This window comes from Chenopodium album, chromosome 6 (genome assembly GCF_948465745.1).
Source record: "Chenopodium album chromosome 6, dcCheAlbu1.1, whole genome shotgun sequence".
In the NCBI taxonomy this organism is placed as follows: Eukaryota; Viridiplantae; Streptophyta; class Magnoliopsida; order Caryophyllales; family Amaranthaceae; genus Chenopodium; species Chenopodium album.
The window spans coordinates 25,740,405-25,812,493 of record NC_137839.1 but is presented as its reverse complement, the minus strand read 5'-3'; the positions used below and the strand labels follow the sequence as shown (position 1 = coordinate 25,812,493).

The 72,089-nt window shown below is 38.3% G+C and overlaps 1 protein-coding gene across 1 annotated transcript; it reads left to right on the top strand.

Moving 5' to 3' along the window:
• The first annotated feature begins 31,571 nt into the window (after positions 1-31,571).
• Positions 31,572-40,171, top strand: LOC145635975 (ACT domain-containing protein ACR11-like). The gene is made up of 10 exons (XM_081687395.1): positions 31,572-31,948; positions 32,638-32,701; positions 32,794-32,919; positions 33,201-33,295; positions 33,937-34,021; positions 34,125-34,184; positions 34,700-34,755; positions 39,186-39,291; positions 39,675-39,743; positions 39,833-40,171. Exons 1-10 carry the CDS (start codon positions 31,818-31,820, stop codon positions 39,893-39,895), a joined length of 855 nt encoding a protein of 284 aa, XP_081543521.1. The 5' UTR covers positions 31,572-31,817; the 3' UTR covers positions 39,896-40,171.
• Positions 40,172-72,089: the final 31,918 nt, after the last annotated feature.

Below are 72,089 nucleotides of genomic sequence, written 5' to 3'. Positions count from 1 at the left end.
TAGCTTAGCTTTGACATTAGCATTCACCTCCCATTCCTAGTGGTTCGACCCTCGACTTACTCTATGCTTTGTATAGGGGTGTGCTGAGATATTACAAAATTTGTTTTGACCAAGGGTAGATTAGTTTTCAATGACCTAGTCTCCACCTTAGATCAAGTGCGAGAGGAAATAAGAACGACCATCCTTCTTCTTCCTCTCCCATTAACGAAGTACATGCTACGAACACCTCTAAACCACGAATCCAAAGGTCGAAAAGAGTGTTCACTCCACTTGGTATGAGTTATGAAACAGCTTTCGAAAAGCTACACCACAAAGGACTAATCATGCCCATAGGACCTATCAAAGATTCAGTTCTAGAAGCCAGGCCACCTAAGTGGGATCCTAATAAACACTGCAAGTATCACCAAGGAAAGGGTCACAACACTGAGGAGTGTTGGAAACTCAAAGAAGCTATTCAAGACCTGCTCGATGACAATAAAACTTCCGAAATTCTATCCATCGCAGAAGATCAAACATCCTTCGATCCTTCACTCCTTATCACACCTGTAGGTGAGCCCATGATCGAGATAGCTTATATAACCTCTATTGATGAAGTGACCATGATTGAGGAGGATGAAAGAATTTTCTTAGACGATACCGGGGAAAATTTGTCAAGTCTAAAAGAGGACGTTCGAAAACTGCAAGATGTCATTGCCATACTCTTGAATATGGTAGAAGGACTAGCAAATCGGATGATGGTTATCGAAAAAAATTCTCACCAAGGATTTAGTGAAGAACTCAATGCTCCTAAGCCACGGGCAAAACGGACCATTGAAGATTACACACCTATAGGAATGACTTGCAATGAAACTTTTAACCGTCTTCACGATCAAGATCTCATTCACCCCATTGATCCCAGTCAAGACCCTCCGTCTGAAAAACGGTCTCCCAATTGAGACCCAAAATCTTATTGCCAATACCATAGAGGTCGTGGTCACACCACCAAAGTATGTTTTGCCCTCAAAGATCGCATTCAAGGCCTCATTGATTCAAATCTCCTTCATGTTCCTTCACGCGACAAGAAGGCCAAAGCTAGTAACAATAACAACAGTGGCTGGAAAGGAAAGAAGAACGACAATCCTTCTTCTTCCGAAAACACCTACTCTAATAACAATATTGGTATCTCTAACCTTAATAAAATCTTAGCTGTAGATAATCAAAGATCTAAAAAGAAATCCAAAAGAGAGTTCACACTCATTGGAATGACCTATGAAGTTGCTTTTGATCATCTCTATGATCAAGGATTAATCAACCTATTGGCCCTACCAAGGATCCAACACCAGAAAAGCGATCTTCAAGATGGGATCCCAACTTTTATTGCAAGTACCATCAAGGAAATGGTCATACCACTGATGAATGCTACAGATTTCAAAATCTCATTCAAGATCTCATAGAAGCAAACAAGATCCCATTGCCTCTAGCTAGCAAGGAGACTGGGTGATGATAAAGCAAATAACACAAGACACAAGGCAAGCTTCAATGACAAGATTTCATGACCTCCTTTTTTCTATTTCTTTTATTTATGCCTTCCCCAATAAGTCTAGCATAGGCACCTTTTTATTCCCCTTAGATTTATTTTGTAAGATCCATTCTTTCTTTTCCTTTAATAAAAATGAGCATTTTATTTCTTGCATATGATCATTGCATTACATCGCATAAAAAAAAAAATCCATGTCGAACTGAGCACAAGGTATACCAATGATTTGAGGTACCCCTTGTAGCCACATCATATTACCTTTCATCCTTCAAATATAAAATCTTTTCTTGATAAACCACTTTGAGCCTCGTCTAACGATAGACCTTTCTTTCTTCAACCTACATCTACCTAACCTTGGGAAGGGATGGTGTGTAACTTGTGCAATTTCAAAAGCTTGAGTGATTTCGAAAAATAAAAAAGCAATAAAAAAAAATAAAAGTGTACAAAAGGGCAAGTGTTCCAATGTCTTTGACATGAACATGTCTTTGATATGAACACGTCTCAGACTGCGTCTCTTATCGAGTGCTCGGTACCGTTCCTGAGAAACATGAATGCCAAGTGAGTGATAGACCGCATGATCAGGATTGCCCACACTTATAATAATAAAATAAATGCAAAAGCAAAAAAAAAAAAAAAAAAAAAAAAAAAAAAAAAAAAAAAAAAAAAAAAAAAAAAAAAAGAGAGCTAAAAAAAACGAGTTAAAAGCCTCAAGTATAAAAATATAGAGATTCAAATGCAAGGTTGCACACCTTGGGGGCATATCGAGGGTCTTGAGCCTTTATCCCCTTCTTCTTCAAACCTTTAGCCTAACCACGTTACAACCCTTAAAAGACCTCTTTGAGGTATGCACACACTTGTGCGAGGTTCGGCTAGAGCTACGTTCGGCCTGATTCCTAACGGATACGTAGGCAACCTCACATCGAGGTGCGTCCATAATAAAAATACATTCATATCTACACTCATAATTGATCATATCTAGGAATTTCCTATGCTCATCCCTTTTCATTTAGAGCTAGACTTGGGGGCATGATCCCTAAATTATTAACTTACCTAGCCTAAAGAGTGACCATAATTTGACTCTTCTTGAAATAATATTTTCCCACACACTTAGCCCTTGCGGCCTAACTTTAGTGTCACTATCACACACATCACAGATACATGACCAAATATACTTCCCTTAGGAACCCTTTGTCATGAAATCTTAACACGACGTTGAAGCATGCCTTGTCATATCAAAATAACTCATCACTTGAAATTGTTATCGCATCACAAAGTATGAAGTCCTTAGCCTCTGTGCCTAATTTACCTACATACTTTCATTATTGAGTCAACTACGGTAGCCTAGGATGAATTAACCTTTGCACCTTGAGAGACAGCATCAAATACATATACTTGGCTAAGCTCATTCAACATGCACCATCAAACACTTCGATTCTTTTTTGCGTCTTTCTTTTTTGGGAGAAAGTCGGTACCCTCCACAAAAACGACGGAAATTTTTTGCTTTTTCGCATTTTGATTCAAGCACATCACAATACAATGCACACACGAGTCATGAGTCACACGTGTCAATTCACCTTGGGTTAACCTCAAGTCAGTCAGTCGCATTGAGTTAACCTCAAGTCAGTCCAATCACCTTAGGTCAACCCTAAGAAAAACATCAAGCCTTAGGTCAACCTTAAGAAAAACGCTAGCAAAGTCTTTTGGCAATCTTTTGATTTTACAGGATACAACCATTCAACAAAGCTCATTTTCGCAGCCAACCGAACGATCTCAATCATTCAAAGCTCTTTGTTCATAGACACGTGGACATATTAAAAAGCTCTTTTGCTTAGTGACGCGTGGGCATATTATCAAAAAGCTCTTTGTTCAGAGACGCGTGGACATATCATCAAAGCTCTTTTGTTCAGAGACGAGTGAACATCCCTGTAGACACCCATTTGTGTCTCCCCAAAACCAAACCCGGTGATGAGTATCTTTCACATCGAATCATAATCAAATAAAGTGAAAGTGTGGAAAGTCTAGTGTTACAAATAGTTTTTTTATTCTTTTCTCCTCTCTCTGTTTTTGAAAACCTTAGTCAATCCAGTTTTTTTTTGTCCATAGAAAGGGTCCAATAATGGTGTAGTTGGATGGGAGTTGAAAAGAGCTTTCCAACGATATGTTACAAGCCCAATTCCGATGAATAATGAGGAAGTTATGGCCAAAATACCGAACTGGGCCCGGTTTGATATTTATGTGCGGCCCAATGATCTAGAGGAGGGCCTAATATGGATTTATCATTCCTAATGCAATTAGAATTGATTTTAGTCTTCTAGATTCTTCTAGAAGGTTCTTTTCATTCCTAATTCAATTAGCATTGATACATTGACTTTGGTTGACTTTTTGGAGTTTAAATCAGAATAAAAGAGTGTTTTTAAGGAAAATATGATTTTGCCCTTCTGTACGGCTAAATTTTATCAAAATTAAGAAAACACGTGAAATTAATTGTTAGCGCCTGACGACAGGGATTAGCGCCTGGCGCTAATGTTCAGCGTCTGGCGCTAACCTGTTTTATTCTCGTCGAAACTCTGATTTGTTTTTCTATCCTTTTGGCTGATTTTCTCTATAAATAGCCTCTTAAAATCTCCGTTTTGAATCATCAAAAATCAACAATTTTCATCAATTATCATCAATTCTTCTCATCAACTCTCATCAAGAATTTCTTGATTCTCTCTCTCTTTCTAGCCAACCCTTTTACAAACACAATTCCTCATACATTAGCACTAGACACACTTTAGACACCCATTTGTGTCTCCCCAAAACCAAACCCAGTGATGAGTACCTTTCACGTCGAATCATAATCGAATGAAGTGAAAGTGTGGAAAGTTTAGTGTTGCGGATAGTTTTAATTCTTTTCTCTTCTCTCTGTTTTTGAAAATTTATTTTAAGAAAATAGTCAATCCAGTTTGTTTGGTCCATGATAAGGATCCAATAATGGTGTAGTTGGATGGGGTTTGAAAATACCTTTCCAACGATATATTATAAGCCCAATTCCGATGAATATCGAGGAAGTTATGGCCAAAATACTTAACTGGGCCCGATTTGGTTTTTATATGCGGCCCAATGATCTAGAGGAGGGTCTATTATTAATTATAATTCCTAAAGATATTATGATTGATTATAGTATTTTAGAATACTCTAGGAGGTTCTTTTAAATCCTAATGGAGTTAGGATTGATAATTATGTTTTAAAGAGTTTGAAATTGAATAAAACTACTCCTTTTAAGAATCCTTGTTTTGTACGAAGTGGAATATATTCGGATTTTATTTTCGTCCCTCATAATATTTATCCAAATTGTATATGATTGGATAGATCTTGAAATTATCTTTCCAATGATATATTATAATATTAAATCCGAGTTATAACGAAAAAGATATGAATGAGACATGAAACTTTATCCAAAACTGATACCCTTCCACTATTTTGTCCATATCTTTTTATCTAAAAAATATTTTAATCTGATTCTAATTGGGTTGGAAAGTAGACTTTAAGAGCTTTCCAACGACTTATTATATGCCTTATTTGGACTTTCGGATCAAAAGATATGATAAAAACAAAAACGCGTGAATTTCTGAAATTAGCGCCAAACGCCAGCCATTGGCGCCTGGTGCTAGCCATTGGCGCCTGGCGCCAATAACCTGGTGCTGGCGTTAGCTCTGTTTTGCGTGCGCCAGATCGTTTTTCGTGCGCCAAGTGCTCTGTTTTGATATTTTATCTTTTTGGCGTATTTCTCTATAAATAACGTATTAAAAACTCCGTTTTCATTCACCTACAATCAGTTTTCATTCGCAATCATTAATTCTCTAATTCTCTCTTAATCATTCACCAATCCTCATCAAGTTTTCTTGATTATTTCATCTCTCTCTCTTTCTTTTTCTAAACTAGCCTTTTCTCAAATACAAAATTCCGCTTTCGCAAGACTTAGATACACCTATCTATATTCGAAGTTGTCTTCGCCCTAGACGTGAAAGGTTTAATTTCTGAGGGTTTGGTCCCAATTCTCTATTTCGATTATTTAATTTAATTGTTTTGATTATTATTTTCCTTGAAGTTACTAACGTGTGTATTTTGTTATTAGAAAGAGGTACGAGGCATCAAAGTAAGTGCTTTAATGGTTTTAATTGATATTATGATGTAGAAATCATGTTTACATTGTTATTATGATATTCCTAGTATCATGTCTAGGGTAATTTTAATATTAAATATGATTGTTACGATGCTTCCTATTTTATTCCTAATATTTATGATTGTTAGTATCATGTTAGGGTTAAAGATTTGATTATTATTGCTTAGTGACATGCTAGGGTTTGTTATTAATCTTGTTAGTATCATGCCTAGGATCTTGCTATTATTATGCTTTAATATTAACATGAACATGATTATGATTATGATTGTTATAATTTATAATTATTATTATTATTTTGATGATGATTATTTTATTATGATTATAATTTTGTTATCACTATAATAATTATTATTATGATTAATATGGGTGTTATCATGATGATTATTCTTAATTATATTTGTGATGATTATAATTATTATTTTTTATTATTTATTATGATGCTTATTTATTTATTGTTTGATCACACCTTTTATGCATGTTTAAAGAGAATTTGTACTTGAATCACGCTTAATAAGATATTTAATAATCTTGTTAGGGTTAATATGATTATAATTCAAGTGATCGCCAATAATAGTTTATTTGTGCATTATATTCAACCAACATAGATAAACAGGTTTAGGGTTAATCTTATTGATTGCATGTTAGTCAGAAAGCGCACATGAATACGATCAGAATAAAGTAGAGGCCTATTATTAGGGCAGGTTCAATCTCTTTAGGTTGGATTTGTACCTTCATCCCCGAACCCTTATTTGGTTCTAGACCTTATGGAGTTGACGTTCTCTTGGATCGTTAAGGGGTGTAACTTTCACCCTGTGAACGGTTTACAAGTTCCTAAAACTTGTTGGCGACTCTTTTGCTCTATCTTCTTTCCTTTTGGACGCCCCCGTACTTTAGTGTATGATCACAGTGGGGTTCAAGTTAGGGGTAACGCTTGAAATATTCCCCACACACACCTAGCATTGTTCGAAGTTGCCTTCGCCCTAGACGTGAAAGGTTTTAATTTCTGAGGGTTTGGTCTCAAATCTCTATTTCAATTATTATTTAATTTAATTATTTTATATTTTCCTTGAAGTTACTAACGTGTGTATTTTGTTATTAGAAAGAGATACGAGGCATTCAAGTAAGTGCTTTAATTGATTTATTGATATTTTATATAGAAATCATGTCTAGGTTGTTATTATGATTCCTAGTGTCATGTTAGGGTGTTTGATCTTCCTAGTATCATGTTTAGAGTAACAACTCTAATTTCTAATATCTAATATGATAATTGTGATTCTTGTGATACTTCCTATTTTCTTTCATAATATTCATGTTAGTATCATATTAGGGCTATATATTTGATTTTTATTGTTTAGTGACATGCTAGAGTTTATTATTAATCTTGTTAATATCATGCATAGAATCTTGTTATTAATATTATGCTTTAACATGGTTGTGATAATTATGATTATGATTATGATTATGATTATTATTGTGTTGAAGTATATAATTTCACGTAATTTGTTAATTAGCGAATTGTTTCACGTAATTTTTTAATTTACGAATTGTTTTACATAAATTGTTAATTTACGAATTATTTCATGTTATTTGTTAATTGACGGATAACTTATATATGATTTAATTACTATTATGTTGCTTGATATTATATTTATTGTTATTGTTTGATATTATAATTATTGTTATTGATTTATCACACATTTTATGCATGTTTAAAGGGAATTTGTACTTGTAATCATGCTTAATAAGATAATTAAGAATCTTATTTAGGGTTAATTTGATTATAACTCAAGTGATCGCCAATACACGCATTAATATTCAACCAACATAGATAAATAGGTTTAAGGTTAATCCTATTGATTACACGTTAGTCAGAAAGCGCACATGAGTACGATCAGAATAATGTAGAGGCCTATTATTAGGGCAGGTTCAATCTCTTTGAGGTTGGATTTGTACCTTAATCCCCGAACTACCAGTCATGGTTCCAGACCTATTGGAGTTGACGATCTATTGGATCGTTAAGGGGTGTAACCTTCACCCTGTGAACGGTTTACAAGTTCCTAAAACTTTTTGGCGACTCTTTTGCTCTATCTTCTTTTCCTTTGGACGCCACCGTAATTTAATGTATGATCACAGTGGGGTTCAAGCTAGGGATAATGCTTGAAATATTCCCTACAATCCCTCAAAAAGCTCTTTTGCTTAGAGACGCGTGGGCGTCCTATTAAAGCTCTTTTGTTCAGAGACGCGTAGACATAATAAACAAAAGAAGCTATTTTGTTCATAGACGAGTGAACATCAGCAACATCAAAACAGCAAGATGGCGTTCCCTAGCTTGTGAAAGGTTGTCACAACAGCAAATGCAACAATCCGGTTACTCTCAGAGACGTGTGCTCGACGATGCAAGATACGCGTTTCTTAACTCTTTTATCTGTTTTAACTAATGCTAGTTTGTAGGTATTGGCGTTACAAGAATGATTTAGGATCGCAGAACGTTCTGAATCATTCTCCGTCCCTATCGATACTTTGACTTTTGTTTTCGAAACTTGCGTTTCTCGAAACTCAATCAAAGTGGGGGCTTCTGTAGACACTCATTTCTGTCTCCCCAAAACCAAACCCGGTGATGAATACCTTTCATGTCATTTGATTATTGAACAAAGCGAAAGTGTGAAAAGTCTAGTGATGAGGATGTTTTTGTTAAAATATCTCATCTTTCTGTTTTTGAAAATAATTCTTTTCTTACCCTATTTATGAAAGTGCATTCAAGTTTAGTTTGGTCATAACAAGGGTCCAATAATGGTGTAGTTGGATAGGGCTCAAAAATATCTTTCCAACAATATATTATAAGCCCAATTCCGATGAATAATGAGGAAGTTATGGCCAAAATACTAAACTGAGCCCGGTTTGGCTCTTATATACGGCCCAATGATCTACAGGAAGGCCTAATATTAATTATAATTCCTAAAGCTATTAAGATTGATTATAGTCTTCTAGAATACTCTAGAAGGTTCTCTTAAATCCTAATAGAGTTAGAATTGATAATTATGTTTCAAAGAGTTTGAAATTGAATAAAACTACTCCTTTTGAGAATCCTTGTTTTGTACGAGATATAATATGTTCAGATATTATTTTCGTTCCTCACAATCTTTATCCAAATTTTATATGGTTGGATAGATCTTGAAATTATCTTTCCAATGATATATTATAATGTTAAATCCAAGCTATAACGAAAAAGATATGAATTGAATATGAAACTCTCAGCCAAAACTCTCTAATTCTCTTCTCTCTCTAAGCTAAAGCTTATTCTTTCTCTCCCTCTTTCTAAGCCTAGTCTTTTACAAACACAATTCCTCATACATTAGCACTAGACACACCTAGCCAAGTTTGAAGTTGCCTCCGCCCTAGACGTGAAAGGTTTGATTTCTGAGGGTTTGGTCCCAAATCTCTATTTCAATTATTTAATTTAATTCTTTGTTTATTATTTTCCTTGAAGTTACTAACGAGTGTATTTTGTTATTAGAAAGAGACAAGAGGCATCCAAGTAAGTGCTTTAATTGTTTAATTGATTTTATGATATAGAAATCATGTTTAGGTTGTTGCTTTGATTCCTTGTATCATGTTAGGATGTTTTCCTTAGTATGATGTTTTGGGTAATTTCTAATATCAAGTATGATTAAAAGAATGCTTCGTATTTCTTTCTTAATATCATGTTAGTATCATGTTAGGGTTAAAGCTTTGATTTTTATTGTTTAGTGACATGCTAGGGTTTGTTATTAATCTTGTTATTATCATGCCTAGGGGTCTTGCTATTATTATGCTTTATTGTTAACATGATTATTTTAATTATGATTATTATTATAATTATTATTATGATGATGATTATTATTATGTTGCTTGATTTATATTTATTGTTATTGCTTGATCACACATTCTATGCATGTTTAAAGGGAATTTGTACTTGTAATCACACTTAATAAGATAATTAATAATCTTGTTTAGGGTTAATTTGATTATAATTCAAGTGATCACTAATAATAGGTTTTTTTGCGCATTAATATTCAACCAACATAGATTAAACAGGTTTAGGGTTAATCTTGTTGATTGTATGTTAGTCAGAAAGCGCACATGAATACGAGAAGAATAAAGTAGAGGCCTATAATTAGGGCAGGTTCTTTCTCTTTTAGATTGGATTTGTACATTCATCCCCGAACTTCCAGTTTTGGTTTCAGATCTATTGGAGTTGACGATTTCCTGGATCGTTAAGGGGTGTAACCTTCACCTTGTGAACGGTTTACAAGTTTCTAAAACTTGTTGGCGACTCTTTTGCTCTATCTTCCTTCCCTTTGGACGCCACCATGCTTAAGTGTATGATCACAGTGGGGTTCAAGTTTGGGGTAATGCTTGAAATATTCCCTACAATTACACAGTGTTCCTTTTCCCCATTGGGGGAACCTGTGCATATTTGGAATAAATTGTCTAAGTAAGAACTCAATCGATTATCGGCTGATGTTGCTGGACATCTGGTTTCTCGAAAACTTAATCGTTCTTTAGACTGTTCATGTCAGACGGCTATGAGTTAACCAATTAGGTCGTTCAATTTTTGCCGTCTGCATGCGTACGTAAAGCAAACGATAGAATGCCCACTGCGGCGATAACACCCGGAGGGGAGTTGCCGGGCGCCGTGTTTCCCATTGGAGCAGGCGAATTTATAAAATATACAACCATCCGGCCATAGGCCTCACGTCTTTATCTAGACCGGCTGTGTAGCCACTAAGCCTTTTGTTGCTTAGTTTATTATCTGGCAATTGGTCGCTTGTCACTTAGACGTTGATTTTAGCTGATAAGTTTCTAACTTAGCATACATATTAAATAAGAACAGGTCGTCTGTGCATTTTCCAGACGGTGTAAGATAAGCAATAAAAACAGCGAATAATATAATTGAAAACAAAAAGCAACTTTTTCATTGATAGATTTCTTATTTACAAATACTTACAACTCTCAGAAGTAGTACTTTTTTAAGTTGTTTACATTCTAAGTTCTAGGCAGGCGTCTGCCGTCTAGAGTTTCTAGGCGGTAGGTGTTGTCTCTAACTTCATCATAAATCCAGTAGGGGTCTTCCTAATTAGGAGTTAGCTTTCCAATCTCGTTGGCCCTATCGATTGCCTCCACTTTTCGTAGCACAAAGTCCCCAAATTTTAAAGGACGTTTGTGTACTTTCTTTGTGTAGGCTCTTGTCATTCTCAGACGGTATATCTCATGTCATACTGCAGCATTGCCCCTGCGCTCCGGGAGTGAGTCCAATGTCAGCCGCATGGCCTCCCAGTTTGCCTCTTCATCGTAAAGCATGACTCATAGAGTCAGCTCATAATGCTCGATGGGTAAGACGGCTTCGGCACCGTATACTATGAGAAATGGGGTTTCACCGGTTGCCCCTATTCAGTTGTCTAGATGGCCCATAGGACATGAATTAATTCTTCTTCCCATAAACCACCAGCTCTTTCAATTTTCTTTTTGATGTCGTTTGAGATGAGTTTGTTGAAGGCTTCAACCAGGCCGTTTGCTTGGAATCGGTCGAAAGATGCAAAACAATGTGAGATCCCTTGATCTCCCAACCAAGTTTTGAGCTGAGGCGTTTCAAACTGAGGGTCATTATCAAACACCATAGACATAGGTACCCCAAACCGGGTGATGATGTTCTTCCAAATGAAAGAGATGACATCCTTTGTCTTGATGTTCTTGACTACCTCTGCCTCCACCCACTTATTGAAGTAGTTTACAGCCACTAAGATATAATGTTTTCCTCCTAGCGCAGGCGTGTAAGGACCCAAAATGTCCATGCCCCATTTAGCAAATGGGATTGGACTGTGGATTGTCGTCAGATCAATAGCCGAACGATGGAATTTGCCAAATCTCTGACATTTTTCACATTTTTTAACCATCTCCATAGCATTTGACTCAAGGGTTGGCCAGAAGTAATGCCGCTTGGCCCTGATGGCCAAAGACCTACCGCCTATATGAGAGGCGCACTAACCCGCATGCAATTCTTTGAGGACTTTTCTTCCCTTTTCTGGGGTAACGCGCTTCAAAAGAGGCTTCAAGAAACCTGCTTTGAAGAGATCTTCATTTCTCATCTCGAAGTTTGCAGCTCGCTTCTTTATAACGGCAGCCTCTTGTGGTGAATCAGGAAGCGTGTCGTCTATCAGGTATGCCCGGACTCATAAATAACGCCAGCACCACAGCCGTTCTTTGTAGAGCTCCCCTCTACATACACTTTCCGAACTTAATCAGGATTATCCGGAGGAACTGGACTTGACAATTAGACAATGAAGTCGGCAAATGCCTGACCCTTCACTGCCTTTCTTGGTTCAAAAGTGATCTCAAGGCTTTGCATTTCAATAGCCCATTTTAGCATTCTGCCGGATGACTCCAAGGTGGACATTGGCCTCTTTAGGGGTTGACCTATGTAGATCACTAACGGATGTGCCAAGAAGTATGGTTTCAGCTTCTTGAATGCCATATAAAGGGCAAGGCTAAATTTTTCAACCATGGGGTACCACAGTTCAGCATTTCTAAGAACATGGCTAATGAAATAGACCAAGAGCTAGATGTTGTCTCTCTTAGCAAGGAGAACAACACTGAGGGCATGGTCTGAGACAGTTAAGTACATGTATAACGTCTCTTTGGGCAAAGGACTAACAAGCCTTGGCAAAGAGTGCAAGTGTTCCTTCAATTTCTAAAAGGTCGCCTCAGCATCATCCCCCCATTCAAATCTAGTCTTCTTCCTGATTGCTTGGAAGAAGTAGAGGCATTTGTCACCCGACCGGCTGAGGAACCTTCCCAATGCCGCCAGACAACCATTTTATCTCTGAACTTCCTTGATAGTACGGGGGGACTTCATGTCAATTATCGTCTGTATCTTCTCGGGGTTAGCCTCTATCCTCCTTTGATCAATCATGAATTCGAGAAACTTCCCAAACTCAACACCAAAGACGCATTTCTTAGGATTCAACATGACCTTATGTCGCCTGAGTGTGGTGAAGGTTTCTCGCAGATTAGCAAGATGATCCGTCTGTAGCTTGGATTTGACTATCATGTCATCAATGTACGCCTCTACATTCCTCCCAATTTGATTAATGAAAACTGTATTAATCATTCGTTGGAAAGGAGCAGGCGCATTCTTCAAGCCAAACAGCATCACAGTATAGCAGAATAACCCTGATCAGTGACGAAGTCCGTCTTCTCTTGATCTTTTTTCCACAGGGGTATCTGATGGAAGCCGGAATAGGCATCCATGAAACTCATCGAGGCATGACCGGTTGTTGAATCGACAAGGTTGTCGATCTTTGTGAGCGGATAGGTGTCCTTTGGACATGCTTTGTTGAGATCCGTGTAATTAACACACATACGTCAGGTACCATTCGGCTTCTTTACAAACATAACATTTGCAACCCAATCAGGGAAGTTACATGGCCAAATGAACCTAGCGTTTAGCATCTTTTTAACTTCAGCAGCTGCCGCCTAACTTCTTTCCTCGCCGTGATTTCTTTTCTTTTTCCGGATGGGCTTCTTTTTTGGATCCGCGACAAGTTTGTGGACAACGAGATCCAGGCTGACGCCTAGAATCTCTTCCACTTAAAAGATAAAGATGTCTTCAAATTCTTTCAACAAAAGGTGCAAGTCTGCACCCAACATAGTATAAGAAACCGTCCCCACCTTACCAGTACACTTTGGACGGCTGTCGTCTAGAGCGAGATCAATGTGCTCACCAGCCGGCTAGGGACGGAGCTCATCTAACCACTCTCCGGTCAATGATTGCTATTTCTTTTCTTTAATGCCTTGTAATGTTTGTCACCTTCTAGAGGTAAATCCTTGTTTGAAAAGGAGTAGTGTCAGAATCTATCCTTATTTTGTCCAAGGCATTCATTACAGCCAACCTATGTTCTCGAGATATTGCCCAAAGTCTCCATACGTTCATCTCAACTTTTCTCTTCTTAAACTGCTTAACGATATCATTGTCTTCAATGATAGGTATGGGAACTTGTTGTGTGGTCGGCATAGGTTGTGTTGCAATGGGAGGTTGCATTCTCCCGGATCTTGTGAGGACATCTATCGATGATTCTTCTTCAGCCCAAAAGTCATCCATGGCATACGACACAGAAGGTGGAGATCCTACTATGTCTTTTAAATAAACGTCTTCTTCATCACTGTCCCAAACTCCATTAATGATTGCATCGTCCTCTTGTGGAACTTGGACTAGTTTCTTTTCATCAATCATTTTCTGAATTAAATCCTTAAATTTAAAACAGTTTTTGATAGTGTGACCCCCTGATTGATGATACTGACAGTAATATCTATCTGTCCTTTTCAATGATTCGAATGGTCTCGGTTCAAGAGGTTTGATCTCGCCACTCTCGGAGAGCATTTTAAACATTTGTACGTATGGGATCCCAATTGGAGTGTAGATTATATTACTCTTCTTGGGTTTTTCAGTGACTTGTAAAGGAAAACGCTTTGCCTCAGAAGTCGTTCCCATGGGTGTGAATTCTCTCTTAGGTACATCTTTCGAGAGTGGAATCTCGTCATATTTCTCTTGAAGTTCCTCTATAGCTATGAGAGTTTCACGTAGAAAATGCGACCCTTCCATCACAGACAGTGTGAGCGATTGTATGTCTTCTTTACTTACCGGTTCTAGAAGGCTATCCATGGCGTCGAAGAATATCTCCTCATCTTCTTCAATGGCATGGATTTCTTTTACAGGTTTAATGAGAAACGAGGGGTCAACCTCATTTTCCTCATCAGAGATAGCCAAGGCATGAGAGAGAGGTGCATTATCAATGCTTGGCTTCTTACTGGCAGGGGGCAATGACAGCTTGTTGGTGTCGATTAAATCTTGGATAGCTTCCTTAAGCTTCCAACAGTTTTCGGTGAGATGGCCCCTACCTTGATGGTACTTGCAATGTGCATTGGGGTTCCAATTAGCCGACCTCTTTTCGACTAGTGGGTCCCCAAATGGTCCAATAGGAGTTATAAGACCTTTTGCATTTAATCGATCAAATGCGGTGTCATAACTCATGCCAATAGGAGTAAAGTTCCTCCTAAATGGTTTCTTTTGTCCTTGATTGTTCATAGCAAGGACTTCACCTAGGTTAAAAGTGCTAACGTTGTTTGAGTGGGTGGTTTTGGAAGAAGAAGGATTGTCATTCTTCTTTCCTTTCAAGCCACTGTTGAAGTTATTGTTGGCAGCTTTTAACTTTGCTAGGCCGTCTTCAATATTGATTCCAATGTCATAGACGGCCTTGAAGGTATGGAGATTATTTTGATACTTGAGATGCTTGGAATATTTTTCTTGAAGGTTTTTGATGAACAACCTTACAGACTCTTTTTCACTTGGCACCTCAATCATCTTAGCTGAGGTTTCTCTACATTTGTTAAAGAAAGAGGTGAAGCCTTCGTTCTCTTTCTATTTGAGGATTTCAAGTTCCCTATGGTCAGTCTCAACTTGAATGTTGCACTTGTATCTATCAACGAAAGCGTTTGCTATGGACTCCCAGGTAGAGGTCTTTTCTTTCTCGAGAGAAAAGAACCATTGTTGGCAAACGATCTCGAGAGATAGTGAGAACAGAGAGGGGAAAACCTTCTTATCGATACCCTTAATATTCATTATTGTTTCGAAGGCTCTTAAATGAAAATAAGGGTTATCAGTTGCTTTGAATTTCGGGATGTCGTTGGCATTGAACTTCTGCGGAAGAAGATCTTTGTCCACCGAGACCCCTTGTGAAGTAAGCCCTTGAAACTTGTAGTCGCTAGATAGCTTGCTTAGACTCTCTTGCATGAGGTCCATCTGTTGTTGTTTCACGGGATCATCAATCTTAAGTGTGAGGAGCTTCAGTGCCTCAGTCACGGTAACCAGTTGGTTCCTAAGATCATTGACTTCTTCTTGTGTTTCCATTAGTGTCCTAGCTTTTCTCTTACGAGCTATGGGTTTGTCGAAGAGTTGGACTTGTACGAAAAGGTTGTCTTTGATTAACCGTCCTTCCTTTCTTGACCACGCGCTGTAATTTAAACCATTTTGCGCTTTAATTACTTGACTCAAATTGACTTGACTTTACGGTTTTAAAGAGGAAAAAAAAATGGGTGCATATTTTTGGCAAAAATAATGTATATATGTTTTAGGGAACTAAGTATAGCTTTTAAATTGGAGGATTAATATCCGACTTACCCCCCTAAAAAAATGACGGAAAAAACACGCATGCAAGACTCTCTTAGACATGGTCAAAGTGTGTGTATTGGTGTGTGCGTTGAGTGTAAGTGACATATTTGGAATTTTGTGTAAGACCATGGGATTTAGTGCCTAAACTCGATTAATGACTCGACAAAGTACTATTGACAGTAAATTAACCGAATTAATTAGAAAACTGGTTAATTAGACACTAGGTGATGACTCGATCAATAATCCGAACTGTCGGCAAAACGACAGGACTGGCGTCGTACTGTGTAGTGTAGCTCCAGACGACAGAGCTGTCGCCAGGCGCCACACCCCACAGAGTGGTGCTACAGCTCATCTTTTGGCGCCAATGCTGGAGCTTCAATCTGAGACTGTTTTCGGTGTTATTAATCAATAGGGGCATGCCTAAAGTCGTACTAGGTCAATTCTGATTAAAATATTAGACTTTATTTACTCAAATTAATTAATCAATTAATTAATTAGGCAAAGTTCTTTAAGTCATTAATTTATAAAATCTCAACACAAGCCAAACAAACGGTTAAGAAATCATAGTATATGCACAACAAATAATGCACAATTAGTCAAGTAGGCACAATATGATGCAATGAATTTGCAACCTAACCATGGCTCTAGTTCTCTAAAGTTCAGGATATGGTTTAGTCAGTAGAGGGTCCATGGTTAATTGTCCGGATGCACCACGCGGAAGCCTAACCGTGAAGGGTTAACGCGAGTGGATGGGACACCGCGAGTTATAGAAAAACTCGCTTCCATGGTTTGGTGAATTCAACATTCTCGGATGTACCATTTGTTGCTCAGAGCGTTCAATCAGGTAGATGGAGCATGAATTCCCAGAGGGTTATGTCCATATGTAGAACACATATGGGTTTTAGAAAAGTGAGAAAAACTTAATTAGGAAGTAGGATCGAGCAAACAATGCAAAAAACTGGTCGAAATTAGAACGCATATTTCTGGCTCGGTATTGGAAGAATTTGGCGCCAGCAAACAGAGGTTGGCGCCAGGTTTTAGCTGTAGCGCCTGGCGACAGGTCTGTCGTCTGGCGCTACAGTTAAATGTCTAGCGCCAGCTTCTGTTCGCTGACGCTAATTCCTACATGCCTTAGTAGCTTTCTGTGCTCGATTAAATTTTCCAGTTTCGCACAGTGTTATTTCGGTCCTAGTTGTGAAAGATATTTCTCAAATTTCCTACGTGTAAAATCCTATGTTTTAACTCATTACGGGTGGTCTTTCCAATGAGAACTTTTTTATGAAAATTACAATAATGTTAATCAAAATTATGCACATGAAATACTTAGAACGTTTCGAGTCTCATCCACTCATTCTAAATCATTGTCGAAACAAATTCAGGAATTAAAATAGAAATCCTCCCCAGCAGAGTCGTCAAAAACTGTAGGGAATATTTCAAGCGCTAATCCCCTATCTTAGCCCCACTGTGATCATACACTAAAGTACGGTGGCGTCCAAAGGGAAAGAAGATAGAGCAAAAGAGTCGCCAACAAGTTTTTTTTAGGAACTTGTAAATTGTTCACGAGGTGAAGGTTACACCCCTTAACGATCCAAGAGATCGTCAACTCCATAAGGTCTTGAACCAAATAGGGTTCGGGGATGAAGGTACAAATCCAACCTAAAAGAGATTGAACCTGCCCTAATAATAGGCCTCTACTTTATTCTGATCGTATTCATGTGCGCTTTCTGACTAACATGCAATCAATAGGATTAACCCTAAACCTGTTTATCTATGTTGGTTGAATATAATGCACAAATAAAACTATTATTGGCGATCACTTGAATTATAATCAAATTAACCCTAAACAAGATTATTAATTATCTTATTAAGCGTGATTACAAGTACCAATTCCCTTTAAACATGCATAAAAAGGTGTGATCAAGCAATTACTATGAATAACTAGCAACATAACAATAATCAATAATAATAATAATCATAATAATAATAATTAAAATAATCATGTTAAAGCATAAAAATAGCAAGATCCTAGGCATGATACTAACAGGATTAATAACAAACCATAGCATGTCACTAAGCAATAAAAATCAAAACTTTAATTCTAACATGATACTAACATGAATATTAGGAAAGAACATAAAAGGCATCATGACGATCATACTTAGTATTAAAGTTACCCTAGACATGATACTAGTAATCAAAATAACAACCTAAACATGATTTCTACATCATAATATCAATAAAAATCATTAAAATACTTACTTTGATGCCTCGTACCTCTTTCTAACAACAAAATACACACGTTAGTAACTTCAAGGAAAATAATAAGCAAAACAATAAAATTAAATAATGGAAAGAGAGATTTGGGACCAAACCCTCAGAAATTAAACCTTTCATGTCTAGGGAGAAGGCAACTTCGAATATAGCTAGGTGTTTCTAGATCTAATGAATGCGGAATTTTGTATTTGAGAGAAGGCTAGTTTAGAAAAGAGATAGAGAGAGTAATCAAGAGAATCTTGATGAGAGTTGGTGTATGATTATTGAAGAGAATGAGAGAGAATTGATGATTGTTGATGAATGAAAACGGAGTTTTACGACGTTATTTATAAAGAAAAATCAGCCAAAAATATAAAATATCAAAACAGAGTTCTGACGCAAATAAAATCTGATTAGCGCCAATGCTGGCTATTGGCGCCAGACGCCAACATTAACGCCAGACGCCAATGCTAGCGCCAGGCGCTACAGCTGGCGTTTGGTGCTGATTCAGAAATTCACGCATTTTCTTAAAATCAGATAGAAATTGTCGTACAGGAGTATAAATCGTATCTTCCTCAAAATTTGTTCTTTGATTTTAATTAAAACTCTGAAAAGTCAACAAAACTCAATTTATCAATGGTAATTGAATTAGGAATGAAAAGAACCTTCTAGAAGAATCTAGAAGACTAAAACCATTCCTAATTGCATTAGGAATGATAAATCTATATTAGGCCCTCCCCTAAATCATTGGGCCGCATATAAGGCTCAAACAAGGCCCAGTTCAGTAAATTGGCCATAACTTCCTCAATATTCATCGGAATTGGGCTTATAATATATCGTTGGAAAGCTCTTGTCAAGACCCATCCAACTACACTACTATTGGACCCATATCATGGACCAACCAAACTGGATTGGCTGATTTCTTAAAATAAGTTGTCAAAAATAGAGAGAAGAGAAAAGAAATTAAAATTATCCGCAACACTAAACTTTCCACACTTTCACTTCATTCGATTATGATTCGACACGAAAGGTACTCATCACTGGGTTTGGTTTTGGGGAGACACAAATGGGTGTCTACAATTGTTGAGATTAAAGTAATTAATGGAAGTTTGCATGTGTGTAATTCGATAGGCCTTGAGAATCATGCTAGATTGTATTGTAGTTTCTAATGATACGGACCATTTATTTAGGAATTGCAATTGTCGATTGAGTTTGATTAGTGATGCTCCTTGTTAGAGTCTCTTGTAGTTGGCGCTAGTTAGACATCTAGGAGATAGCTCGTTGACTCTTTTGATTGAGCTTGTCATTAGTCTTCACAACCATTGATTTGCATGTATTTCCGAGTTGTTACAATTGTCATGATTACTTGCTGATCCCATTCCCTAATGCTTTATTTGTTTGGAATCTTTGTTTTAGTAGTTGTTAGTGTTACCTTTAATCCTTGGACTTCGACCTAGCTTAGGCACTAATCGAGAACACTTAAACATAACCGTTCCTAGTGGTTTGACCCTTGACTTGCCTCTATACTTGTATTTAGGTTATTTGAGTAATTATTAATTTTGTTTGGCTTGGAGGATTAGTTCAACGACCTAGTTTTTCCCTCGTCATATTTTTAGTTTTTTTGTTTTTCTTTGTAAAAAAAATAATAAAAAAAAAAATCCAATCTTGTGGTGTCACGTGTCCCTGTAACTTGATATAACAAGCTTGGTGACCGGTTGGGACCGTTTAAAGAGAATAACCTCCAAAGTTCGGATTATTAAAAAAATATCCAAAGTTGGGATTATGTTGAGCGAACCGGCAAAAGTTCAGATTATTTTTACCAATTTTTCCTAGGAGAAACTGTAGAAATTCCATAAAATTAAATATGGAGGTAGTGGGATAGGTGGTAGAATTAAAAATTTTCAAACACAAGAGTTGTTGAGAATGGGTCGAGAGAGAATAAGAAATTAATAAAATATGATTTATGTTGGGTTCACTAGTTGAGATAAAGGAATTAAATATTGTAAAAGCTTTCCAAATAAGGAAATAGAGCAAGTATTCAAAAACTGCTAGAATTGAAAAGTGGTAAGTATTTAAAAACACTGCACATAAAACAATGCCTTATCTTAACTTAACCTTCCTCTAGGAAACAGACGTCACTTCAAATAAGATATCATCACTACATAATTATAAATTACATTATCAACGGTGATAGAGAGTATCCTATCATCTTATTTTCACTAGCTAAGAAACATACGTATATCATTAGCAATACTTACCCCATCATATGGAGGAGCCAGGGCCCTAAACCTAAGAATTCTTATATGGAGTGTCCAAGTATCATCAACAAAGTGAGAAGTGCCACAAATAATGTTATGTTGCCTAACATGATTTGATTTTCAATTATCAATTGTTAAACAAAGGTTACCTAAAACATTAGACAATAAATTTTTTAATTTATTCCTCTCTAAAACCAATTATTGCATTGTTTTGTACATGCGGCGGGTGTACCATGCGTACCATGCACATGATACACCTGAAAGAATATTACCCTATAAATAAAAAAAACATAACTTATAAATGAATAAAAGAACACATCTTATAAACAAGGAAAATTTGTGAGAAAGGATCTTTTAAGAGGTCGACTTTGTGAATAAGGACCATTTAAGAAAGGAAAAATACACTTTAATAATCCCAACTATTGGCGATTTACCTACAATAGTCCCAACTAATTAACGTTTATTTTCTAATAATCCTAACTATGCACCCAACTTTCCTCCAATAGTCCCAAAAACCGGTTACCTGCTGAAATGGTATACTTTTTTTTTTCTTTGTTAAACACCACATGTCAACACATGATTGGCTTATTTTACAAAAATAAAAAAGTAAAATGAAAAAAATATCAAAAATAATCCTAGCCACCCCTCATCCCTTCAACCACCATACACCCACCACAAAACCCTAGGCCATGGCAGCTTAACCCTTTTTCTTTGCCCAACACCGCGGCTCCGCCGCCACCACCATCGCCTGCCCCTTCCAACCAATCGCAGCCTCACACTACCGCTTCCGAACACCCTCAAAACTCCCTAGATTCTCTTTCTCCCTCTCGTGCCTCTTTCTCTCTCTTCCACACTAACGATCCGAACTAGCACGCACCAGCGCCACCCACCTGAACCGCCATCGCTCCATGCCTCTACCCCTCCCCTTCCTTCTTACTCCTCCAACCTCAAAAACCACCAATCACCCAAAATTGCAGACCTGCCCCACCAACGACCCTCCAAACCCCCAAAACCACCGGCCACGATCCACCCCACACCAACCCCTAACTGCTCGCCTCTTGGTCGCAGCAATTCGACCTCCATTAACCACCCCTCTTTTCCCTCCCTCATCGGAAAATAAAAAATGAACCTTAGTTGGGTAGTTTCACTAGCGAACTAGGCGGAAAAGAGGATAAGGAGGGTGGTTGGGGTGATTTCTTGAGCGAGGTGGTTGTTTTTGGTGGAGTGGAAGAGGAAATGAGAGGTTTCCGCTGAGGTGGTGGTGGAATTCGGTTGGGCTAGGGGGATAGGGGTGGCTGATAGGGAGGAGAGGGTTTTTTTTTATATAATTTTTTAGTTTAATAATTCTTAATTTTTTTTTAAAATAAATTATTTCATTTTTTTAATTTTTTTTGGACAACTTATGTGATGCCACGTGTCAAAGCAACCTGTTATATTAGGTTGATGACCGGCTGGATCTGCTCTAGGAAAACTAGGTGCATAATTAGAATTATTAGAGAAAACCTTAGTTGGGACTATTTATTGTAGGTAAATCGCAAATAGTTGGGATTATTAAAGTGTATTTTCCTTTAAGAAAAAAGTTATTAGAAATTAAGGACCTTATAAGCTGTGTGAGGTCGTCAAGAAGGATTTTGGTTGGTTTTTTGTCTAGTCTAAGCGTGACTCCGACATTGACTATCAGGTTCCTAGCACATGGCACTTAAAAAAGACTTTCCCCACATTTTCCTCCATTTCAAATAATCTCGTGCTAGACACATGAGGGGAAACGTGGGGAAATAAAGTAATTGGGGGTCTTTTTTCGGTGTCATATGCTTGACACGTGAAAGTCAATGCTAGAATCAGGAATTGACTAGCCAGAAAACCAACCAATGTCCCTCTTTCACAACCTCACACAACTTATAAGGTCATTTCTCACAACTTTTGTCTTAAAAGGTCTTTCTTCACAAAGTTGCTCTCTTAAAAGGTCATTTTTCGCAAATTTTCCTATAAATAAAAGAACACTTCCTATAAATACAAGAATATAACCTGTAAATAAAATATTGTAGTTATAATAATTTATTATACATTACCAACGAACATAGAATACATCATGTTTTATGAAAATAGAACATCACATATAAATTAAAGAACATTACATATAAATAAAATAACATAACTTATAAATAAAAGAACATTACATTATAAATAAAATAACATTACCATTCTGAAAAAACACATTACATATAAAAAAAAAAAAAGAAAATTACATATAAATAAGGAAGAATTGCCCCCATTAATCCCAACTTTGTCTCTTCCGCCAATAATAATCCATACTTTGGATTTTTCACCATCACTCCCAACTTTAGGGAGTATTAATTTCTATTGTACCCTACCAGTTAAGTAACCTGTTGTGGCCTGTACACATCCTACGTGGCATCTCCAACGGTTCCTTTGTTTGATTTTATGTTAAAAGGTTTGACCTTTCTCCTCTCTCTTCTTAACAAAGACCCCTTTCTCCATTCTTACTCCCCTTTTCTCTGTGAACCTTAACAATTTTCACCATTTTCACGCTATGTCAAGTGGGTCTTCTTCTTTAAGGGGTGCTAGGTTGTTGTCTTCATGACTGAAGTGTAGGTGTGGGGCTGTTGCGGTAGTGTGAATGGCGAAAAGTGGAGATAATGCAGGGATGAAGTTCTTTGGTTGCCCTAATTGGCCTGTGAGTAAAATTTGTCAATCAATTTCACTTTGTTGTGTTGAATTATAGGAATAAGGGTTTTAAATTTCAATTAAATTGGGGGTTTTACATATGCAGGTTGGTGATTGTGGGTTTTTCCAGTGGGTTAATGTAAGCAATGGATTGGATGCCGATTTGGGATTTAAGCTATTTGAAAAAGATACTTCTCTTGCTGAGAAGGAAATGGAAGTTGATTTCATGAAAGACAAATTGAAGGATGTGGAGAAGAAATTGGACATGAAGACAGAGAAGTTGAATGATACAAAATTGGAGCTCTCCCACACTCGAATTGAACTAATGAAGGCTTCAAGGAATGAAAATATTGCTTGCAAAATAAACATTGCTTGCAAAATATGAGACAACACAATAATGTCACACAAAAGATTGATTAAAACAGAGTTTTTAAACTAAGACTAAGTGAGACATCCATCCACTACTAAGTAGGCTGATGTAGGGTTGAGGTCCGACTTGACTGACTCATCTAGAACCAAGGCATAGCTGATCTGTGCCCTAGTCTTGCAGCTTCTCCTGTTGGGCCTGACCTTGGTGCACTCTGCTGCCTTGATGTTTGCATACAGGACAAAGCATAAAGAATCAAAAGTTGGGATTTAGTGTTAGGTATTGAAACAAAATATATAAAATTTGCAAATGTCATAAACTCACTGAAGTTATTGCTGATCCATCAAGTGCAAATAAGACACCTACACCAACAGGAAGCTGGTTCCTGCCTCTACCTCTGCCTTTTCTCGTTGCAACAACTCCTGCAGCACCACCTCCCCTTGCAGCACCAGCTCCCCTACCAGAACTAGAGCCTGCCCTACCACCTCTTGAGCCTCTGCCCATATGAATCATCCTTTCACCTCTACCTAGTTGTGTAGGCTGTAAAGTCATCGAGTGGTGGGTAGTAGATGGTGCAGCCTGAGAAGTTGTTGTAGCTTCTGCAACAACAGGCTCCTTCCTAGGCCTCCCTCTAGTTTTCATAGCAAGAGGAGGAGGGGCTTGCCTAGTGTCTTTCTCAGGACACTTTCTTTTGTTATGTCCCTTTGTGTGGCATAGGGAGCAGGTCGTTTCAACCCCATTCTTTGTAATGGTTCCTGCCTTTTTGGGGTTTTCAAAAGGATCCTTGATCCTATTATTTCTAGGTCTCCTAGGTCCAATTTTAATTGGAGGTGGGTCAATTGGCAAGGAGACCTTAGGCCGATGCCTTTCCCCTTCACACGGGGGAATAGATCCTAAACCATACAAAAATACAATTAATACATTAAATTAGACTAAGTTATTAAGTGAAGAGTTTTCAGCTAGTTAGTTTAATACCTGCATAAGCTTTGAGGTAGGTGGCCTTGTGGTAGCATTGATTAACAAACTGCTCAGCTTCTTTGCGTATGTAATAAATGGAAGCAACTACATGGCAACATGGGATACCAAGCATGTCCCATTTCCTACAAGTGCAGCTCCTTGTTTCCAAATTTACCACTAGTTGGTCCAAGTAATAGCTGACATTGAATAGTGTTTCAGATGATGGCATGACCTCACATTCAGCTGCCTTTTGCTTCTTAATGTCCAGCTTAGCTTGAATTCTAGAACATAGCATGGTAGTTTCTTTCACCATTATCTGCCTCTTAACCACTAGCCTCTACATCAAAGCTGACCTGATATCTTCCATGCAGTAAAGCAAATGCGCTTTGTTTTGGCTTGTATAATGTAGCCATTGAAAATCTCAGCAATGTTACTTGTAATGGCTTCTGTCTTGATGTTAGGGTTAAATAAAGATCTACAAAATAATTTTGGGTTGTGGGCTTTGAAATCATTCATAGCATCCATGTTCACATGTCTTAGCTTCTCAAGGTTCTCATTGTAGTTAGCCATGCTAAGCTATAAGCTTTAGCAACCCTCCAAAAGAGCAACTTCAATTCATCTCCCCTATATGTCTTGTGCTAGTGTGCAAAGATGTGTCTTGCACAGTGCTAGTGCTTTGCATTTGGCAACACAGTTGAAACTCCATGCAAGATGCTATGTACATTAATACAAGTTATATATGTTAAACGCATTTCCAAGGCAAGTAAGCAACATAGCATGATAGTGTATGGGTTCAAACCTAATGCGCATCTGAAATGATTTCCATGCCTTCTCCATCCTTGATATCTAAACTGGATTGCATTTGCTTGAAGAACCACTCCCAGGAGTCATTGTTATCACCTTCAACAATGGCCTAACAAACTGTGAACATCTCATCATTGATGTCTCTTCCCACAATTGACATAAGTTGGCCTCCCCCACACTTTTAACCCTTCAAAGCAGATGAACAACCTCTTAAAAGTTGGAGGCTCCTGCTCATTGTCAGTAACCAGCTCCAACTTAGCACCAGGGCTGCTACTCTTCAATGCAGCCATGTAACCTCTAAGTTTGCTGTAATGGTCATGCATAGAGCCATGCAACATCCTATGAGCCTTGTACTTGATCTTGTATGCAAAGTACCTACTCACCAACAATTTAAAAGCTTTTCTAACACATTCTTTAATTTTCTTTGCAGGCCAATGAGGCCTTGTCTTGAATACCTCAAGGAACTGGGAAGAAGCTACCCATCTTGTCTTAAGCTGCCTATTCCTCTGCATATTTCTATGGAAAGTATGCTCACCTTTCATAGTCTGGACTACTACACAGGCCCTCCTACTGTCCCATGAAGCATACACATAAAATGGGCAAGTATCAATGCAACTCACACCTAATCTTTGTTACCTTTGACTGTCACTCACTTCGAAATACACATCCCTGCCCTGCAGAATCCCATATCTAGCTACTGCACTCCTAAACTCACCTTTGTTTACAAATCTCTGGCCTACTTCCCACTTAAAGGTCCCAAAATCAGTGTGTGCAGTTGACACTAATTTGCTTGGCTTTCTTTTCCTTCTTGGTTCCAAGTCCTCTTTACCACTGTCAGGTGGAGTATGCACCTCCTCAGCACTTTATTCATAATCACTCTGTGGACTAGAACCCTCACCAACTTCAGGTCTTGTACCCTCAGTCCCTCACCAACTTCTGCCCTATATTCTCCTTCCTTCTCTGTATTCAAACACTCAACTGCTTCTTTTTGGATTTTTTTTTTTGCAATGACAAGTAACTTAGCTGTGGTATATTTTACCCTTTGCCTAGATAAAGTGTACTCCTCATCCTCAGTATCTAATTGATACTACAACTCTTCATCCAAAATCTCCTCCCTCTCTTCTACTTCTAAATCATCCAACCCTTCCACCTCTTCCCCTACTTTAGCTTCTAGATCAAGACCCTCACCAGCATCTACTTCTTTCACTTCTCTATCCTCTACACCATCACTTTCAACATCTGAATAAACATCACTAAAAAAGCAGCCACCCCTTTCCCTTTGTCTAAATCAGCCCCTTTGCCTTTGTCTAAATTTGCTCCTTTCACTGAAGCTGCCCCTTTCCCTAAACCTGCCTCTTTTTCTTTGTCTAAATCTAATTTTGGTGGCTTGTATAGTGGATCATCTTTGTCACTTTCAATACTATCAGCTAGGATCAGCTCATTTATAGGAATAGGGCTATCAGGTCTTGAATCTTCCCACTCATAATTGTTCACAAGGTCAAAGATGGTTTAATTTGTAAAGCTGCAAGAAAGGGAGAGGTTGTGGGAAATATTTTAGCCAATTTGGGATTAGGGTTTATAACATATTTAACTTTTAAAGTATTTTGGTTGGGTAAAGTATTGGTTAGTGGAATGGCAACAAATGGGGTAGGAGCATCTTCTTTGGCCTTTAATGAGCTGTCAATTGGGAAGGTTTAGAAATAGTCAAGGGTGGTTGACTTTTGTTCCTTGGACTAGATCTCACTTGTGGTCCCCTCTTTACAGGAAGTTTTTTGGGTCTCACACTTTTGGGTTTTTTTGATGAAGTAAGCTGAAGTTCTTTTGGGAAGAGTATTGGGTCATTTTCACCATGTATAACATACACCTCTACAGCCCTATGACTAAGAGACACATCTATCATCTCCCTCATAATGTCATCATCATCAACTCTCCTCAACCCACTTTTCAAACTTAGTCTTGGAACTAAGAACATAAACCCCTGAACTTTATCCTTATACTTTCCACACCTCATAACCAACTCCAACAGATAAAAAGCACACAGTTGATCAGGGTCTACATTAAAGGTTCTACCTTTACCATTCATACAATACAATTCACCATTGTCAAGATGTGGAAAACACTCTTCCATGCCACATTTCCAAGGTAAATGTAGTGGAAGCCATACCTTATTTAACATCAACTACATTAAAATCAACACTACACTAAATACAAGCATGTAGGGTTCAAAATTAAACCATCAAACCAACAACAACAAACCACAAAATAATACAAACCCAACATAATTCGTAGCCATAGTTAACAAATAAATAGCATTTCCAAACACAAATTCATCCATTCCCAGTTTAATTCATTAGGGTTTGAGATAAAGTTGCAAACTTTAAGCGCAATTTCAGCGAAATTTAGGGTTAAAAAACTTACCTAAAATGGAAGTTCTTCACTTTCCAAAAATCGCGCGGTGCTTCTCCTTGTTAGAAATGGATGATCGTGACGTTAGGGAAAAGTACGATTGTGGTTCAAGCTTCAATAATGGCGTCAATTTCACTTTTTTTTTTGGTTGCTCTGTTGCAGTAAATGGAGAAGTAATTGAAAAGGAGGGAGTAGAAGAGAGAGTAATGAGAGTAGTTGGGAGGGCTGACGTGGCAGTAATAAGGGAGGGAAACAACTCAACTCCCTGAAGGTAACCTCCTAATCTGGTTTCAAGTAAATAGGTTGCAATAGAAATTAATACCCTCTAAAGGTGGGAGTGATGGTGAATAATCCAAAGTATGGATTATTATTGGCGGACGAGACAAAGTTGGGAATAATGGGGGCAATTTTTCCTATAAATAATGGAAATGGCTACTACCCAAACCCATGGAAGAAGATGATGAACACCAATGGTAGTGCAAAAAATTTAAACAATCAAGTAATTTTATGATAATAAAGCTTCATAAGAGCATAAAATATCATTACAAAACACAAAATATAGGTAAAAAGAACAAGGAAAGAGAGTTCACCATTGAAGCACAACCTAGGGTTTTAATGAACTAGAACAAAGATGAACAAAGAAAGAGAAATCATGCCTCAAATGAGTAAAAAAACCCTTGTAAAATGAATTAATAGTGGAAATCAAGCAAATTAAATAGAACACTCAATTGCAAGTTCGTTCTTTAGCCAAAATTAAAAAATACCCAAAATTCACAAATCATGAAAAATCCAAAAACTTAGTTGTGAAATTCGGATTTAGGAGTGTTAATATAGTAAAAATGTGTTTGTGAGTGATGAATTAAGCCCATAAAAGCTATAAAAATCAAGAAATAAAATGAATTGGATCAAGAAGTTAGAAGGAGGATTTGACTCTGAATTGTTGCTAGCCTTTCTGAGGTAGGGATATTCATTTTTTTTACTTAACGTTTTTCTTCTACCCCTCTTTTTCAGTCTCACTACCCTCACTTGTTTTGCCATTCCAGAAATGCAACCCGAGGGGTACTTTGTGGAGAGGAGAGAGAGAAAAAATGAAGTAGTGAAAAAAATCGGAATAATTCACTTGTTCAAAGGACACCATTCCTCTCAGAAAGAAGGATCGGGGATGATGGTACGAAGTGAGTCATAGAGTCACATTCGCCTAAATTGGTCTCTACTCGATTCTTATAGTGAAAATTATTACCTGCGATGTGAAAGGCACACAAACAAAGATTCAATTTGCTACAAACTAAATTAGGCTAAATTGGTTAAATATTATGCACACATAATTCTAAGTATTAGTGACCACTTCAATTTACAATAAGATTAGAAAGGAATGAACCTAGACCGGTCATCCAAATTATCTTATTAGTCGTGATATTCAATTACATGATCACTTTAAACATGTAATATGGTGATTAGCTATAGTAATAGAAAAGCAATAATATTAAAAGCAATAATTTAACCATAACATCGTTAGTCAAATCATCAAAGATATAATAATAACCCTAAACATGATATTATCAACAATAGTAATAATAAGATTAAGTAATTAAATGAATTAATTACTAACATTACGCACGCTCCTTCAAATTGTTACATCATGAATAAATTATTAGTAATTTCAAAGAATAATAAATCAAATTGAAATTAAATTGAGTTAAAGTAGAACCTTTAAAGAATAATAAAACCTTCACGCCTTAGTCAAAAGGTAGAACCTTTTGAATTAATTACATAGGGCACGTTCTTATACGATTGTTTTCATTTCAGTTCAGCTCCTAATTTCCTTCTCTTATAAAATAATCAGTTAAGTTTAGTTTTGTTCAGTTCAGTTCAGCTCTAATAAGTTCAGTTCAGTTCAGTTGAGCTCTAATAAGTTCAGTTTAGCTCAGTTCAGCTCATTTCAGTCAATGAGAACAAGCCCTTAAGTAGGGTTAGAAATAAAGCTAAGAACAATAGAATTATAAGTCGAAGCTTTACGTCTAAGCCTTTTAAAACATATGGGATGAAGTATAGTTGTCAGGATCTCAAAATCGCCTCCACAAAAATCAAAAAAAGATGATGGTATTTGTATCTTAAAATCGAGTGAGATTTTAAGAAAAGATATAATTTAGAAAACGCGTCGCGCGGGTCAGCAGTACGATTTTGTTATTATCATAACTTTTGATGCAAAAGTCAAAATAAGATAAATAATACACCGTTGAAAATATATAGAAGTCTACTTTTTAACAAAATTATAATCAGAATTATATTTTTCTTTTATTTTCAATATATAGCCAAAATAGTGGGAGGGCGTCAATTTTTAATTGAGTTTATTTTGATCGTATGTTTTTCGTTATAGCTCGAAATTAGACATATGATATATCATTAGAAATATTATTTCAAATTCTATCCAACCATATAATAGTTGGATAAAAACTATGAGGCATGAAGATCAAATTTATACGGTTTGGGCTTTAATAATGAAAAGAGGAAATTGGGCTAAGGTTTAAGGATTTTGGGCTAAAAAAGGGGATTCTTGGGTTTTACGGGATAAAAAATGGATTAGAAAATAATAGTAGGATAGAACAAAAGGTCAATTCAAATAATTCTTAGATCCATTACGCGAACCAGACCAAATTTGGCAATGAATGTTCTTTCGTCGTCGGGCTTTTGGTCGAGGAGACATAAATTTCAAGTGTCTACACAAAGTGGTTACTATGTGTTTAAACAAACGGATTTTTTTGACTAAACCCTCTCTCTCTCCTCCTTTTTCTCTCCAAAACCCTAGCCTCCATTATTGAATTTTGAAGGGGCTTCCATCGATTTTAATCGGTGGAAAGCCCCAATCCTTGTTTCTTTATTGTTTTTTTAGGTTTATAGTAATGCTTCCTTCTTTTGGGAGGATCTTTTCTCCCTCAAAAGAAAGGGTTTCCGATCTACTTCGAAAGACAAGGGTTTTTCGACCTCCTTCGAAAGACAAGGTTTATCTCCTCTTTTTGACGGAGAAATTTCTTAGTTTTGAATCCATGGTAGCAGATCTAATGGATTGTCGTGAAATTATTTCGTTGGTGAAAAAATTATCAAGTTTTCGAATATGAACAAATGAATCAGAAGGAAAACATCCTCACGGTTACAAAGGATCGTTAGATTGTCTCTCCAACAAGGCTGTAATTTTCAGCGATATAAGCGGGAGATGCTCCGTAGTGCAAGATCTACTCGACGATCGTAATTTTTATGAAAGAAAATTCTATTTGATTCAATATCTTATGTATTTGTTAACGTCGAATCTCTATTGTAAATGTTGTATGACTTTTAATTAATGAAATATTTTTGCTATTCAAAAAAAAAAAAAAAAAAAGTGTTTAAGTCGAAATGATTGCGATAATGAGTATTTTAGTTAGAGTTTCGGTTTGTTCAATTTCGAATCATCAAGTTTATGATGCAATTCAATTTTCGATCATGTTATGTCACCAAATCTATAATTTACTTCAAAAATATTTGATATTAACTTTACTTTTAAAAAAAGACCATATAGCTTATAATCTATTAATTCTTTTGTTGCCCAAAATTTTAAATTTTAAAAAAGAAAAAGATAGATAAGTTAAAAATGATTACACTTCCAAAAATAAAAAAATAAAAAATTAATACACACATATCACTTAGAGAGTTAGAGCAAACACATTTGGCTTGCATACACCAAACACGTCACTATTTCTACATCTTCCTCCTTATCACAAGGTGGAAATTACAATACAACATCCTCTTGAAAATTATAAATACCAAAATTCCAATAATTTTCTATTTTTTTTTTTCTATAATTTTTCATATAATAATAAAAAAAGATAAATAATCCAAGTCAATAATAATAAGAAAACAGCCATATTTTGTCACACAAAAAGTCTTTTTCTTCTACACGCACTCATCTCATATAATGGCGGATAATCCAATATCAAAAATAACATCATCCAACCACACTTCATATTCTTCTTTCATTACTATAAACCAAATTCATTTCATCCATTTCTTCAATTTCTTCTTCCTTTTTCGTAACTTTTTCGTCTTCCTCTAGAATTCTCCCCCTTTTTTTCTCACCAATCTTTTTTTCCAGATCTTCCCATTAATTTTTAATTTCTGGGTATTTTTCTCTTCAATTTTATTGGTTGATTTCATCGATTTTTGCAAAAATGGCGGTTGCTATGGCTTCTGGGAGCTTAGCTGGAGCTCATACTCTTTGCAGAAGTAAAGATGTCCCTTTTTCTGCTAAGGCTGTGTTTGGTATTTTTTCTCGGAGGCTCTGCTTCTTTCCCCGGCAAAAGTATGATTTTTAATTTTAATTTATTTTCTCTTTTATTTGTCATTTTTATAATGTTTAAAATGAGATGTTCAAGTGATATAGACGAGATTTGATCAGACTTTAACCAACTAAGCTAGCTAACATTCACGTATCACTTTGGGTGTTTTGTTAAATTTTGTTATGGTTTAGTATCATGTTAATTGATTGTTTTGATTGGGCATTGTTTGTTATATACTCGCTTTGTCTCTAAAAGTTCTTTGGGAAAATAATGTTGGTGACCTTGGTGTAGCAGATAGTGCAGATTTAAATATATTGCAACATTGAACTGATATTGATATTGTTAGTTGATTGCTTTGGATGCCTATTGTATATTATGTTGCTTAACTTAAATTTGATTTTAATACCAGTATGATTTTCACTATGAATCAGCTTAAAATTGATATTGTCAGTTAATTGCTATTGATGGGTATTGTATATTATGTTACTTAGCTTAAAATTGATTTTAATATTAGTTTGATTTTCACTATGAATCAGCTTAAAATTGATGTTAGTTGATTGCTTTGGCTAAGTTTTATATATTATGTTGCTTAGCTTAGAATAAAGTCATAAACTTTAATATCAGTATGTTTTTCACTATGAATCAGCTCAGATTTGATAAATGGATTGCTTAGAAATGAAACATTTTTTAACATTACTGTTCTTTGTATCAGATTCTCGGTATTGACAACACCAATCTCTGTTAGTCCACAAGCATCTTTGTCTACAGCTGTGGAGGTATTATTAACTCAATTTATGGCTGTGGGTTGAATTCTATGATCTTCAGTTTGCAAATTATGGTTATGATTGTTTTCGTTTTGTTTTGTTAGGATGGAAGCTACCGAGAAACAGAAGATGTCCCGACCCCAAAGGTTATAATAGATCAAGATTCGGATCCAAATGCAACTGTTGTGGAGATAACCTTTGGTGATCGTCTGGGTGCCCTTCTTGATACTGTATGTTACCCAATTATGTTGCTTATTGTTGTTATTGCTATACTCTGAATACTCATATATACGATGATACAAATACTGACCCTGGCTAGGTTTAGCTGCTTTATTTATAGTTCAAATTACAGTATCATGATTCAATGTGACTTCTGATTCCGGACAGAGGGAGTATATATATTTGGTTTACTTTGATGGTTTTATTATTATAATTACTCTGCGAACTTGTGATTACTCTGCTATGGTACTCAATGCTACCATCACGTGATCATTTACAATCTGGTTTCCAGATGAGTGCACTGAAAAACCTTGGGCTCAATGTGGTGAAGGCAAATGTCTTTCTGGATTCATCTGGGAAGCACAACACTTTTGCCATCACTAAAGCGTATGTCTGGTGCCGTTATTTGGATTCTATTTTTATTGTTATTTTGCATTACTAATTGAAAATATGATTGTTAATTCTTTCTTTCCTCCTTTTTTTTTTCCCCGCATGCTCAATGCCAATTCTATGTGCTTTATAGTGAGTATGTGAGGCTTGCCAATTTTGTTATCTGTTTAATGTATTTCATCATTTCAGTGTTTTGAGTTATTTTGTCTGTTTGTCAGCACTTAACAGCTTCTGCCAATCCTCTTTTTCTCCTTTGAATCCGTTGCTCGATATATTTGTTTTATAACTGAGATTGATAACAAATATGAGCTTTTGCAAGCTGTCAGATGTTTGACACCTTTACTTCTGCTGTTTTGCTCCTATGTTATGAAATTAAAGTTAATTTAATTATTTTTATATTAAGCTCTGCAAGCTCTTCTATACATTGCATTATCAACTGAGCATCTAAAAAAAAACTTGTTAGTACTTGTAATTATTGTCACATGCTATTATGGACAGTGCAATGGTAATCATAATAAGAAATGCCCTTTTCATGTTTCAGATTGATTGCAGTTTTGCTCATGCACGTAATATTTCTATTTTATTTTTTAATTGGAAATCTGCATCCCTATTAATATAATGTGCTGAATTTTTTGTAGTGATACCGGAAGAAAGGTTGATGATCCAGAGTTGCTGGAGTCAATTCGCTTGACTATTATCAATAATCTGCTTCAATATCATCCGGTATTTCTATCTTTACCAAGTTTTTCTCAAGCTTGAGATTCATTATGATAGCAGAGGAAATCTAAATACTATACATAACTTATTGTGATATTCTCTTTTTTAGGAATCAAGTGAGCAATTGGCTATGGGAGCAACTTTTGGAATCTCGCCGCCAAAACAAGAGGTTGCACATCCAATGATCTTCAAACTTGATGTTATTTTATGAATTATGTCTTGGATTTTGCATTGTTCATGTAGTATTTGACAGTAATTGCATAATGGACCGTGTTGGTCAAGAACAATATTGTTGTACTTCTTTTTCAATCTCTCTTCCCTTTCAATAAAATACATTTTAAAAAAATATTTTTTCAAGGGGCAAATATTTGTTTTCCTGTTTTGCAATAAAGACATTTTTCAGGAAAATCCTGGTTAGATGAAAGAACAATCACATCAGTCAAGAACTCTATGTTATTAATACTAGTGCAAGATATCATAGCTGCCTTTATTATTCTCGAGTTCATTTTTTCATCAAGCTGTTTGACTATCTGTATGCTTTAGTTTACTTTGATTGCCTTTTTTTTTGTTTTTTAAAGACATCAGGCATTGCAGAAAACATAAAGTCATATACCTCCCGTTTGATGGTTGGTTTCTTTTATTTATTATTTTTCCCCATCTCTTAACAAATATAAAATTGGGCAGGTTGATGTGGATATAGCAACGCATATAAGGATTAAAGATGATGGTCCGAACCGCAGGTAATGTGTTGCATGTTTGTTATACTTTATCTTTTGTTTATTTTTATTTTTTTATTTTTATTTTTGGCAACAATTTGACTTTTGCATTATTCTTATATCAACTTTGACCACAATTTTTTTACCATAATACTTCAACTATTGTTTTTTTTTTTTTTTGGTAAATAAAGAATTTTATTACCAAAAGTAAAGAGTTACTACCCATAAAAGTAGCAACTTCAAGAAATGAAAGTTCAGTACATGCCCTCTGGGCCAAAGAAGCAACAAAACCAAAGCCCGAAGGCATTACAAAGACAACAACTACGGAACCTCTAACTAACAAAGGGAGAGGAAACCGAAGCTACAACCAAAAGTGGGTAATAAACCCAAACATCCAAAGATAACAAATAAGGTGAGTATAAAAAAGCATCAGCTTAGCTTGAAAGCATACACCATCCGCAGCTTGATAACAATCCCACAGTCAGTCTGCCAGGACAGAACAACGGCATGCATGCAGTACAAACCAGGACAAAAGATCGCAGCTATGAACCATCATCCAGCAGCACAAACATAAGGAGGCCCAAGCAAGGCAGAGAAGCATAAGATGCCACGACAAAGGTAGAGCAACAATTACCACAACAGAAGAGGCATAAGAAGGAGTCCTGGTAGAAGCAACAAACAAGGTAGCAATAGGAATACCACCCACCATACAATCCAGGCCATCAACTAGCACCTCATGCTAGGAGACAACACTAAAATAGGGCCCCAACCCACTACAGACCAAGCAAGCTAGAATAACCAAGACTCACCCATGACAACCTACCTCCACCACGCCAAAACAATAACAAAGCATACACCATCCACCAGCATCACCATAAAAACATCTTGAAACCAGCCCCGAAGTCAGCCTGCCAGGACAGAACTATAGCATACATGCAGTACAAACCAGAACAAAGGATCGTAGCCATAAACTATCAGCTAGCAACACAAACCCAAGGAGGCTCAAGTAAGACAGAATAGCATAAGATGCATAGATAGAGGTAGAACAACAACCACCACAACAGAAGAGGCATAAAAAGGAGCCCGGACAAAAGCAAGAAACAAGGTAGAAAGAGGGATACTACCCACCATACAATCTAAGCCATCAACTAGCACCTCATGCTAGGAGACACCACCAAACACCAGGCAAGCTAAAATGACCAAGACTCAACCATGACAACCAACCTCCACTAAATAAAACAAAGGAAAAACGCTTTCCACCAGCATCACCATAAAATCCGCTTGATAACAACCCCGTAGACAGCCTGCCAGGACAGAACAATAGCATACATGCAGTACAAACCAAGCCAAAGGATCGCAGCCATGAACCATCAACCAGTAATACAACCACAAGGAGGCTCAAGCATAGCAGGGAAGCATAGGATGCCAAGACAGAAATAGATCAACAACTACCATAAAGGAAGAGGCATGAAAAGGAGTCCAGGTAGAAGCAAGCAACAAGGTAGTAATAGGAAACCACCCACAATACAACCTAGGCCATCAGCTAGCACCTCATGCTAGGATAGCATAAAAAATAGGGCCTCATCCCACTACACACCAAGCAGGCTAACAAAGCCAAAACTCAACTATTACAGCCAATCCCCCAAAAAACCATCCACCATCAATAGGCATAATCATAATATCACAACTAAATAACAACCCAGAAATCAGTTTTCTGGGACAACGGCATGGCAAGCATACAATACAAAACAAGACAAAGGATCGCTACCATGAATCATCAACCAACAACACTGATCACTAGGAAGCCTAAGCTGAAAAAGTAATGCAAAATGCCTAGATAGTAGTTACAACCAAAGAAGCAATTCCCAAATTACATAAAGATAATAAAAGGAAAGCAGAAAACAAAATCAACCTTCCTTTTACAGACAACAGGGATTACCTCTACCTCAACCTCTACAAATATGCAATTCAAGGGAGCTGCCACCAACCCTCGAGTTCAACCTCCAAAAAGAATCCCGCAAAATCCCCTGAGAAAGTCAAACCCAGGATACATAGCAGCCCCTAACAACAACACGCCAGCCAGGGAGACTCCCAGCCACCCGCAAACAAGTTCAGAACACATCACCAACCTTGAGCCAGAAAATCGAGGGCTTAATCGCAGCCCCAAAAGCCTGGAATCAGCCCAACAAACACCAATTTCAGCGATTTCCGGCTGCTGGGAAAAAGACCAGACCCGAAACACCACCCAGCAGCCGATTGAGAACAGAGCACAGCCCCGACAACAGAAGACAACCGTCGAATCTGCACTCGACAACCACTTTGAAGCGCACCCCAAACCCACTGAACTAGACCCGTCACCAGCGAAAAAGACCAGAAACAACAAAACTCCAGTCACCGGCGAACTAGCCCAGAAATCGACATCATCCTTTGAACGAGAATCCAGAAAAACGAGGGTTTGATTTGAAAAATCAAAGCCCCAAAAACCCAGAATCAGCCCCATGAATGAAAAGACCAACACTTTCAGCAAATTCCAGCTACTGGGAAAAGATACGACTCGAACCACCGCCCAGCAGCCGATTCATACAATACAATCACCGGAACAAAGAACCCTTCTTCAATCTTGAAGGACGAAGAAAGGATCCGAGAGTTCCAAAAGCTCTTAGGGTTTGTATTTTGAAGAAATTGAAGAACAAAAATCCTGCTTCCCTAATCTAGCCCTTTGAAGAAGGAATCCGATGAAGGCAACCACCGGACCCTACTTCAAAGGGCTAGAGAGAAGCTAGAGATTCTCTCTCTAGAAACAAAACCCTTTCCCCAACTATTGTTTTTTTTAGATGATCTGTTTGACTTTTAACTTTACTAGGGCAGCAAACGCGCGCGATGCGCGCGTCATAGCTAGTCATATCTAGAAGGTTTTTTTTGGTTTGGCTTTTAAATCACAAATTTAGTTAAATTAACTATAAGAGAAAATATATAAACAACTATGTGGGTAGTATAAATGTTCAAGATAATTAACATTAATGAAAGCATAAAAGTAAATAAATATTTTAGAGGGTATAGTTGTCTAAACACTAATCATTAAAAGTAGCTTGTACATATTAATGAGGGTATGTATGTAAATACACATTTTGAAGGGTATAATTGGCATTACACTATTCATAAGAGTAGTTTTCTACTTTTTATAAGGTAGAGATTCACACAAGTTACTTTGGTCGTCTTTATTTTATACATAAGGTAAATTATAGTCTATGTGAGATCTTATTAAATTCATTTCTATATTAATAGTACAATGTTAATGTTTTAAAGATATTCATTGCCAACATGCCTACTTGAAGCAGGTCATCTATATAAGCTATTCCGTATATAAGAACAGAGGAAGTATATATTATAATGTTAAAATATCAAATTTATTCATTTATTTATTTAATTGTATAATATCTATCAATAGATGATAACAAATTAATGGTTTAAATTGTGAATTGGTAACTGTGAAAGTTGTTACTGCTAAAAAGAACGGAGAAAGCCTGTGTATTATACTTATTTTGTTTACTACTTCGGATTAACTTTACCAAAAAGTGGATCTCTGTAATAGTCTATTGAACTAAACTTGTGGGATGAAATATATGTTCAAGTTTGTTTAATGAACTCAGTATACTAGGGTTGAAGCTTTATTGCTTAAAAAGGTTACAACTGTTACAAGTACTTTTTCTTAAATATAGTTTCCATTCACTTTTGAGGTACAAAGCTGTGAAAATGTAAGGAGGCCTGCTGAACTATCTTAGGTCTTTGATAAGTATTAGGAGCTTTGATTACAAAAATTTACTTCCGTGTAGTGAGTCATACAATGCTTTTGAATTGGTCGCTTTTCCATATGTGTAACCTATTTGTAGATCTTTACTTCCTAACCTTCTTATCAAGTATTACTATTTTCTAATTGCTTCTTCAAATCATTGCTCAACATTTATATTTCTGCCCTGTTCTCCTTGCCTTGTGTTATCTTATTTTAGATTTAGTAAGTTTAAGTTCAGATTCAGATAAGTTAAGGTAAGATAAGTTCAGGTTTAGTTATTTAAGGGTAAAATTATTTAACTATTTATTAAGAGCTAATATGCTTCAATAGTTCAGACTAAATAAGTTAAAATTTTTATTTTCTCCACTTTATTTTCAAACAAGATAAACTCAGGACTAATAAATTTATAATTAATTCCTGACCTGACCCTTCCCTTATCTGTCTGTTCTTATTATCCATCCTTGCCCCTTTAAAGAAAAAAAGAAATAAAATAATAAAAATAGACCATTGATGGGGTATAAGTGTATCAGCATCTAATCTACTACGTTAATTTGTGATTATGACCCTAAACTACAGATCTTTCAAGTGAATGATTACTTACTGCAGTTTTCCAGATATTTACTTTGTTAAAGGTTGTATTTAACAAATAATGTTCATCTTGCAGCTTGCTTTACGTTGAAACTGTTGATCATCCTGGATTGTTGGTGGACCTGGTGAAAATGATAACTGACATTAATATTTTTGTTGAATCTGGAGAGTTTGACACTGAGGTAACTTTAACTATCTCAGCACTCTCTTTTGGAGTTGAGAGTTATTTCACTTGTTGGACATCTGCATATATGCTAGCAATTATGTATACTCCATACATTTTTTTCCTACTGAATGAAAAAAAATTTGGCTTGCTAATGATTGAATTTGGAGAGGTTCAAAAGTAAACTTTCAATGGCTTTGAAGAGTTTGTTTGTTTTTTGTTTGTTTGTTTGTTTGTTTTTTTTTTTTTTTTTGTCTTTTAACTAGTGTAAATTTACTGAGCCTATCCTGTAATTCCTCGACTTGCTGTGAATTTTGCCTTTTTCGCTGTCTGTTGGCTGCTTTGATGGAAATTGAAAACAATGAAGGCGTAACTCAATCAACGCTTTCAATCAATGTACAGGGTTTACTTGCAAAGGCCAAATTTCATGTCAGTTATCAGGGTAAAGCCTTAATAAAGCCACTCCAGCAGGTAAAACTTTAACTAATGACATTAGATTCTTCAGTGAACATTTGTGGTTTATGTCAGTAACGCTAGTCTAACGAGTTGCAATTGCTTAGGTTGTTGCAAATAGTCTGCGGTACTTTTTGAGACGACCAACAACAGAGGATGCAAGTTTTTGACCTGTTGAAAAAACAATGAAAACTAATTGGACAGGTATATTAATGATTATGTCATCATGGTTCAACTATTGCAGCTATTCTTGGTTGAAACTGTTGTAAAATTCATCATATAATATGTAAGAAATTTAAACAAGCACATTTTTTTATACAAAATTGATGTACCTGCTTCTGTAAAGTGATTTATGTGAAACTCAGAAAGTGAGTACACCCCTAGACAGATTTGGTCTTTGTATATTTGAGCTCCACATAATCCATGCAGAAATTATTTAACTTTAATATATGTTCTCAAACGCTCAGTTTATGCTCTTTGTGATGGCTTAAGGATCCTTGGTTCTTCAGTATCAAGCTGCACAATATTGAAAAGTGAAGAGGCTCTCTGAGTCAAAAAAATAAAAACCAACTGATTCACAATTGAGGATTGGTTTGATGCTTGGGTTTATAGTCATTTGGGTTTATTTATAAAAATTTTGCTTGGAAGTAACTTATATATGTGAGAAGACAAGTTTTATAGTTTTTCTTTGGCACAAAATTCCTTAAAACAATTGAATTTAAGTCCTTTAGGGGGCGTTTTGTATAGTAGTTTTAGATGTGGGAAACGGATTGACTTTAGTGTTTCCATTTCTAATTGTTTGGTATGAGTTAAAGTAACAAATATCGTTTTCAAAGGGTAACAAAATCTCCCAATTTGTTACCCTTGACAAACTAGTGGAAACAAAATACGTCTCCTTACTCAATCACAATCACCTCAAATTGTTTCCAATCCATTAGGATACCAAACATATAGTAAAGGTAACGTTTATCATTACCCTTTTCCTTACTTATTTGAATCCTTTCCGTTTCATTTACAATGTTTATACCAAACACCCCCTTAAAGTAAAGTTAATTACAGAGTACGAACTAAAAAATTAATTTAATTTGATCCTCATCTTTTCATAATTTTGTCAAGCAAGGGTGAAATGGTGGGTAATAATGATGATGAATTGTTTAATTAGATATTTAGTTCTTAACTTGAAGGTAGTTAAATTTATGGAATTGCTTAATGAGGTAATTTTACTGGTAGTTTTCATATTAAACAATATACATTGGGTCTTGAAGAGTCTTCGTGGAACTAATATATTGGAACTAAATCATCTTTGTGGTGTTTGATTTGAAATTAACTCACAAATATACATTGGGTCTTGAGCATTGAGCAAGGCAAAGGGTGCCTATCCACCTCCATCAACTACCAATTCAACCACTGCTATTAAACATAAATGCGCAAACAAAAGATTGTAGATATCTGTTATGTATCCGTATGAAATCATAACAATAGAAACCAACAGTTCATACATCTACAATAGAGCACCAGACAGTTCCTTAAATGAATCCAATATCATATGACGCTAAAGAAAAGGGCTAAATTGTTTCTGCACACTGAGTACATAATGAATCTAGAAAAGGAATGAACCATCAAAATCACTAACACAATGAAACTCTTACACAAGTCTCTAAGATCACATGACTTGATATTCCGAGGAATGGAAGCAGTACAACAATTGTCCTAATATCACAGCAAAAGAAACAATGTTCTAACAAAAATTTATTACTCTAAAAATCTCAAGTGGCTAACTTGTTAGTTGATAGAAGCCATGCTTATTATGAGTTATGTACCTTTGGATCTTTCTCGGGATTCACTAAGTTCTCAACATAAGTATCTGCATAAAATATTCTAGTTGGATTACCAACGATCCTTCCACAAGTCTCTTTCTGCTGACTAGTAATGTCATAAGATATCAGTTTCGTTTCAAAAAAAGATGAAGTTAGAGCGAAAAGTTTACCAGAGTGTTCATCATAAGTAAACCTTGAAACTATTGCCAAATAGATCTGTTGAAAGAAGTTATATGTATCTAAACTCGAATTTAGGCTATTGTACAGCTCCCACCGGCTTTGGGGCACGCGCTGTCCAACATCCTCTCTCATAATCCATATGCTGCTACTCTCAGCAGAAATACCAATTACTGCTAAAGACTTGCCAAAAGTAAACAGAAACTTTAACATTGTCCTGTCAGGCAATTCAACACATCGAAATTCCTCTCTTTTAAAATCCAAGGAAAGAACATGTGTGTATGTGAACTCGCCATCTTTTTCATCTCCATTGCTCATCATCCAAAGCGCAGCCCCTTGACAGAAATGATGCTGAAATTGCTTATAAATATACGAAATTGAATCATTCATCTCAACAGTCTTGGTCTTCCAACAATGATTTTTACATGAATAAACCTTGATCTCTGAAGACAATTCCTTGATAGAGGTTACATACTTTGCTCTAAATCCAATCACCTTGTAATCTTCGAAAGAAGTATCAAACCCCAGAACAAATTCGTCCATGGGGCGGTCACGCCGGTCAGGCGGACAAGGAGGAAGCGTCAAAGATTTTTTCACAAAGGGGTTACATATCCTCAAAATTGGATACAGTGTATGTGTAACACAATCATCTTGGAACAAAAAAAAACCATTCAAGATATCCCAAACCCTGCAATCTTTACCTATAGTAGTAATTTGGACAATTTCTTCAAGTCTGAAGTTAACAGCTCTGATATTTTGATCAGTCCATCCCTTGCGTCCAGTTCTTTCAATTAGTAGTAAAGTATTCTTGTAAGAATTGTCGTTGAAATATTGACAGTGTGCTGTAATGAAAACAGGGGAATCGATGATTATACGACAAGATTTGCAGACACCTCGTAATCGAAGTTGTGTTTTCACCGGCAGCTTCTAAAATACCACTGTCCATAAGTCTGGGTGTAACTTCATGTCTTCTGTGTTAAGTTTTCATTTTCTGGGTTTGCATTATAACTAGAGATTTGGAAGAAAAGGGCTGTTGTGAATAGAAAGAAAATGAATGATTGCTTGAGTTGTGGAGTGTTTGTGTAATGAATAAATGATTTGTACGGCTTTTATAAGAGAAGCTCCCAAATGTAAAGGGCGGGAAAATTAACTACCAATGAACTTAAAAAGTTGTCATGATAGAAGCAAAAAAAGGAGAATTTTTTTGGAGAGTATTCAACTAACCAAGTGGATTAATCTTATTTAGTTGTTTATTTCACAAATGAAGGATTTGAGATAGTAAAAGATTAAACCACCCCAAAAGGTCAGCAAGAGGTAGGCAGAAAGCAACGAAATCCAGCATGATGTTGGCGTTACTCGTCGTCTCGTCAATAACAAATAAGAATGATTAGTGGAAAATTTCAGGCAACGATTGATGAGTACAAACTGTTTGAATTTGCAGTGAACAAACAACTACAGCACTACTACTATTTCATTAGTTTGGACTGATTTTATTAAGCGCGGGGATTGATAAGTATAGCCGTATGGGTATGATGGGAGCGAGGTTTGATACAAAGAATCAGATCCTAGAAGAACTATTGTAACACAGACACTAACACATTGTTCTTAAAAGAAAAAAAATTTGCTTAACTTTTCGTAATAATGCAGGAATCAAAATTTAAATGTCATGTCTGCTAGCTTAGCTAAAACATTCTGTGACGCTGTTATTTTGAGATTTCTCAATTTAATAGCCACCTTCCTTCGCCTTATCAATAAAACCTAAATTGAGCAGTCAGAACAGCATAAAGTACTGCCTTATTTCATTAGAAAATATTTTTTGACTAGTGTATTATTGTCAGGTTGTCACAAATTATGCTCCTGTGTTTACCATATGTCCATATTAGATAACTAAATGATAAATGTCGTAGGCGTTTCTTGTGAGATATGTAGCCACTGCCCACTGGCCTGTTCTGATAAGATATCAGTTTGTTGTGTTAAAGAATACTTGAAAATTCAGAGGGACAGATTGATTTAGGTTTTTGTATCAAGTGATCAGCAATATATATTCACATCATCTTGCAACATTCCTTGTATAGCAAAATAAAGTTCAACAACTCAGCGGTCATTGTTCCCCGCTTATTCTCAGATTCATTCATCAAATAATGATACAACGGTATGTACTGCTAAAGTGCTAATTCATCAGTTTGGACATCAATTTTATTATTGTGCAGATTGTTAAGTATTGGTAAGACGAGAGGTTTTGGCCGACACAAAGAATCAGATTCTAGAAGAACTTCTATTAAAACACAGATACTAACCTATATTCAAAAGTTTCACTACTTTGAAGCCAAGTATGAATGAGCATAACTTTCGTAAATAATGCAAGAATGAAATATACAAATCTCATGTCTGCTAGCTTAATGTAAACATTCTGTGACGCTTTTATAGCAAATACCATTGCAAGCTAGGCAAAGGGTGCCTATACTACCTTCATCAACTACAAATATTAACCACTGCTATTAAACATGAATGCAAAAGTCAAATTTATAGGTATTTGCAATGTATTTATATGAAATCATAGCAATAGAAACCAACAGTAGTACATCTATGGTAAAGCACCAAACATAGCAGTGCTAAAGAAATAGACTAATTAAATTGTTTCTGCACACTGTTTACATAATGAATCTAGAAAAAGAACGAACCATCAAAATCACAAAGACAATGTAACTCATACACAAGTGTCTAAGATCACATAACTTGACATTCCGAGAAATGGAAGCAGTACAACAATTGTCCAAATATCACAAAAAATAGAAATTAAACAATGTTTTAAGAAATGTGTATGCCTCTAATTGGTTTACTCTGAAAATCTCAAGTGGCTAACAGCTTGTAAGTTGATAGAAGCCATGCTTATTATGTACCTGTTAATCGCCTTTTGATCTATTTAGAGAGTCACCAAGCTCTCAACATAAGTATCTGCAAAACATATTCGATTACCAACAGTCCTCCCACAAGTCTGTATCTGCTGGCTAGTAATGTCATAAGACATCAGTTCCGTTACAGGATAACGCGAAGTCAGAACAAAAATTTTACCAGAGTGTTCATCATAAGTAACCCTTGCAACTATTGCAGAACACTTCTGTTGAAAGAAATTATATGCATCTAAACTCGAATTTTTGTTATCGTACAGAATCCACCGGTTTTTGGGCACGAGCTCTCCATTATCCTCTCTCATAATCCATATATTGGTACTCTCAGCAGAAATACCAAATACTGCTAAAGATTTCCCAAAAACAAACAGAAACTTTATCATTCGCCTGTCAGGCAATTCAACACATCGAAATTCCTCCCTCCGAAAATCAAAGGAAAGAACATGGGTGTATTTGAACTCGCCATCTTTTTTTCTAGCTCCATCGCTCATCATCCAATGCGCAGCCCCTTGACAGAAATAATGCTGATGCAGTAACACCGTACCATACGATTTTGCATCATTTACCTGAACAGTCTTGATTTTCCAACAATTATTATTACACGAATAAACCTTGATGTTTGGCGACAATTCCTTAATAGAGATTTTATCCTTTGCTCTAAATCCAATAACCTTGTAATCTTTACAAGAAGGATCAAACCCCAGAATAAAACTGTCGACGGGGCGGTCGAGGAGCCAACAACGAGGAAGTATCAAAGATTTATTAACATAAGGGTTACATATCCTCAACATTGGATACAGTTTCTGTGTAACACCATTCTCTTGAAACAAGAACAAAGCATTCAAAACATCTCTAATAATGCAATTTCTATGTACCATAGTAATCAGTGCAATTTCTTCAAATGTTGATTTAACAACTTTAATTACTTGTCCAAAACTTTCACTAATTGCAATTCTTTCAATTAGTAGTAACCGATTCTTGTAAGAATTCTCGTTGAAACTTTGACAGTGTTCTGTAATGAAAGCAGGGGAATCGATAATTTGAGCCCAAGATTTGCAGACGCCTCGTAATCGTAGTAGTGTTTTCATCGGCAGCTTCAGAAATATATCCGTCCACATGTCTTGAGGTAACTTCATGCCTTCCGGCCACTCGCCGCCGTGTCGGGTTTTCATTTTCTCGGTTTGCATTATAACCAGCGAGTTGGAAGAAAAGGGTTGTGAAGAGAAAGAAAATGAGTGATTGCTTGAGTTGTGGAGTGTTTGTGTAATCTAATTAAGTAATTAGTGTAAATGAGAAAATGAGTTGTGGGGGTTTTTATAAGAGAAGCTCCAAATGTTAGGGGCGGGAAAACTAACTACCAACGAAGTGATTACAAATTCGACTGAAGTTATCAAAAGGCCAAAAAAAAAAAAAAAAAAAAAAAAAAAAAAAAATTGTTGGATAATATTTAACCAACCAATTAAGACCCCGTTCTTTAGAGCTGCTCAACTCTGCTCTGCTTTGTTTTGCTCTTCTTAAAAATAATACTTAATATTGAATTAATATAATAATAAACATACATTTAATAATAATAATAATAATTAATAATTAATATTTATTAATAATAATAAATAATATTATTAAAAATTAATATTTAATAATAATAATAATAATAATAATTAGTATTTAATAATTATAATATTAATAATAATAATAATTAATATTGCATAATAATAATAATAATAATAATAATAATAATAATAATAATAATAATAATAATAATAATAATAATAATAATAATAATAATAATAATAATAATAATAATTGCGCTGCCCATAGCAGCGCAACCAATCCACTTGCGCTGGGATGTCGCGCGCAACTCATTCAGTTGCGCGCGACCCCTGCTGCGGCAGAATGCTCGTAACCCTAAACCTAATCATTCCCTATAAATAAGAGGTTAAACCAAGGCTTAAATAGACAGAAAATAACCTAAAATTCTGGCAGAATACTTGTGAACTTGTGCAACCTAGCCCCTCTTGTCCTAAACACTCACCCCTTTTGTTTAGGATAAAAATACCCTAGACACGTGGACCAAAGAGAGGAGGCCACGTGTCGAGTTCAGGATGGCCCACGTGGCTAAATAGCCTCTTAACACATGGCCCCCCTTTAATGCATCTCTGAAATGGCGGCCTTCAAGGGCCCAAATCCCAAGAAGCGCCGTAAAACGGCGCAGCCCACTGAAATCTAGGTGAAGTGACCTAGATAGGGGCACGTTCTCCAATGACCCTATAAATAGGGATATATTTCCCCATTTTCGGGACACATTCAATCAGTTATTACACCTACATTCTCTCACATCAGAGAAACACATGAGCTTGGAATCCAAGCAGATCCCCACCTAAATTTCTGCATTCTTTACTCTCTTTCAAGTTACTAACTTGATCGTCGGAGACGGAGCTCCAACCACCTGGAGTCTCCGTTGTTTTGCAGGTATAGCTCAGCCGGATCAGACTTCGTGACGTAACTCTCCTGAGGGACAAAATCACCCAAAACATTTGGTGCCGTATGTGGGGAGAGTACCTCGAAGATGGTTCAAGAGTCTGTACCACCTCCTAACCGTATGGGCGATGACCCGGAAGTTTTTACAGACCAGGAGGATAAAGATCCTCAGGTCGAAACATATACAGCCAATGATGGCTCTCTGATAACCAAGCGCATCCGGCCCAGAGACACTATGGAGCGGGGTGCCTCCCAGGCGGGTACAAATCGACCCCCTAGGCAGCCGGAAGGGGAAAACCATACGACAGCTGGATCAACACCTGTCACCCGAGACGAACTCATGAGATTCATGACAAGTTTCAAGGGTGGGATTAAAGAACTGATCACTAAGAGTCGGGCTGGCCCAAGTAGGGGTCAGTCGGCCAAGAAGACTCCTCTGGAAAAGGGGAAGTCAGTCAGAGATCGGCAGCCCACTCCTCATCCAAAGGAGAAGGCAGCCGGGACCATTGATTGGTCCAAAATTCTTCTTCCTAAGAGGAATACCAACAATACCTGGCGGACCCAACAGCTGGTGGGAAGTAAAAAATCAACTCTTGATGCCCGGGAGATCATCATTCGGAAGAGAAATCAACAGTTGTCTGAGTCGGCTTCTACGTCGAATTTTCCAGACAGGTTCAACAATACTTCTGCAGGAAATGCACTTTCCTTGCATGAGAGTCAGACAGGCGGTAATACCGTCCACTCTGGCCCTCAGATGATCGGGACTGCACCGTATGTACCTTCTCAGGTCTACGGCCAGTATCCACCTTACTATATGCAGCCGACCTTCTTCGGAGGTCAGGCAGCATATCACAATGTCCAGCCACTGGACTGGCAGCTCCGTCTGCTTCGCCTGGGTGAACAACCTTCTGCGTTCACCCGGGAGATAACCGAGGCGGCACAGCCGGCCAAGGTTAAGAATGTATAAGTAGGTACCTATGATGGTACCACCAACCCGGAAGATCACCTTATGGCTTACACCAACCTCATGTACTTACAAGGGTTGGATGTTGCCACTTGGTGTCGATGCTTCCCGGCTACGTTGAAGGGCATTGCCCAACAATGGTTTGGCAATTTGCCAGTCGGGTCCATTGATAGTTTCAGGAAGCTTGCCTTCCTGTTTGCTTCTAACTTCTCAATGAACATCCCTGCTAAGAAAACAAGCCTTGACTTGAGCACCATTAAGTAGGGGGAGAGAGAAGGGCTGCGCTCCTATGTCAGGCAGTTCAATCTGATTAGAATTCAGATTCAAGGACTGTCTGATGAGGTAGCTTTAACAGAATTTTTCAAGGGTCTGAGAGACGGGTCGACTTTTAAGTTCGACCTAGTCAGAAAAGGGGCTTTCACTTTACAGGCAGCCTTGAGGGAGGCGGAAAGCTATATTCAAGCAACCGACCTCTGTACGCCTGGTAATCAGTCGGACTCCAAGAAGTCTGACAAACAGAAAGACAGCCGACCTGCTTAGCCAGCTAAAAAGAAAGAAGAGAGCAAGAAAAGAAAAGAAGTCTGGGCGGTTAGTGACTCTGATAAGCCGTCCCAGAAGAAGAAAGAATTTAAACCGTACGTCCCTAAGTACGAGTTTAACAAGGACTGCAACTCCATCCTCATGGAAATTAAGGACCGGCTGTCCCTAGAGAAGCCGAATCCAATGAAAAGTTCCATTCAATCAAGGAACAAAAACAAATTATGCGAATACCATGAGGAAGTTGGCCATGACACCAACGACTGCTTCAGCCTTCAACGGGCGTTGGACCGTCTGGCTGACAAGGGGATGTTAAAGTCCTACATTTCTAAGTCCAAAGGGACTAATAAGAAGAATCCGGGGCAGTCATCTAAGACCCCCCAGCCTGCTAGTAGTTCGGACACTGACAAGGAGCCGGTCTATACAATAGCAGGCGGGTTCTCATGCGGTGGCCCTACCATCCGGGGCACCAAGAACCATCTTCGAAAGATGGACAAAGATGATGATGAACAGGCGTCTGCAAGCTCCTCCTTCCAAGACGTCCTGATCACTGAGAAGGACAGGGGCAGCGTCAGCTGTCCGCATGATGACCAGGTCGTCATTGAATGTAAGGTTGCCAACCAGCTGGTTGGACGGATCCTTATTGACACCGGCAGCTCATCAGACATCATCAGCCTCCGGTGCCTACAAAAGCTGAAATACAATGACAGCAGCATGCATTCGGTTACCCACCCCTTGGTTGGTTTTGGGGGTGGAATGGTTTACCCAGTCGGAAGGGTTGATTTACCAATCCGGCTGGGTGAGAAGGGAAAAGGGCGACACCTGGTCGTTAAGTTCTTGGTCGTTGAGGAGCTGACCGTCTACAACATTATTTTGGGCCGGCCAACCCTCAACGAATCCAAGGCTGTAATCATCCCTTCCCTCATGCTCATCAAGTATGAGAGGGATGACGGCTCCGTTGGTTCCTTGAATGGGGATCAGAAGACAGCCCTGGAGTGCTATCTGTCAGGCGTTAAAAATACTGTGGCCCCAGACGGCCAGGAACCAATAGATCTTGACAATGTCAAGGATGCCGACCCAGTACCAGCCCCACCAGCAGCCGGGATGAAAAGAAAGGCACCTCTGCTGGTGGAGGTGAAGAAAGAGAAAAAATAGCAATCACTGACCGGTGAACGGTTAGATGAGCTCCGTCCCCAACCGGCTGGAGAACATGTTGATATACCTCTGGACGACAGCCGTCCGGAGCGTACTGTGAAGGTTGGGACGGTTGCTTATGCTAAGTTGGGTGCAGACTTGCACCTTCTGCTGAAAGAATTCAAAGACATTTTTGCCTTTGAAGTGGAAGAGATGCCAGGCGTCAGCCCGGATCTTGCTGTCCACAAACTCGCCGTGGACCCTAAAAAGAAGCCCATCCGGCAAAAGAAAAGAAATCACGGCGAGGAAAGAAGTCAGGCGGTAGCTGCCGAAGTTAAAAAGCTGTTGGACGCTGGGTTCATTCAGCCATGTAATTTCCCCGACTGGGTGGCGAATGTTGTGCTTGTAAAGAAGCCGAATGGTACCTGGCGTATGTGTGTTGATTACACAGACCTCAACAAGGCATGTCCCAAAGACAGTTATCCGCTTCCTAAGATCGACAGTCTGGTTGATTCGACAGCCGGGCATGCCTTGATGAGTTTTATGGATGCCTACTTCGGCTTCCATCAGATACCCCTGTGGAAGAAAGATCAAGAAAAGACGGCCTTTGTCACTGATCAGGGGTTATTCTGTTACATTGTGATGCCGTTTGACTTGAAAAATGCGCCGGCTACATTCCAACGGATGATTAATACGGTCTTTATTAATCAAATTGGGAGGAATGTAGAGGCGTACATTGATGACATGATAGTCAAATCCAAGCAGCAGGCGGATCACCTTGCTGATCTCCGAGAAACCTTCACCACACTCAGGCAGCATAAGGTTATGTTAAATCCTAAGAAATGCGTCTTTGGTGTTGAGTCTGGGAAGTTTCTCGGATTCCTGATTGATCAAAGGGGGATAGAGGCTAACCCCGAGAAGATACAGGCGGTAATTGACATGAAGTCACCCTGCACTGTCAAGGAAGCACAGAGACTAACCGGTTGCCTGGCTGCCTTGGGGAGATTCCTCGGCCGGTCAGGTGACAAATGCCATTACTTCTTCCAAGCAATCAGGAAGAAGGCCAGATTTGAATGGGGGGATGATGCTGAGGCGGCCTTTCAACGGCTGAAAGAACACTTGCACTCTTTGCCAAGGCTTGTTAGTCCACTGCCTAAAGAGGTGTTATACATGTACCTAGTCGTCTCAGATCATGCCCTCAGTGCCGTTCTCCTTGCTGAGAGAGATGACGTTCAGCTCCAGGTCTATTTCATTAGCCATGTTCTAAAAAATGCTGAGCTCCGGTACCCCATGGTGGAAAAATTTGGCCTTGCTCTGTATATGGCCTTCAAGAAATTGAAGCTGTATTTTCTGGACCATCCAGTGGTAATTTACACCGACCAGCCCCTCAAGCGGCCAATGTCTACCCTGGAATCATCCGGCAAAATGCTGAAATGGGCTATTAAAATGCAAAGTCTTGAAATCACTTTTGAACCTAGAAAGGCAGTGAAAGGTCAGGCGTTTGCCGACTTCATTGTTGAAATGACACGACCGGTGCAACCGGATAACATTGACCAGGTTTGGAAAGTGTATGTAGACGGAAGCTCAACGAAGAACGGCTGCGGTGCAGGATTTATATATGAATCCCCTGAGGGGGACATATTTGAATATGCACTGCGGTTTAAGTTTCAGGCCTCAAATAACGAGGCGGATTATGAAGTCCTGCTAGCCGGAATCCGCATGTGTAAGGCAGCAGGGGCAACCAAAATTGATGCCTACTCTGATTCACAGTTGGTCATTAGCCAGTATGAGGGAAAATATGAGGAAATTCATCCGGCTATGATCAAATACCTTAAGGCAGTCACAGAAGAGGATGTGACACTTGAGGAATTCCGTCTAAATCAAGTGCCTAGGTCGGATAACAATCAGGCAGATTCGTTGTCCAAATTGGCTTCATCCGCCTGCTGTGATACGCCTCGGTCGGTCTTTTGGGAAGTTCTTGAAAAGAGAAGCATACATGAAGAGCCCATTGGAATCTTAGACCGAAGCTCTACCTGGATGGATGGCATCCGGGCATACTTAGCTGACGACAAACTTCTTGATTCACCACAGGAGGCAGCCGTCATGAAAAAACGAGCAGCAAACTTCGAGTTAAGAAACGGAGAGCTTTTCAAGGCGGGTTTCCTTAAACCTCTATTGAAGTGTGTTACCCCAGAAAAGGGGAAAGAAGTTCTCGAAGAATTGCATGCTGGGTACTGTGCCTCTCATATAGGCGGCAGATCCCTAGCCGTCAGAGCCAGGTGACATTACTTTTGGCCTAGTCTTGAAGCAGATGCTAAAGAGTTGGTGAAGAGATGTGACAAATTCCAGAGGTTTGGCCAACTTATTCATCGCCCGGCTACTGATCTGACGACAATCCACAGCCCAGTCCCATTTGCTAAATGGGGCATGGATATCTTGGGTCCTTATACGCCTGCTCCAGGCGGAAAGCGCTACATTTTGGTGGCTGTGGATTATTTCACCAAATGGGTAGAAGCTGAGCCGGTTAAGAACATCAAGACAAAGGATGTCATCTCTTTCATCTGGAAGAACATCATCACCCGGTTTGGGGTACCTATGTCTATGGTGTTTGATAATGGCCCTCAGTTTGAAACCCCCCATCTCAAGACTTGGTTGGGAGATCAGGGTATCTCACATTGTTTTGCATCAGTCGGTCGACCCCAAGCAAACGGCCAGGTTGAAGCCTTCAACAAACTCATCTCAGACGGCAGAAAAAAGAAAATCGAAAGAGCCGATGGCTTATGGGCAGAAGAACTAATGTATGTCCTATTGGCCATCCGGACTACTGCCAAAGGGGAAACTGGAGAAACCCCATTTCTTATGGTATACGGTGCTGAAGCCGTCTTGCCCATTGAGCACTACGAGTCGACTCTCAGAGTCATGGTCTATGATGAAGAGGCGAATTGGGAGGCCATGCGGCTGACATTGGACTCCCTCCCGGAACGCAGGGGCAACGCTGCCCTACGCCATGAGTTATATCGTCTGAGAATGACTAGAGCCTACAACAAGAAAGTGCACAAGCGTCCTTTGAAAGTTGACGACTTTGTGTTACATAAAATGGAGGCAACCGGTAGGGCCAATGAGGCTGGGAAGCTAACCCCTAATTGGGAAGGCCCCTACCGGATTTATGAAGAAGTTAAGGATGACACCTACCGTCTGGAAACCCTAGACGGCCGACGTCTGCCTAGAACTTGGAATGTAGATAACTTAAAAAAGTACTACTTCTGAGAAATGTAAATTTTTGTAAACCGTAAGTCAATTAACGAGAATTCAGACTTTTTTGCAGAATTAGTTTGCCATTTTTATTGCTTGTCCGCCTGGGTAATACTCAGCCGAACTCTTTGTTAACTAACTAAGTTTGATACTTATTATAATTCAATTTTATAATTGTTTGTCCGCCTGGGTAATACTCAGACGGACTCTTTGTTTAACTAACTAAGTTTGATACTTAGTGTAATTTAATGTTGTAATTGCTTGTCCTAGTCCACCTGGGTAAAACTCAGACGGACTCTTTGTTTAAAAAACTAAGTTTGATACTTAGTGTAATTTAATAATTGCTTGTCCGCCTGGTTAATACTCAGACGGACTATTCGTTCAACCAACTAAGTTCGACACTTAGTGTAAATTCAATGTTGTAATAACGGTCGGCCAATGGTCCGATTAAAAACCAAGCACAAAAACGCTTAGTGGCTGTACAACCGGTCTCAAACAAGACCTAAGGCTAAAATGGCCGAATGGTTGCTTATTTTATAAAACCGCCTGTCCCAACATGGACAAAGGCGTCCGGCGACACCCCTCCGGGTGCAATCGTCGCAGAGAACAGACTATTCGTCGGTTCTACGTACCTATGCAGACGACGAAAATTGAACGACCGAATTGGTCAACTCATAGCCGTCTGACCAGAATAATATATGAAGAACGATTAAGTTACCGAATATCGGATGCCCTGGGGCATCAGTCGGTCACCGGCTGAAGTTCTCACTTAGGTTATTTATTCCAAAGTTGCACTCACTCTCCCTATTGGGGAAAAAGATTTTGTGTAATGGCTATGTGTTAACCCCAGACGGAATATAACCGCCTGGGTAAGAAGCTCAAAGCACCCGCTCTAATGGCCGGCTGTGCATTTGGTTTGGGGCAATCACCATTGTGATTGATTGGCCTAAAAACACTCCATACTTCTAGTATCAAGTGTTTTCAAGCCAATCAATCAATCTGAAATAAAACCAACCACACAACCGTCCAGGGGCAAGAGCACTCGGATTGCAAATTGCTGCATGCTTTTTTAAGTTAGGCAAAATATTAAAGAATTGCAAACATACGCAAAATTCAAATTGAAAAACTCAAACACAAACAGGTATAAACAACCGACTGAGTCGGAATACTTCATTAAATATTAAAAATGGCTCAAAGGCCAGAAGTTGTGTTAACCGGAGATACATCCGGTGAAGAAACAAAAAATAAATTGTTAACCCAACCCCATGGTTGTTAAAGATACAACAAAACATGGCATACAAGCCAGTAAAGAAACAAGAATGGCATACTGCCGCAGAAAGTGGGGAGGCCCGCCTATGACTGAGGTGGATGCTGCTGCTCCGGCTGAGTTTGGCTGGTTTGGCCTTCATCTCGCTCATCCGCCGCCAGCTCCTCATTATCAGAGACTTCATATCCCTGCTCAGCAGCCCAATCTTTGAAGCGAGGCGGGGGAGCATCACCCAGTAGTTGGGCATCATACACCTTAGTGGCGTAATCATACCTTAGCTTATAGACCTCAAAGTCTATATCTGGGTAGAGGAGGCTCCAAGTGATCTTCAACCGGGCCAGATTATCGCGCTCTTTCTCCTCCGTCAGCCGCTTTTGCTCTTGGGCTAGCTCGTCCGACTGCTTATTTCGCAGATTGACAAGCTCAACCCCCAGGCGGGAAACGTCTGCTCGAAGTTGAGTGTTTTCTTGATCAGCCTCTTCTAATGCCTTGAGTTCTGACTTGACATCCTTCAGTTTCTGATCAAGATCATCAGCCCGGCTGTTAGCTTCGTCGTTCGCAGCCGTCAAACTCCAGATCAGCTCCTCCTGTTTCAACTCTACTGCTTTAATCTTTAAATCACACATATAATTAGCATATTCAGCAGAGTTGAGGTTTTCAAGGGCCCTCCGTTTGGCGTCATTTACCTCTTCCTGCTTCCGCCTGAAGGGGCCCCGAAGGCCATCCACTCTCAGCATCACCTGAGAAAAGAGCAGCCGGATTATGATAAGTTTAGTTCAAATAAAGAAAAAGTATTGGGGTTGTAGGATTTTTTACCTCAGCCAGTTGGCCCATTATCCGGTCGAAGTCCACCACCTGCTGGTTAGGTATGAAGTTCTTCTCCGACCGGGTGAGGGTCCTCACCATCCGTTTGGCGAAACCCGCAAGATCCGGCTCGTCGGATGTCAGATCTGCACCAAAAGTAGTACTCTGTGAGTAAGAGGCAGCATAGGTGGCACTCATCCGTTGTCGGCTGCTGACTGAACCCCCAGAGGGGTCTACCTTAGTCTTGACTCTCATAAAGTCAAGTGGCCAAGGTATCTTAATCCTTCCCTTACCTTGTGTATCCGGATGGGGCGCAAGCTTCTGCTCCTCCCCAATTGTTGTCGCACCGTCTGCAACATTAGGTGGCTCGCCACCTTTCGATGCCGTAGAGGCATACGACGCTTTCTGCTGAGAGCGTTCTGAGCTTTCGCTCAAAATCTTCATCGCAGCAGGCGATTTGCCTCTGGTCGTTGGACGATCGAATTTGGCAGAAGAATGTGTCTGGGGAGGGGATCCTTCCTGGCGGCCTTTGCAGCTGGAGCTTTCTCCAGATCATCTCCTTGCCTTTTGAGAAGCTTGGAGAAGGATCGTGGAATTCGCTTTGCAGAGTCCTGTGAAATGAACAAGGGTAAGTATACCCAGCCGACAAATTGTAAAAAAAAAAAAAAAAAAAAAAAAAAGAAGATGGATGAATGAAAATGTATACACATAGAAATTCAGGCGGTCTTACCCCGCCTTTCTTTGAGTCCTTGGCTTCGACGGCTGCCTTCTTGGCGAGTGCAGCCTCTTTGCGCAGCAGCGCCGCCGACTTAGCCGGTGTCTTTGCCGGGTCGACCATTTTCAAGGCGTTGGCTACATGAACAGAATTCAAGGTTAGAAGAAATTATGGAAAGTTTGCAATAAAAATAAAAATAACAAACATTCCGGATGTAAGGTATTCTACCCTTGGGAAACATGGTACTCAGCCCGCAGGCGGACAAGAAGCACTCGTCCTTAAAGAAGTCCGGATGGGGGATCCAGTTCTTGGGAACTATAATGTGAGTCCCATCCCCCATGGGCTCGATTGTTGTTTCAAAAAATCCCGGCTCTATTATTTGCTCCCGGGCCTTAGTAGATAGCGCCGGTAGAGGGCACTTCCTGCGTAGAAGAGCCGGCTCAGTGTTGTACCGGTGCAGTGTCCGATTATGTCTCAAAGTTGGGGAAGAAATCAAGTAAAACTTGCCCTTCCATTCGGACCATTTGGACACTTTGTCCAAAGTCATCAAATATTGGGGCAAGGTAGTCAGAGTATACCATGCCCCATGGCCGCCTGGGGCCTTGCTCAAATAATGCATGTGAGCGAAGGCGGAGAAACTTGGATTTATATTCTGGAGCTCGCAGGCGGCGATGTAACTAAGGATGTTCACCCATGAATTGGGGGTGAGTTGCCAAACCCCAACGTCGTACCCCTTTAGGATTTTCCTAATCCCGGGGTGGAGGGGGAACCGGAGGCCGGCTTCAATGACCGCCTCGTAGCAAACGAAGTAATGGTCTACATTATCAATATCATCGCTCCAGGCCATTACAGCGTCAGCCAGAGGAACGATGATGTCCCATCCCCTTCCAAAGGGGTGCTTTTCCTTAAAAGCCCTAAAGCCACTCTTAAGTAGGGCGATGTTACCCGGCAGCATCCTAGTCCGTTTGGGGTTGGGTAGGTCGGCGACCTTAGGCGGCTGCTGATAGTCAGCCGCAAAGTTATCTTGGTCAGAGCCTAAAGATTCGGCCCTTGACCCTTCCCCGACCTCAGCATCGCCGACTTCATTAGAGGAGGCGGCTCCCTCGCCGTCTACCTCTCGTACCCCCGAGCTCCCGTAAGTAGAGGGAGCCTCTTCATCGGAACCACTCTCCTCCAAATCCCTCTGTTCCTCGTCGGGAACAACCTCATCGGCTGGCACTTCTATAGTGCGTCGGCTCCTAGACCGTCTGGCCGTCTGTTTCGTTCTGGCCATTGTGTCTAGCACAGACACAAAGAGGGAGAAATTCGGAGATGAGCATATCGGTTCCGACAGTCCAGAAAAGGCACCCGCTGTTATAGACTCAGCCATTTTGGGGGACCGGCTGAGTGTCCTAGGCAGTGCCGAGTGAGTGGATTGAGAACTCATTTATATTTTCTAAAAAACTATGTATACAGGCGGAGAAAAAAATTGTATACAAGTTGAAAAGGAGAAAAGCTAAAATGGTAGAGGCGGTTACCTTACTTTTACTCTGAAAAATCTTAAAACCGCTACAACCGGTAAACCGGGTGTTGAACTTCTAGCACACGGAAACTTGAAACTGCTTTGATGCAGACGGAGGCAGAGAATCTCTCTCTAGAATCTCTCTTTTTCTCTCCCTAAAAAGTCAAATGTGAATAAGGTGAAGAAAAAGGGGGAGGTAAACTTCTATTTATAGAAGGTGAAAACGGGGGGAAAAATTTCCGTTTGAAATTGAAATTTACTATATGTTATTGTTCACCTCTGATAGGTGGACACGTGTCACAGGCCCCACGTGATATGCACGTGCGCCCTGTGAGGGGAAAATGTTTAGGGTAAAAATACCCTAGACACGTGGACCAAAGAGAGGAGGCCACGTGTCGAGTTCAGGATGGCCCACGTGGCTAAATAGCCTCTTGACACATGCCCCCCCTTTGATGCATCTCTGAAATTGAGGCCTTCAAGGGACCAAATCCCAAGAAGCGCCGTAAAATGGTGCAGCCCACTGAAATCTAGGTGAAGTGACCTAGATAGGGGTACGTTCTCCAATGACCCTATAAATAGGGAGATATTTCCCCATTTTGGGGACACATTCAATCATTTATTACACCTACATTCTCTTACATCAGAGAAACACCTAAGCTTGGAATCTAAGCAGATCCCCACCTAAATTTCTGCATTCTTTACTCTCTTTCAAGTTACTAACTTGATCGTTGGAGGCGGAGCTCCAACCACCCGGAGTCTCCGTTGTTTTGCATGTACAGCTCAGCCGGATCAGACTTCGTGACGTAACTCTCCCGAGGGACAAAATCACCCAAAACACCTTTGATATTTTGTTACTATGTTGGAGGTTCCCGAATAAGAAGGAGTCCATAAGTGTTCTAAACGGAGATCTAGGAAAGAGAAGTGGTAAATTCCCGAGCACTTAGTTAAATCACGTTTATTTTCTTGTTTAAAAGAACCCTAATTAATCAATTAGTGTTGTTTGATCACCTTTAAATAATTAATTAATCAATTCCACATAGAATCTTGCGTTAAATAAAGATTAGAATTGGATTAAATAACTCTTGGTTGATCACCTAAGCCAAGGCGAATATTGTTTATTTTCTTGTCCTTTTCACGAATTTGATTAAATAAAGAATAACGACATCACGATGTAATTGCTACGTGAATTGGTATGTGTAAATAAAATTAACTAACATAGTTTTAGCCTTTTAGGTATCGCGTTGCATATATTGTTTGGTGATGAAATTGTGAAAAAGAAGAGCTAGTAGAGGCCGCACTAGGGCTAGGATAGCGATTCCCCTCTAAAGGGAACATTATCTTGGTACCCTCGCTCCCGAACTCATTTTTGGTTTATAGACCAATTTGGGCATGGGTAAACTTATGATTCATTGGCGACTCCTACAAGGTTTATGGGTTTTCCTAAAACTCATTGGAGACTCCTACTTGTTTCTTATAAAAAAACACGTGTATGATAGAATCAATTCTAATTCAAGGTCCCTCAAACGGTCAGGAATTCAAATCCTAATACACCCTAACAAGTGTAAAGTCCTAGGCTTCTAAAGGGCTATGGTCATTTAAGGAGAGGACCCCTTAGACAGGGAACACCCTCCTTACAGTGGCGACTCCACTGGGGAGTTAGAGGTTACATGATTAGTTCATAGTTATGATCCAAGGTTTCCAACACTAGGTTGCCTATGGGTTGTAACGAGAATTAACTTGGATAATCTCTATTTAGAGAGCGAGACTTGAACGCATAATATCTTCCTTTTACACAAAACTAAAAACCAAGCAAGTGACATTGCATCATGCATAAGTATAGCACACTTTTTTTTTTTGACGAGAAGTATAGCACACTTAAACATTGGGGATTGGCGCATTGACTAGGGGTTGCCAACACTAGGCTTATATCCCGAAATCAATAACAATCATCCCACCCATATTGCCAACCAAATGTTGGGAGGGCGATGCCATAGGTCAACACGTTGAGTGATTGATTTGTGCGTTGTTTCTTAAGATATGGTACCTTTGGACACCCAAGCCTTTTTTGACCTTAGAATGGCATTGCGTGAATCTTGACTTATGGCATGCTTATGTGATCATGTGAATATATGCAACGTGTTAGGATAGTCTTCTTTTTTTCTTTTTAGTTTGGTCTAGGTTCCCAATAACGAAGTTGTCTCTTCGTGATTTAGAGTCATATTCAAAGGATAACATAAAAATATCAAATAAAAAAAACAATGACAAAAAAAAAACGCTCGAATTAAAAAAAATCCTACGAGTAGGTGGCGCACGCAACTTAGTGAGTTGCGCGACCCCTCCCAGTGCAAGAGATTCCGTTGCGCGCGATAGTCGCGTGCAACTGAATCACTTGCGCGTGCCCACTGAACGAGTCAACTTTGATTTCTGAAAAAACAAATTGACTAGTCCGAACGATATCTTCATCGAAGAATTGTTAAGGGTGATGTTATCCGTTTGAATATATTTTGCGTCTTTTCGATTTTTTCCCTTGTTATCCGTTTGACTAGAGAGCGAGACTTGAACGCATAATATCTTCCTTTTACACAAAACTAAAAACCAAGCAAGTGACATTGCATCATGCATAAGTATAGCACACTTTTTTTTTTTGACGAGAAGTATAGCACACTTAAACATTGGGGATTGGCGCATTGACTAGGGGTTGCCAACACTAGGCTTATATCCCGAAATCAATAACAATCATCCCACCCATATTGCCAACAAAATGTTGGGAGAGCGATGTCATAAGTCAACTCGTTGAGTGATTGATTTGTGCGTCGTTTCTTAAGATATGGTACCTTGGACACCCAAGCCTTTTTCGACCTTAGAATGGCAATACGTGAATCTTGACTTGTAACATGCTTATGTGATATGTGACTATATGCAATGTGTTAGGATAGTTTTCTTTTTTTCTTTTTAGTTTGGTCTAGGTTCCCAATTACGAAGTTGTCTCTTCGTGATTTATAGTAATATTCAAAGGATAGCATAAAAAAAAGTAAAAAAAAAAAACGATGAAAAAAAAGGCGCTCAAATGTAAAAAAATCCTACGAGCAGGTGGCACGCGCAACTCACTGAGTTGCGCGACCCCTCCCAGCGCAAGCGATTTCGTTGCGCGCGACAGCCGCGCGCAACAGAGTCACTTGCGCGCGCCCACTGAACGAGTTAATTTTGATTTCTCAAAAAACAAATTGGCTCGTCCGAACGATATCTTCATTGAAGAATTGTTAAGGGCGATGCTATCCGTTTGAATATATTTTGTGTCTTTTCTTTTTCTCCTTCTTAAACAAGCGTATCGATTCACTTATCCTTTCGTACTTCTTTTAGGGTCGGTTTCCAAGCTTGAGAAAGAAGACTCCCGGACACTCGCATTCTACGTTTACCACCCAAAGATCAACCCCTTTCAAACCACTTTTCTTCGACAACTAATCCTAGTCCAACAATAATGTCAACCATCGAAGAAATTCAACAAGAGATTCTTCGTTTGAGAGAGGAAAGGGCTCAAGAGGCCGAAGAGAGGAGAATTAAGAAAATAGAAAAGGCTGAAAAGAAAAATGCTGAAACCTTAGCCTTGCAAGAAAAGATGAAACAATTGTCCATCAAAGAAAAGTCGTTAGAGAAGCTAGTTCTTCGTTCTACAATGGGGAACAAGTACTTCGACGCAGAAAAGTTTGCTCCTCCCGCATGACTTGCTTTACCAGAAAAGTTCGTAGCTACGGACTTGCCAATATTTAAGGTGACCAATAATCCACAAAACTATTTAATGTGTTTTACTGGAACCATGGCATTAAAGGGAGTTGATCCTAAGCTTTATACTTTGACTTTCCCTTTATCTCTAGACCCAACCGCGAGAGAGTGGTACTATGGGCTAGATCCAAAATTTAAGGCAACATGGGAAGATGTAGTTTCGGCTTTCATTACCTAACATGAGAGTAACATAGAGTTCAAGTCAACTTTACGTGAGCTCGAGATGCTTAAGCAAGGCGACGATGAAGGTTTCCTTTCTTTCTATGGTAGATGGTGAGAAAAGGTGGCCCACCTTGCCCAAAGGCCGCCTGAACTCGAGCTAGTACAAAAGTTCATTGACAACTGTCATGAAAAGTACAACAAACATCTACGTTTCCTTGGTTTAGAGACTTTTCAAAAGGTCTATTCTGTGGCTACTAGGATTGAAGATGATCTTGCTAAAGAAAAATCAAACAAACCTCATCATCATCATCATCAACATAAGAATAATTACAAGAAGAGGAATGATAATACATCATCCTTTATTGACGTATTTGCGACTACCACGCAATACAATAATACAAATCGATATGATGTTCCTAGAAAAATATAGACAAAAGAAAGAAAATTTACTCCATTTCCTATGAGCTATAAAGAATTGTTAGAAAAATTAAATGAAAAAGTCTTACTTGCGCCAACAGGACCAACACCACCCACTCCACCAGAAAGAAGATTTCTTCGATGGGATGGTAATGCTTACTGTGCTTATCATAGAGGAGTTGGACATGATACTGAACGTTGCTATGTCTTAAAGCACAAAATACAAGATTTAGTGGACGATGGGAGAATTCCCACGCCTAAACCTAACAATAATGCATCCCCCTTATGGGTGTTTCACATCAATGAGGACCATATGGGAAGTGATATGTTCAATCCTTTGGACTATATCACACCTATAGGAGAACCTCTATCCAAAATAATCATAGGGGAAACTAATGAAGTATGTGGACTATGGCACGACGACTTTCAAGACTTATATTTCTCTAATTATGCCGCCGTCCCACCTCTATCTTGTTTACAAAATGAAACCAATGGAGCGCTTGATTGGGATCATTTCTTGGGGAAGTCGCAACATTTATCGAATATCTCCTTAGATGAACAATGGCATCAAGCACAACTCATGGAACATCCACTACTAAAATTCGGTCAAATTGCGACCGGTTTTTTACGACCGCCTCAAAAACAGTCGCAAAATATAAAAACTGCGACCGGTTATTATTTGCGACCGTTTTTTTGGCTATAAAATGGTCGCAAAAGTAATTAAGCAATAATTTTAATAAAATTCATATGAAAAATAATTCAAAATTAAATTAATTGCGACCGTTTCAGAAACGGTCGCAATTTGCAACAAATTGCGACTGGTAAAACGGTCGCAAATGTGTTATTATTTTTATTAAAAAAATAAATGTATATAAGTGTGCATCCTAACCCTAAAATATTGAACATCCACTCCTCTCATCTTCTCCTCTCTTTCTCTCTCTTCTCATGCTTCTCCTATTCTCCTCTCTTCTCTTTCCTTTCTCACTCCTCTTCTCACGCCAGAACTTTCACCTCCCACGCTCCAAATTTTCACCTCTTCTCCTTCTATTTCCTCTTCTCCTTCTCTTTCCTCTATTGGCGAGTCGACTTCTTCCTCAGGGTCCGTTTGTCTTGCTTGGTTCGATTCGTAGGCTGTGGTATAACCAAGTTAATGGTTTTAAGGTGGAATTCGACTATGAAAACTCTAGATCTGGAGCTTTCATGGTCGAATTTGGCCTTATTAAACCAAATTCGAGGTGAATTCTCGAATTTTGAAGTCAAATCGGGGTTTGAGGTACGTATTCTTGTTTAAAAGTTATTTGTTCGAATTTGATTTGATTTTTATTGTCGAATTCTGTTTGGGTTTTTGTTCGAATTTTTTTATTCAAGCATGATTTTTTATGTTTGATTTTTTTTCAATTTATATTTGATTGTCGTTATTTTTTTTCTGTTTATTTTTTTTTTAATTTTTTGTTAATTTTGTTCTGGGTTTGATTTTTTGTTACATTTTTAATTCTGATATTTTTTTTTATTTTTGTTAATTTCTTTTTTCTTGTTTCTGTTTTTTTTTTAATTTCTTTTTTCTAGTTTCTATTTGTTTTTGTTATATTTTTTTTCTAAATTTGATTTTTTTGTTATTATTTTTTTCTGTTTTTTTTTGTTTTCTATTTATGTTATTTTTTCATTGGTTTAATATTCGGTTGATATATTGTTTGATTTTATGCGTTTTTGTTTTTATTTTTGTTTTTGATCTTTGTTCAATGTGGGTTTTGTTTGATTTTGGTTGTTTTGTTTTGGATTTTTGTTGTCAGATTTTGTGGGTTAGTTTAGGGTGGTGGTGGGGGGTTAAGGTTGTTAAGGGTGAGATGCCGATGGTGGTAAAAGTTTTTGGTGGGGTTGTATAGCAGGGGATGGTGTTAAGGGTTTTATACATTTTTTTTTAATAATTTTTGCGACCGTCAAGACAGTCGCAATCAGATTTTTTTTGCGACCGTCCAGAAAACAGTCGCAATAAATAAAAATTGCGACCGTTTTTCAACCGGTCGTTGAAAATTAAGAAAACGGTCGCTAAAAAATCTGCGACCGTTAACCGGTCGTAATTTTTAATTTTTGTGACCATGAAAATTACGACCGGCTTGTTGCGACCGTTGACAGTCGCAAATACTGTTAGCGACCGTTTTCCCTATCAAACGGTCGCAAAAACCTTCATTTTTAGTAGTGATCTTGAAATGGAGGCACATCCAAAGCCTCTAGAAGAAAGTTGGTTTGTGAGTCCTACAACTTACCCAAGCGAGATAGATCATTTAACTCGCTATGGGAGAGTTTACCAAGCACCACCACCAAATGGATCCTCGAACACACAAAATCAAACTCAAGGTCAAGTAAAAAATCCAATACCACCTCCACTTGAGGTGGAAGATCCATTGGTCAAAGAACTTCGCTAATCCAAGGCGAATGTTAGCATTTCACTAGGTGAAAAAAGAATATTGGCACCGCCTAAGGCCACCGGTTTTTAAACCAGTGGAGAAAATATAGGGAAAAATAGGCGGGATTTTGAGGGGAGGTTTTTGCCACCGGTTCAAACTGAACCGGTGGGAAAAAAACCATTATCCCACCGGTTTGAAGTTTAAACCAAACCGGTGGCTGTTCATCTAAAAAAAACAAGCCCCCCTATATAAACCCTAACCCTACCCAAATTTCACTCACAACTTCACTCCTTCTCTCTCCTCTCCTCTCCTCTCCTCTCCTCTTCTTTCCTCCCTCTCTCTCCTCTCCCTCTCTCTTTCGTGCTCTCTCGTCTCACCACCACCACCACCGTCTTCTTATCTCTCCTCTCCTCTCTCTCATCTCTCCTTCTCTATCCTCTCCCTCTTTCTCATCTCTCCTTCTCTCACCTTGATTACCGCTACTAACCACCACCTAAATCCACCAACACTGATACTAACCACCCCAACTATAACCACCAACACCGGTACTAACCACCCCCGACATACCCTCAAAGCCCTCTGACAACACCACAATCTCCCTCCTCGTGATGAAAATATAGGTTTTCAGGTCAAATTCGACCATGAAAACTCTAGATCTAGAGTTTTCATGGTCGAAATTGGCCTTTTAAACCCGATTTCAATGATTTGTGTTTCGAATGAAGGTATGTGTATTTTTTCCCTTTTTTTTTTGTTTTTGTTAATTTTTGGGATGTTATTTGCCTCGGCTGTGGTTTTAGGTGGGTGGTGGGGTGGTTCGGTCATTTTAGGTGGCTGCTGGGGAGGTTCGGTCGTGGTTATTGATGGGTGGTGGTTGGTTGGTAGATCTAGGTTGTTGGACTTCGGGTTTTTTACCAACAAAGTTGCTGTGAGGTTGTTAGTCATCGTGGGTATAAGGAGTATAAGCTTGGTGATTACTCCAATTGGTTGCACAAAAGGGTTGATAATTCTAAGAATTGGACTTCTTGTTTTTTTTTTTTTTTTTGTTTTTTTTTTGAATATTTTGATCTTAGTTTGTGAAATTTTGTTGTGTTTTGATCTGTTTAGTTTCTGGGATTTTCTGGGTTTTGCTTTTTCTTAATAGATTTTCTGGGTTTTTGTAATTGTTGTGTTTCAGTTTAAGTAATTTATGGGTTCTTAATTTGAATTATTAATTTCTGGGTTTTAATTAATGCAGGGGTTACTTGATGCAACAAGGATTGAAGACTTTGATTTTGGAATATTGTTTTTGATGTTGTAATTTTTTTTTTATTGTACATAACAATATAGCGTTGAATTTCATTGTCTGAATTAATTCATTGTAATTTTTTTTGTATTGTAAAACAAATTAATGTTGAATATAATGTGATTATATTTCATTCTCTTTTGGGGTTTTTTTTTTATATTATTATTATTATAATTGCAGAAAAAAATATTGTAGACACCCATTTGTGTCTCCCCAAAACCAAACCTAGTGATGATTACCTTTCGCGTCGAATCATAATCGAATGAAGTGAAAGTGTGGAAAGTTTAGTGTTGCGGATAGTTTTAATTTCTTTTCTCTTCTCTCCGTTTTTTGAAAACTTATTTTAAGAAAACAGCCAATCCAGGTTGTTTGGTCCATGATATGGGTCCAATAGTAGTGTAGTTGGATGGGGCTTGAAAAGAGCTTTCCAACGATATATTATAAGCCCAATTCCGATGAATATTGGGGAAGTTATGGCCAATTTACTAAACTGGGCCCAGTTTGAGCCTTATATGCGGCCCAGTGATCTAGGGGAGGGCCTAATATAGATTTATCATTCCTAATGCAATTAGGAATGGTTTTAGTCTTCTAGATAGATTCTTCTAGAAGGTTCTTTTCATTCCTAATTCAATTAGCATTGATAAATTGACTTTTGTTGACTTTTTAGAGTTTTAATTAGAATCAAAGAACATTTTTATCCTCCTGTACGGCAATTTCTATCTGATTTTAAGAAAACGCGTGAATTTCTGGACCAGCGCCAAATGCTAGCTGTAGCGCCTGGCGCTAGCATTGGCGCCTGGCGCTAATGTTGGCGTATGGCGCCAATAGCCAGCGTTGGCGCTAATCAGATTTTATTTGCGTCAGAACTCTGTTTTTGATATTTTATCTTTTTGGCCGATTTTCTTTATAAATAACGTCGTAAAAACTCCGTTTTGATTCATCAATTATCATCAATTCTTATTCTAACTAATTCTCGATATAACCAACTCTCATAAAGATTCTCTTGATTATTCTCTCTCTCTTTTCTAAACTAGCCTTCTCTCAAATACAAAAATTCCGCATTCATTAGATTTAGAAACATCTAGCCATATTTGAAGTTGCTTTCGCCCTAAACGTGAAAGGTTTAATTTCTGAGGGTTTGGTCCCAAATCTCTCTTTCAATTATTATTTAATTTAATTGTTTTATTTCCTTGAAGTTACTAACGCGTGTATTTTATTATTAGAAAGATGTACGAGGCATCCAAGTAAGTACTTTAATGGTTTTTATTGATGTTATGATATAGAGTTCATGCTTAGGTTGTTATTATGATTCCTAGTATCATGTCTAGGGTAACTTTAATATTAAGTATGATTAAAAGTATGATGTCTTTTATGTTCTTCCTAATATTTACGATTGTTAGTATCATGTTAGGTTAAAGCTTTGATTTTTATTGTTAGTGACATGCTAGGGTTTGTTATTAATCTTGTTAGTATCATGCCTAGGATCTTGCTATTATTATGCTTTAACATGATTCATGATTATTTTTATAATTGTTTTAATTATGGTTATAATTATTATTTCGATGATTATTATTATGTTGCTTGATATTTATTTTTATTGCTTGATCACGCCTTTTATGCATGTTTAAAGGGAATTTGTATTTGTAATCATGCTTAATAAATTAATTAATAATCTTGTTTAGGGTTAATTTGATTATAATTCAAGTGATCTCCAATAATAGATTTATTTTTGCATTAAATTCAACCAACATAGATAAACAGGTTTAGGGTTAATCCTATTGATTGCAAGTTAGTCAGAAAGCACATATGAATACGATCTGAATAAAGTAGAGGCCTATTATTAGAGCAGGTTCAATCTCATTTAGGTTGGATTTGTACCTTCATCCCCGAACCCTATTTGGTTCAAGACCTTATGGAGTTGACGATCTCCTAGATTGTTAAGGGGTGTAACCTTCACCTCGTGAACGGTTTACAAGTTTCTAAAAAAACTTGTTGGCGACTCTTTTGCTCTATCTTCTTTCCCTTTGGACGCCACCGTGCTTTAGTGTATGATCATAGTGAGGTTCAAGCTAGGGGATTAACGCTTGAAATATTCCCTACAGTTTTTGGCGACTCCACTGGGGAGGATTTCTATTTTCCTGAATTTGTTTCGGCAATGATTTAGAACGAGTGGATGAGACTCGAAACGTTCTAAGTATTTCATGTGCTTAATTTTATTAATATTATTGTCATATGCATAAAAAAGATCTCATTGGAAAGACCATCCGTAATGAGTTAAAACATAGGATTTTACACGTAGGAAATTTGTGAAATATCTTTCACAACTAGGACCGAAATAACACTGCGCGAAACTGGAAAATTTTATCGAGCACAGAAAGCTGCTGAGGCATGTAGGAATTAGCGTCAGCGAACAGAAGCTGGCGCCAGACATTTAACTGCAGCGCCAGACGACAGCTCTGTCGCAAGGCGCTACAGCTAAATCCTGGCGCCAACCTCTGTTTGCTGGCGCCAAATTCTTACAATACCGAGCCAGAAATATGCGTTCTATGTCGACCAGTTTTTCGCATTGTTTGCTCGATCCTACTTCCTGATAGAGTTTTTCTCACTTTTCTGAAACCCATATGTGTTATACATATGGACATAACCCTCTGGGAATTCATGCTCCATCTACCTGATTGAACGCTCTGAGCAACAAAGGGTACATCCGAGAATGTTGAATTCACCAAACCATGGAAGCGAGTTTTTTTCCAAAACTCGCGGTGTCCCATCCACTCGCGCCAACCCTTAACGGTTAGGCTTCCGCGCGGTGCATCCGGACAATTAACCATGGACCCTCTATTGACTAAACCATATCCCGAACTTTAGAGAACTAGAGCCATGGTTAGGTTGCAAACTCATTGCATCATATTGTTCCTACTTGACTAATTGTGCATTATTTGTTGTGCATATGATATATGTTTTCCTTAACCGTTTGTTTGACTTGTGTTAAGACTAAAATAAATTAATGACTAAAAGAACTTTGCCTAATTAATTAATTGATTAATTAATTTGAGTAAATAAAGTCTAATATTTTAATCATAATTGACCTAGTACGACTTTAGGCATACCCCTGTTGATTAATAACACCGAAAACAGTCTCAGATTGAAGTTCCAGCATTGGCGCCAAAATATGAGCTGTAGCGCCACTCTGTGGAGTGTGGCGCCTGGCGACAGTTCTGTCGCTGGCGCTACACTACATAGTGCGACCCCAGTCCTGTCGTTTTGACGACAGTTCGGATTATTGATCGAGTCATCACCTAGTGTCTAATTAACCAGTTTTCTAATTAATTCGGTTAAAATTACTGTCAATAATACCTTGTTAAGTCATTAATTGAGTCTAGTCACATAGTCTAGCCACATGGTCGTGACACGAGTCTTAACATATCACCTATACTCACTAGTCTTAGCACACACTTTGAGTATATGTCACCATGACCATGTCTTAGGTTCATGCATGAGTCGGTCTTTTCCGTCATTTGAGTTGGGGGTACATCCTATTCCTAATTCTTCATATCCCTACATTTACATCATTTTTCTTCACATTCTATTCCAATATTTCTTCACTTCCTCCATCCATTGCATGTTGAATAAAATTTGAGTCATATAATTATCAATGAATATCCCCAAATTCCTTTTCCACAGTACTTGGTCGAGAAGAGAAGGGCGATTAATCAAGGACAACCTCGTTATTCAAGTTTCACTTTTTGATAAACCAATTCGTCAAAAGAGGAAGGCTAAAAAGATAATGGCAAGTCAAGAAGAGGTCAATGAACTTAGGAATCAATTGAATGACGTGACCGAGGTGTTAAAGTCTTTAACCCTCAAAATTGACAACCCTGTGAAGCAACAACAAATGAACCTTATGCAAGAAAGTTTGAGCAAGCTATCTAGTGACTATAAATTTAAGGGCATTAGTTCACAAGGGGTCTCGCTGGACAAGGAACTTCTTCCGCATAAGTTCAACGCCACTGACATCCCTAAATTCAAGGCGACAGATAACCCTTACTTTCATCTAAGAGCTTTTGAAACTATAATGAGCATTAAGGGTATCGATAAGAAGGTTTTCCCCTCTCTGTTCTCACTATCTCTCGAGACCGTTTGCCAGCAATGGTTCTTTTCTCTCGAGAAAGAAAAAACCTCCACCTGGGAGTCCATAGCAAACGCTTTCATAGATAGATATAAGTGCAACATCCAAGACAAAACAGACCATAGACGACTCGAGATGTTAAAACAAAAAGAAAACGAAGGGTTCACTTCTTTCTTCAACAAATGAAAGGAAACTTCCGCTAACATGGTTAAAGTTCCTACCGAAAAAGAATCTGTGAGGATGTTTATCAAGAATCTCCAAGGGAAGTATTCAAGGCACTTAAAGTACCAACACAACTTGAATACTTTCAAGGCTGTCTATAATATAGGCATTGACATTGAAGATGACCTTCTGAAAGATAATAGTGCAAGAGGAAAGAAGAACGACCATACTTCTTCTTCCTCTCCCATTAATGAGGTACATGCTACGAACGCCTCTAAATTGCGAATCCAAAGGTCAAAAAGAGTGTTCACTCCACTTGGTATAAGTTATGAAACAGCTTTTGAGAAGTTACACCATAAAGGACTAGTCATGCTCATAGGGCCTATCAAAGATCTAGTTCCAGAAGCCAGGCCACCCAAGTGGGACCCTAATAAGCACTGCAAATATCACCAAGGAAAGGGTCACGACACTGAGGAGTATTAGAAACTCAAAGAAGCTATTCAAGATCTGATCGATAACAATGAAACTTCCGAAATTCTAGCCATTGAAGAAGATCAAACACCCTTCGATCCATCACTTCTTATCACACCTGTAGGAGAGCCCATGATCGATACAACTTATATAACCTCTCTCGATGAAGTGGCCATGATTGGGGAGGATGTAAGCCTTTTCTAAGATAGTACCAGGGAAGACTCGTCAAGTCTAAAAGAGGACGTTCAAAAGCTGCAAGATGTCGTTGCCATGCTCTTGAATGTGGTAGAAGGATTAGCAAATCGGGTGATGGTCATCGAACAAAATCCTCGCCAAGGGTTTAATGAAGAACTCAATGCTCCTAAGCCACGGGTAAAACGGACCATTGAAGAATACACACCAATAGGAATGACTTACAATGAAGCTTTTGACTGTCTTCATGATCAAGGTCATATTCACTCCATTGGTCCCAGTCAAGACCCTCCATCTGAAAAACGTTTTCCCAATTGGGATCCAAATTCCTATTGTCGATACCATAGAGGACGCGGTCACACTACTGAAAAGTGTCTCGCCCTCAAGGATCGTGTTCAAGACTTCATTTATTCAAATCTCCTTCATGTTCCTTCGCGCGACAAGAAGGCCAAGATCAGTAACAATAACAACAGTGGCTGTAAAGGAAAGAAGAACGACTATCCTTCTTCTTCTTCCGAAAACACCTACTCTAGTAATAGTGTTGGTACTTTCGACCTTAGTGAGATCCTAGCCATGGATAATCGAGGATTTAGAAAGCAACCAAAAAAGGATTTTACCCCTATTGGAATTAGCTACGATGACGCTTTCGATCGACTCCATGCCAAGGGACTCATTACTCCTATTGGACCTCTTCAAGATTCCCCGCTTGAGAAGAGGTTGCCTAGTTGGAATCTAAATGTGCGCTGCAAGTACCATCAAGGTAGGGGTCATGCTACTGAGAACTGTTGGAAGCTAAAGGAGGCTATCCAACATTTGATTGATAATAACAAGCTTTCCATACCTCCAGTTAACAAGAAGAGCGAGTGATGATAAAGCAAACAACACAAGACAAGAGGCGAGCTTCAACGACGAGATTTCATGACATCTTTTTTTCTGTTTCTTTATTTACCCTTTCCCCAATAAGTCTAGCATAGACACCTTTTCTTTTCCCTTAGATTAATTTTGTAGATTCTTTTTTTCCCCCTTTTTAATAAAATGAGCATTTATTCTCTTACATATGATCATTTCATTACATTGCATTAAAAATAAAAATCTATGTCGAATTAAGCACAAGGTATACCAATGATTTGAGGCACCTCTTGTAGCCACATCATATTGTCTTTCACCCTTCAATTATACATCCTTTTTTTGGTAAACCACTTTGAGCCTCGTCTAACGATAGACCTTTCTTTTTTTCAACCCACATCCACCTAACCTTGGGATGGGATTGTGTGCAACTTATGCAATTTTCAAAAAAAAAAAAAAAAAAAAGGCTTGAGTGATTCAAAAAATTAAAATAGCAAAAAAATAAGCAAAAAAAATAAATAAAGTGTACAAAAGGGTAAGTGTTCCAATATTTTTGATATGAAAATATCTTTAATAAGAACACGTCTCAGATTGCGTCTCTTATCGAGTGCTCGGTACCATGCCTGAGAAACATGAATGCCAAGTGAGTCATAGACCGCATGATCGGGATTGCCCACACTCATAAAAATAAAAAATGCAAAAGCAAAAAAAAGAAGAGAGCAAAAATAAATAAAGCAAAAAAAAAAGAGAGCTAAAAAAAATAGTAGAAACTCAAGCATAAAGATTCAATAGCAAAGTTGCACACCTTGGGGGCTTATCGAGGGTCTTGAGCCTTTATCCCCTTATTCTATAACCTTTAAACTAACCACGTTACAACCTTTAAAAAGACCTTTTTGAGGTATAAACATACTTGTGCGAGGTTCGGCTAGAGCTACGTTCGACCTGATTCCTAACGGATACGTAGGC

Excerpts from the sequence above, each read along its gene's own strand:
- LOC145635975 (XM_081687395.1), top strand. The coding sequence starts at position 31,818 with ATGGCGGTTGCTATGGCTTCTGGGAGCTTAGCTGGAGCTCATACTCTT. Across the intron at positions 32,920-33,200 it reads TGGGTGCCCTTCTTGATACT|ATGAGTGCACTGAAAAACCT; the intron begins GTATGTTACCCA and ends TCTGGTTTCCAG. Across the intron at positions 34,022-34,124 it reads ATCTGCTTCAATATCATCCG|GAATCAAGTGAGCAATTGGC; the intron begins GTATTTCTATCT and ends TCTCTTTTTTAG.